The following is a 72089-nucleotide window of genomic DNA, read 5'->3' on the forward strand; positions in this document are numbered from 1 at the left end:
AAATATTCTAACGATAAGGTTTGAAAGTCAAACTTCGCACTGTTCTTGCTTACGCTTTTTCCACTTAAACAACTAAGTCTTGGTGTTTGCTGCTGAAATGATGGTCAATAATATGGTGTTAAATAATGACCCCACCAACTAAAATCTTGTCAAGCTCTCACAAAATTTCTTGCAAGTGAAAGCAACTCCCTGAGTTCTGTCTCTACAGATCCTCAGATTGTTCAAGAATTTTCTCCACATTTTCTGTAAGACACTTCGCACATATTAATTACCTGACTAAATGCAGTTGCGAGAAATCCCAAGATTTTAGTGCTACTGATATGTCTTAGATAACCAGTTATTCCTCATGTTATCAGCACCCTTTTGGTTGAAAGTTCGAATCCACTCGAATCTTGTGTCACTTCCTAATAATTTTTTGTGTCCTTGTCCATAAAAACATGTTGGTATGCGCAGCGGAAAAAACAGAGAGCTGCTGCTCTTATATTATATAAAATTTTTTTGATGATAAGATGACTACAAGGTAGTCATATTTATACATAATTCATGACTTGTAAACTTCCTAATTTAATTCTAATAGCTGAATACTAGAACTTAATAAATAATACTTGCCTATCTAGAACTTTCTTTTGAGTATCATGACTCTTAGATAACTTGAGAATATAAATTTATTTTAACACCCTTGCTTAATTTATAATTTTCAAGTTATTCTTATGCTTCTCAAATTTCTCAAGACTGACTGGCTTTGTAAGGATGTCTGCTGGTTGTTCACTTGTATTGATGTAGGCAAAGCTTATTTCTTCTTTTCCAACCAAATCTCTTACAAAGTGATGACGAAGCTCTATGTGCTTTGAACGGGCATGAAACACGGGATTCTTTGTCATCGAGATAGCAGATTTATTGTCACAAAAAATTGTGGTTGCATTTGTTTGCTTCAACTGCATATCTTCCAGCAATCTTCGTAGCCAAACTGCTTGACATGAAGCTTCAGTAACAGCAGAATATTCTGCTTCAGATGATGATAATGCAACTGTCTTTTGCTTTCTTGAACTCCAGGAGATCACATTTGAACCAATGCAGAAATTGTATCCCGATGTGCTTTTTCGATCATCAACATATCCTGCCCAATCACTATCTGAATAGCCTATTAGGTTGCACTCATCTTCTTTTTCATACAAAATGCCTTGCTTCTTTGTCCCTTGAAGATATCGAAGTATCTTTTTTGCAGCTGTGAAGTGATTCTTGCTTGGATTGCTCATGTACCTGGATACAACACTAACTGAAAAAGCAATATCAGGTCTAGTGTGAGTAACATAAATGAGAGATCCAACTAGACTCCTAAAAATTGAAGCATCTGCTTGTTCGAAACCATCTTCCTGCTGTAATTTCTCATTGAACATCATAGGTGTTGAAACCGGTTTGCACTTTGCCATGTGAAACCTCTCAAGCAAGTTCTCAATGTATTTTTCTTGTGAGAGAGAGATTTTTCCTTTACTTTGCTTGACTTGAATTCCCAAGAAATATCGCATAAACCCCAAGTCTGTCATTTCGAAGTTGCTCATCATTTTCTTCTTAAAATCTTCAACCTCTTTCTCTTTTGTCCCAAAATAAATCAAGTCATCAACATATAAGCAAACAACAAGAAAATCGACTTCATTTTTCTTGATGTAAAGAGAGAGCTCATTAGGACTTTTTTGAAAGCCATTTTGACGAAAGTATTCCTCAATTTTCTGGTTCCACGCTCGAGGAGCTTGCTTTAAGCCATAAAGTGTTTTTCGAAGACGATACACTTTATCCTTTTTTCCTTTCACTTCAAAACCTTGAGGTTGCTCAACGTAAATTTCTTCATCGAGTTCTCCATTCAAAAATTGGAACTTCACTGGGAGAATATTTGAACATGGTAAAGCTTGAATTTCTAGCCATTTTTATACTTTGATTTACTGGACACGCATGTAAAGGAGAGAAAAAAAAAAGTTTAGATGTTGACCAATAATTCAAAGTAAGACCAACACCATATATGATTGGAGATGCTACTGTTTGAGGTAGGTGAACTATGCTTTCACGTGTAAATTTTGAAGGCTCTGATACCAAATTTGTTGGTATACACAGCGGAAAAAACAGAGAGCTGCTGCTCTTATATTATATAAATTTTTTTTGATGATAAGATGACTACAAGGTAGTCATATTTATACATAATTCATGACTTGTAAACTTCCTAATTTAATTCTAATAGCTGAATACTAGAACTTAATAAATAATGCTTGCCTATCTAGAACTTTGTTCTGAGTATCATGACTCTTAGATAATTTGAGAACATAAATTTATTTTAACAAAACCGTCCACTTTTTCTCTGTCACCCACTGATCAAATCCACTCGCTATAATTCATTATGGGTTAATTGGGTATCAGTACCCAAAACATATGAAATTTGGTTTTAGTACCTGGAGAGAGAAAATTTTTCTAAAAATACCAAAAATACCCTTGTCTTCTATTTTGATTTTAATTGATCCTCGCGCTCCCGAAAATGGTATCAGAGCCGAAGGTTGATTTATTTCAAACACAAATTTTATTATTACTAGCAACTAAATGTACCAGAAGGAGAATTTCGAAAATTATGAATCCGAACTTTAGTTCGAGAACAATAATTTACAAGAACTATTCCAATATTTTGGAATATACACAAGTTTATCTAACTATTGTTAGAGATCAGAAACGGGAGAACAGAGGAAACTCATCCCCTGATAAAAGAAAGCAGTGTTTGCAAAACGTTGCATACACAAAAGGTAGACTCTTACAGGCCAAAAAGACCAGATCTTCATTGATCTGTTAAATATGCCAGGAACTACCATCCAATTCGAAATTGAACTTATTTCGCTAGAAATAATTCAATTAGAGCAAGAATTACAGCGAAGTACATGCTTCACTGAACTCAGCACAAAAGGTATGCGTTTACAAGGTCTAAAGAACCGTAAAAACATACTTCAAAATCTACTCAGAAGAAATTCTTCAGAGAACAATGGATCTGTATAGACAGCAGATTTACGAAGGGAAGCTACTGCACCCTCAGGTAAAATCTCAGGTAAACTTATGATACAAAATAATAAGTTTCTGGAGATAGTTCCAGACTCCTCTAAGCTCTCTTTAGATCTTAGAGAAATTCAAAAGACAGTCCAAAATTATGGCAATATGCTGTATTTTGTACCACAACGAGTTGAGAAGATCCTTGAGACTCAAGAAGAAATTCTGGGATTAATAAAGGATATTCAAACAAGAATTCAGAAACTAGAACAACAACCAAGTTCTAGTAGAAGAAATTCAGGAGGTTGGTTACCACCATCCTTTGGTACTGAACCTTTGTTACATCAACAAGGAAAGGCCAGAGTGGTGTCAAAACCTTTAACTGAAGAAGAAAAGATGATCAATCTAATCAAATCTGTCTCAGAAAAGAAATTCATCTGATGACAACTTTAGAAAGGATTGGTTTGGAGGATCTACAAGAGCTTGCGGAATCTTTCGCCAATCTCAAAGTAGTAGATCTAAAGATGAACACAGCAGTAGGTGAAACACCACCTGCAATAACCTGGTCATCTTCTCAGGAACCACTAAGGGAAAGTATGGGATCTCATAATGTAAATATGAGAGAATCTCAGACTGATTTCCATACTGGTGGAGGATCACACCCGGCGGGAACAAGGGCAAGGAGAACTCAAATTCCTTTGCACCAAACACCCTATGGGAAAACTGTTTTAGATCCTATACATCCTTACGGGGCTATGCTTAACCTTGATGTATTAGACTTCAAAAACAGAGAAGATCTCATAGACGATTGGACATCTGCTATGAGAATTGCAGCAGGAACACTTGATCTCAACAAAGAAGGATTCATTAAACTTTTGGAAATGAGTCTTATGGGATCAGTGAAAATTGCTTGGGACATGACTTCACCAGACATGAAGGAGTCAGTCCTAGTTGGAGAATCTCTTAGTGAGATCGCGGGAAAAATGGCTACCCTATTTAAAGCACACTTTATAGGGGTAGACTATTTCAACAGTCAAGATACAGAGAAGAAGAAGAAATACACTCAAGCTCTGTATAGTCTTGAATTACATGACATATGTTTGGTGGATGAATACATTATGTTATTCACTAAATACAGATGGAATTCAGGAGTCGAAGAGGATATAGCTATGCAGCTTTTCTTCGCAAAAATGCCGAGCCCTTGGAGAGAAATGCTCATAAGGGAATACGTACCTGGTAATCCAGATACGTTGGCAAGAAGAGCCTCTTTCCTTAAAGGAAAACTGGCAGAATGGTGACATATGGCAGCATTACAAAAAAATTACAAACGATTAAGGGGTATCAACAAAAGAACTCCTTTGTGTTGTAAAGAAAATGATCTTCCAACAATTATTGGAAGTAAACCACAGAAGCATAAAAGGAAAAGTTTTAGGACTCATCCTTATGCACGAAGTGGGAGAAGTTCTTGGAAACCAAGAACCGTATGGTCTAGACAGAAAGCCAGATCTTATAAATCTGGACAAAGAAGCGGACCATCGAGAAGTAGGATATCATCCCAAGCATCGAGTTCATCTCGAAGCACAGGAAGAACACCTACAAAGAAAACTTTCAGAAGAGCTCATACTAGAGCCAATGAAAGTTTCAAGGATTGTAACTGCTGGACATGTGGAGCAAGAGGTCATATATCGACCAACTGTCCAGAAAATGAAAACAGAGGTATTAAACGCTTTGATCCTACCCCGGATATTGAAGAAGCAGTTTATTACCAAGATCTTATTCAAGTATACCGATTTGAGGACATCGCCTCAGATGAAAGTATATATGAAGAAGAAGAAGTCTTAAGTCAGGAAGACTCTGATGGAACAGAATCGGAATCTGACTGAAGAAGAGGTGTTTCGACACGAAACACATGAAGATCTGTCTGGGTTTTTCAGTCAGACAACAATATCTCATAACGTGGTTCAAAGAATCATGAGAGAAAATCCGAGTCTACAGAGATATCAAGGTTTCTCTGCAGGACAGGTAGAAAAGTTCTTAGGAAGTCTTGGCCTAAGAAACAGAAAGCATCATCTAATCTATAAAGTTTCTAGAAGGGAAATGGCAATCCCAATGGAACTTACAGGAAATAGAATAGAGATGCAGCTAATTCCTTCTGAAGAAATCAAGGAGGAATTACAAAAACTCAAGATAGAAGTAGCAAGGACTATGTCCTGGATTCATATAGGAGCAATCCAGATTATGATAAAGGCTACCTTCAAAGAAGGGATAGATTCACCAATTGATATCGCTATATGCGACAAAAGAATGGGGAATCTACAAGATTCAGTACTGGGGACAATCTCAGGAAACCTCTGTGCAGGAAAAATTGTAGGAGTAATCTATCCAAGGATAGCCTACAACCTGGCAGATCGAGATTTCAGCCGAGCCTTGACATTGCATCAGAACTTCAAGGAAAAAAGGTTGATGAAAAAAGGTAATAGACCATATTCTATTACCTATCAGATTTCATATGCTCTATCTAATACACATCATTCTGAATTGTTTATTAGAAACGAGTTTATAGAAATCCCTGAAATATTCGGAAAAGTTGCACAGGCAATTTATCCAGAAAGAGTCGAGTTTCCTTTAATACAGGAAACAGATATCCAGATCCAAGACAAATCGATTCTACAAAGGAATCAAAGTCTTAGATTGGAATCAAGAAGACTATCTTTTCAAGGAGATAGAATTACAAGTTACAGATGGGATAAAAGGCCTGTCATAGACACCCAACAGGAGCTGAAAAGTTTTTCTACAATAGGAAAACTTAGATGCCCGGAAGGGTGGAAGGAGGTTGAAATAGTATTTGATATTACAAAGCAAAGGAATCAATTTCCTTGTAATTCAATATACTATTTAGAACAACCTGCGATGGGAACTTACCAAGGACTGATTAATATCGGAGAATTGGAAGTCCATATTCAAGGAATTCCGGGAAAAGAATCAAATCAACTGATTCTTGGACTAGAGTTTCTCGAGGAACACAAACCTTGGAAACGTTTAGAACATGGAATGGAGTTTATGGCAGAAGAAAAAATGTGGAAAATCCAATGACCACAAGTCCATTCTCCATATACATTCCAGTAGGAATATTGTATGAACAATATAAGGCAGAATACTTTGCTGCATATATTGATTCAGGTGCTGGAATATGTACAGCAAAACGAGGCGTTTTTCCAAATAATTTGGAAGAAGAGTTACCAAAGATTGCGGGAAGAGATTTTTCCAGAAGAATCTTAATCTTATGTAAAGGGATTAAGATGACTGAAATTATGATTGGCGGTGCTGGACAAACACCTTGGTACAAGGTAAAAACACCACCAATTTATTTTCATGATACAGGAGCCGACATATTGTTAGGAAATAATTTCCTACAAATGTTCAAATCCTATACACAAGAAAATGAGACTAGAAGATTAGTGTTCACAACACCATGTGATCACAAAATCATAGACCAGAGACTTCGAGAAGCATTTTATAGAAAATTGCCGATCCAGTTTCGCAGCAAGCGTGGTGATTCAGGAAAACTTCTGAACCCAAAAATGAAGGATTCAAGACGGTTTGGAGAAACAATGCTCCAGTTGAGAGCAGATAAAGAACTCCAACCAGAAGATATAGAATGCCTTAAGATAACTCTACAAACAAATGAAGTAGAGTTCGAGTCTAAGGTATCATTGGAAGATGTCAAGAAGAGGATCAAAGAAAATTACAACGAAGATCCCTTGGCATGGTGGGACAGAAATCAACTCAGGGCTTGCCTTAAGATTAAGGAAGGCAAAGAGTATGAATTTGTCCGTTGTAAACCCATCCCAATGAACATCATTGATCAGAGGGATATGCAGATTATAATCAAGGAACATTTGGACCTCGGATTGATCAAAGCAGGAATGTCACCATATAGCAGTCCAGGTTTTCTGGTAAGAAATCATGGTGAGATTAAACGAGGGAAACCCAGATTGGTTATTAATTATCAAGAAATTAATAAGATTCTGGAGTTTGATGGGTATTTTATACCTAGTAGAGAACACTTGATTAGTTGCATACGCAACGCCAAGATATTCTCTAAGTTTGATTGCAAGTCCGGATTCTATCAGATTCGGATGCAGGAAGAAAGCAAGAAATTCACAGCTTTCTCCACACCACAAGGACATTATATCTGGGAGGTATTACCAATGGGATTGGCTAATTCACCACAGATATTCCAAAGAAAAATGGATAATCTTTTTAAAGATTATTTTAAGTTTATGTTTGTTTACATCGACGATGTTTTGATAGCATCTAAAGATATGAATGAACATGTTAAACATTTGGAGATTTTCTCTAATGTTTGTAAAAAAGAAGGACTGGTTTTATCGGAAAAGAAAGCATTCATTGCTACAAGAAAGATTGAATTCCTCGGAATTGAAATCGATGAGTCAGGAATAATTCTGCAAGAACACATAGTGGAAAAGGTGCAGAATTTTCCAGAGAATCTCAAAGACAAGAAGCAACTTCAAAGTTTTTTAGGGGTTGTTAATTTTGCTGGGATGTTTATCAAAAACCTAGCAAAACACAGGAAAGTGTTCAGTCCATTGTTGAAAAAAGATGCTAGATTTATATGGACAGAAGAACACACAAAAGGACTTATCCATTTAAAGAAGGTTTGCAAAAATCTTCCAAAGATGGCTATTCCTCAAGACGAGGATGATCTGGTATTATATACTGATGCCAGTGATCATTGGTGGGCTGCAGTACTAACCAAGCTCACACCAGATGGAGAACAACCATGCAGATATTGTAGTGGGTTATTCTCAGATGCAGAAGCCATAAGATGGCATATCAACGAAAAGGAATTCTATGCAGTAAAAAGGGCTTTTGAAAAATGACCGTTATTTTTACTTGCAAAGAAATTCACTTTGAAAGTTGATAACACTCAAGTTAAAGCCTTTTTGAGGAATAGAATTGAGTCTAAACCGGAGAAGGCTAGATTATTACGATGGCAAGCTTTATGTCAAAATTATATTTTTGATATTATGATAATAAAATCTCATGAAAATATTCTTGCAGATTTTTTAACAAGAGATGGACAGCATTGACATTGATGCTATTATCAAGATGCAGAGGCATTTGAGGGAACACCTTGAAATGCTTCAAACCGAGTTCAACAAGTTAGCTGTTAACGCAGAAGTTGCGGGAAGGCTACAACAAGCTGATAAGAGAATTGTCTCTGATCGAATTACAGGATGTTTACAGGCATATACTCAGTTATGGTCTGTAACGCAAAGGCCTATCCTCCAGGGCATTGAGAGACCACTGGTTTCTCAAATGGAGAGTTTTCGAGTACAGGACTCTATACCTGTAGCGGGGGATTCAAATACCCCTTGCACAAGTGTTAAGTCGGGATCATCACCAGATGAGTCGACTGAAACAAAAATTGAGACTCCTGATCCTTATCTTGAGTCCTCAAGTCAACCCTTCACCTCGGGGATTGAAGAGGGAGAGATCAACCTTAGGCCTCGTATTGACAAAGGAAAAACTAAGGTTGGTACTAACGAAGCAACCATTTCTCCATTTCAGATTTACCAACAAAATTGGGAGAAATTAAAAACAAGAATTGGCATTAACCCAGCTACCAATCGGGTTGATGTTTCAGGGAAATATCCAAGGGTATGGATGAAACAAAATTCGTATTCAAAGGAGGTTAAAGCGTGGTATGAATTCGGGGCTCTTGCCTCAGTTCATACTACATCACCCAGCTTTCCAGAAATTTCAGGTCTACCAAAATGGATCCAGGAAGCTGTTCACGAAACTTGGGCGAATAATGATTATTTGTCCAGAGGAGATGTTTTGGAGCTATACTTTTTTAGTGCAGCATCAGAACCAGCAGGGAAAGGTTCTCATGAAGCCTTTCATTTCATCAAACTAAGGAGGCCAGATTCAAATGTCCAGAAATTTATCAAGGACCCTCCGACAGAAGAAACACCCCTGGTGTCTTCGATAACTGAAGATGACATTTCTACCAGAAGAGCTTGGGGTATTTGGGTCTGTCTCACTGAGATGGACAAAGTCAAGTTTCCGTTCAAATTCTACAATCATTCAGTGAACGGATCATTCTTGTTAAATACCATGACAGGAAAAACAACAAGTTTTGCAGAAGATCTATTTGAAAAGAAAAGAAATCTTTTGTGGAATAGCAAGCTGCCGGCAAGTAAAGAAACTCGTCGGAAATTCTGTAATATGGCACATGTAGGAAGATGGTCTGAAAACATCTGTCCAGAATGCTAAAACCAGAAGGAACCGGAATTTGGTAAAGGATTCAAGCCGAGATCTGATCGGAAACACTTTACCGATACCAGTACAAGTGGGGATGGACCACATTCACGATTTCCTCGAGGAAGCCGAAAGCCGAAGATTCCTCGACAAAATTAAAAGGGACATGTGACCCTCCATTACAAAAGCAGGACCACTACCATGTGAGTGGTAGAAACAAGACAACCACTAATTAGTGGAAAAGGACAAATGGACCATCAATAATAGATGGTGGATGACACATTGGATACCACAAAAGGAATCCAATGAATAAAAAGTAAATTAACTGGTCCCAAAAATTCATCTATAAAATGACAGAATGGAAACCAGTTAACACAACAGAATCAAAACTTAAAAATGTATAGGGTATATTTGAGAGTTTTGAAAAGAAGATTAACATACAAGAGAAAAGAGGCAGAAGCTCTTAAATGGTTAGTAAATCATTTCCGAGAATATAAAGGAGATGAAATTACTGCCGATATATTGGAAACTCATCGTCAATGGTATCTGAGAGATATAAAAGAGGATGAGAAGTTGATGTCAAGATTGATAATCTAGACAGGAACCCCTCAACCACCAAATGGTCCCCAATGCAAGCTGTAAAGGCTTATGAAGATTTGAAATCCGAAGTTCAAATCCGAAGGAGCCTTCTATAAATGAGGCAGAAGAAGGAAGTGAAGATCATCAAATATTTTCTCCATTTCTTTCATACAAGGTTGTAATATTTTATGAGTGTTAAGAGTTCAGCTACGATAAGTAGCTAAACAAGTTTCTCCTCCTCTACAGGAGGTTACTATGTAATAAATAAATGTTTGTGTTTGAATAAAAGAGATCTTTGCTCTAAGCCCCTCTCATGTATTATTTTCAAAATTTTATTTTATACCGTACACTCTAAGGTAGGAAACGAATTAGAGTTGCGCCAAGTGCTGCTGAAGGAATCTACGTCTGTAACCATCGGTTGCGATCGTGTGGTTGGACTGTGAGGAGCAGTTCGTAAAATACGGTGGATATAACCCGGTGGTACTCCGGTCAAAGAGGTATAAGATTTTATTTAATTTTACGGAAGTATGATGGGCCTTTATTTATAAAAGAAAAATCAATTATTTAAAAATTAAAGGATGAAGGGTATTATGAGAAGCTAGGTACTAAATTTAAAGTTTGAAAGATTCTTGTACTGATACATAAGTTGCCCATTCATTATTCTCTTTTCTGGAAGAATCTTCCATGGACGTGAAATTTCTTCAGTTTCTGTGTCTAACTTTGTGTAAATTTCTTTTCTCAAGTGCTTTTACACCCCAAGATAATTACCTTATCAACAGTGGATCAAGTGCAAGTACTGTAGTTTCTGATAACAGGCACTTTCTTGGGGATGCTTCGAAGAATGGTTCAAGGTACATGTCTGGAGGTAAATCTATTGCTCTCAAAAATCCAAACCCTTCTCCCAATTCTTCCGTACTTTACAGCAGTGCTAGACTTTTCACTTCAGCTTCAAGCTATGAATTTGACGTCAAGAATCTTGGGATCCATTTAGTTCGGATGCATTTCTCTCCGTTTCTCTCTCAGAATTATGATCTGAAAAATGGCAATTTTAGCGTTTTGGCAAACGGGGTTTCACTTTTGAGCAATTTTGGTGCTGATATTACTATTTTTAAAGAGTTCTTCTTGATGGTGGATGAAGAAAATCTTGAGATTTTGTTAAAGCCTAGTAGTGATTCAGATTTTGCGTATGTGAATGCAGTAGAGTTTTTTTCAGCTCCCGAAGATTTTTTTATCGATGCAGGTGGGCTGGCATTGATTACTTCTGATGGGATAAAAGAATTTAAGCAGAATATCACATCCCAAGTTCTAGAAACTGTTCATAGGATTAATGTTGGAGGGTCGAAAATAACACCATTCAATGATACCCTTTGGAGATATTGGATCCCAGATGAAGATTATCTTAGCTTGAAATCTGCTGCAAAAATTGTTACTACCAATGATCCACCAAACTATCAACCCGGTGGGGCAACACGGGAGAATGCCCTGATAATGTGTACACGACTGCACAAGAAATGAATAAAGCTAATGGGAGTTTGAATTTTTTGTTCAATATTACATGGGATTTCCCAGTTCGATCTGAGGATGATATGTTCATAGTCCGATTACATTTTGTGACATTGTTAGTATTGGACTTAACTCGTTGTACTTTAACTCGTGGATTTTGGTTTGTTCAATTGTTGGAGGATTTTTTGCGCTGATATTGGCTTCTTTGCCTATTTTTGTTTGTCTCAAATGCAAGAAAGTAAGGGTAAAACCAAAAGGAAGACGTTCGGAAAGTGTAGGTTGGACTTCTGTTCGTGGTAGTTTCGGATATGCAATTTCTGAAGGAACCGCACTTGCCTCTCCTGGCCCTTATGGATATTATGGTCTGAGGATTCCCTTTTTGGATATTCAGGCGGCAGCGAATGATTTTGACAAGAATCTGGTTATTGGTTCAGGTGGTTTTGGCTCTGTGTATAAAGGGATTCTTAAAGACAACATTAAGGTTGCTGTGAAGCGTGGCGTGCCTGGTTCGAGACAAGGAGTACCTGAATTCCAGACTGAAATTACCGTGCTGTCCAAGATTCGTCACTGCCATCTTGTTTCACTTGTGGGCTATTGTGAAGAGCAATCTGAAATGATTCTTGTTTACGAGTATATGGAGAAAGGGCCATTAAGACATCATTTGTACGGAACAACTTTACCACATTTATCATGGAAACAAAGGCTTGAAATATGCATTGGGGCAGCTAGAGGCCTTCACTATCTCCACACCGGTTCGGCTCAAGGTATCATTCACCGTGATATCAAATCTACCAACATTTTACTCGATGAAAATTATGTTGCTAAGGTGGCAGATTTTGGTCTCTCGAGATCTGGTCCGTGCCTTGATGAAACTCACGTAAGCACAGGAGTAAAGGGTAGTTTCGGATATCTTGATCCTGAATACTAGGGGTGATCAAATTTTTTTATTAACCGCCCGAACCGCACGAACCGAGTTGCACCGCACCGTTTTTCATAATATTTAAAAAAAACCGCGATTAAAAATAGTAATCGTAAACCGCACCGCATACGTGGTTCGGTTATTTTTTTTGCCAAAAACCGCACCAAACCGCACCGCCTAAACCGTTTGCCATAATATTTGACCTATAATTATAATAATTTGTAAACACTATATTCAAATTAAGAAGTTGTCATTCATTAAATCTCAACTCTCTTCAAAATTATTATTTTTACAAATAAAACTTATCTTCTTCTTAATTATTCTTCATATTAATATTTTATTAGATTATTTATTTCTTTTGCTATAATATTTAGTTTGAAGTTTGAAAGTAGAAAAATGATAAAGTAGTATAAATGTCATTTTTGTTGTAAGTATGTTGTGTTGTTAAATTATTAACTTAGTTTTAAATCTTGATTATTGTTTTATCTATTTTTATCTTTATATGCTTTGAACTATAATTTATATTTGAAGACACTATATTGTTGTTGTTTTCAAATAAATTAAAATATATGTTCTAATATTTTTCATTAAAAAAACCGTAAACCGACCGCAACCGCTAAAAACCGCTAAAAACCGTAATACTAATTCTTCATGTAAAACCGCGATTATTTTTTCAAAATACTAACCGACCGCATATGGTAATTCGGTTTGAATTTTTTTAAAAAACCGCAGAACCGTACCGTGATCACCCTTACTGAATACTTTCGGAGACAGCAACTTACGGATAAATCCGATGTTTATTCATTTGGGGTCGTTCTTTTCGAGGTTTTATGTGCTAGACCAGCAGTCGATCCATTGCTTAACCGGGATCAGGTCAATCTAGCCGAATGGGCGATGGAGTGGCAAAAGAAGGGGCTCATTGAGAAAATCGCGGATCATCGTATACTAGACCAGATAAAACCGAGCTCATTAAAAAAGTTCGGGGGAACAGCAGAGAAGTGTTTGGCTGATTATGGGGTCGACAGGCCGACAATGGGGGAGGTTTTGTGGAACTTGGAACACGCATATCAACTTCAAACAAATGAGCCACAAACTGTGACGGACAATATTTTATCTGATGATCCCACGAGCAGTGAAGATGTTGGTCGAGGGGGTGACGGTAGTTCGGACACATCGACTACTCGAGTTTTTTCCCAGCTTCTGACCAATAAAGGGAGATGAGATTAGAGACTCATAGCATCTGATTTTTTAAATATCATGCGGAAAAAGGTTGTTGAGATATTAAGTATAGAAGTTAAAAGTTTTTCTTGGTACGGTATTGTTTGGAATGACTAATAACTTTGTGTTATTATCTTTATCTTATATAAAAAGTTCCAATAAATTGCAAATGTCACGTTGACTTATTCTTATAGCTAGTGTTCTAAAAATCCCGCTTAAAGTTCGACAAAAATGCCGCGTTTCGAAAAAAACGATTAAATTGTAGTTTGACTGAATTAAACGTAATTAAGACGTTTAATTAAGTGTGCTTAACACAATTAATCACATTTATTTATTTTAAAAAAATTATTTTGAAGTTATGTCTTTTTATTTTAAAATACTAAATTAAGTTTATAATTTAGATGTTTATTTTTAAATTTTAATGATTATTAAGCATGTCTGATATTGATTTGACAAATATTTAGCATTTTTTAATGTGGTTTGAGATAATTACAATTACACTAAAAAATATTGGATTTATAATTTTTAATGATTATTATTTTATTTATCGGTTTGAGATAATTACAATTACACTAAAAATAAAACACGCTTTTTCACCTTTAAACATATGTTAAGTTCATTTAAATTTGAAAAGCTTGAAGCTCTACATCAGCGTTGGGGCACTTCATGCTTTTTAAAACTTTGGTTATAGCTCTTCTTATATCAAGTTTCAAATGAATTATTAGATTTATGATTTTATTGTAACAAATTCATTTGTATCACAATATATATATATATATATATATATATATATATATATATATATATATATATATATATATATATATATATTTGGATTCCTATGTATAAGGCGCTTTATTTAATTGAATCATCAAATAAGGCTGGTGGGAAGTTGGATTCCCGGCCATTTACCTAATAATATTTGTTGACGTCATTAAAGCTTATTAATTTAAAGATTTATTAATCAATTGATAAGTTAATAATTTATTATTTTAAAAAGTATTTTATTTGAAATAATATGAATTCGATTAAATAAAAAAATTTCTGTGTTTAAGTATTGTATTCTTTAAATTAATATATATATATAAAAATTCATTGTACATTTATATTTATAAAAATAAGTAAGTGATATTCATTATTATTTTATTAATTAAATAATATTCATTATATCAACTAATCAAATAAAATTTAGTGTATAAACAAAAAGTAATAGAATTAAATTTAACGAAAAATAAAGAAAAATATAAATATATTTTACTAAATTTTCCTAGTTATGATTATAATTTTAGATATTTCTTAAATTATGATGTTGACTTACTACAGTTTTATTCATGGGTCTCACGTCATTATTATCTTATTAAATTATCGAATTATTAATTTAGCATATTATCTCAAGTTGGAATCGAAAAAAAATATTATTTTAGAGAAATTATTAATTTATTGAGTATTAATTTATATATATATATATTTAATATACCTCCAAAATTAATATGCATAATTCATAAGAATATTTTAATAAATCTCAACACGCAATACATGTGTGTATATATTTTTTCCTTTTTTTGAGTTTTGAGAGATATTTGTTTCAATTAAATTTCAATTTTAAATTTTGTTTCAAATAAATCATCGACACTGATGTGAACTTTTTAGTTTTATTGAGATGGAAGTTTGTGGCAAAGGATATTCCACTAGGATTGATTAATGGCTATCCATGATGCACATATAATATTTTATTTTCACTATATCTATATATATATATATATATATATATATATATATATATATATATAATATCACCATATTATAAAACTTCAGTCTCAATATAATAATAAAATGTCAAATAATCACTTTTGGTGCCCTTTTTTAAATATTTTAAATTTTCCTTACACCAATATATAATAATTAAATGTCAAAATTTTAACACAAAGTGTTATTAATTCAGTGGATAGGGCATCTATTTTGCATAAAATCTCTTTTTTAATTCATTATTTCAAAATTGCAGTTTAGTTCATCATTAATTTTCACCACTATGATATGTTTCTCATATAAGTATAATCAAATCAAACTGTAATATGTAGTGATTTCAAAAACAGTATGATTCGTCACTAATTTTTACAATTATGATATTATTTCTATTTGAATATAAATTAAATTAATTTAAAAAATCACACAAACAGGCTACGCATGCAAATATATATTTACAAAAAAAATCAAAACATAATCCACATAAATTATAACAATATTTAATATAACTGCACTCTTTTTTTATACAGCTACATGTAATTCATACAATAATTTATAAATTATCATGTATGAAAAGAGTGTTCGAGTTGATGGGATATGTAAACGTTTGAATAGTGGTCAGAAGCTCGATGCCTCTTGCCAACACCTCCTCGAACGAGCTTTACGCACAAGACTTATCTAGTGCGATTTACCTTACTAACGTGATATGTATGTTATTACGTTAGTCTAAAAATTTACCTAACACACAAAAAAAAACAGTGGTAAGTGGTTTTCAAGTCATAAAAAAATATTATAAATTACCATAAATTAATCACAGACCGCAACAAATATAGACATTAACCAAGAAAAAACCAACTCAGAACAAAACATGTGCGCAGAAGAAGCAAAAGTAAAAAAAAATATTATCGTCATTTGTAATACTTTTCTCTACAAAATGTACTATACATATCTACTAAAATAAAATTACTCAAATTTAATTAATTCGGTAATCTTTCAGTAACAATAATTAGTTGTTTAATATTTAAAATTATTTAAAATAAATTTAAATTAAAATTGGGGAAGTTGGTGAAAAATCCCCAATCATAATATATCTTTGGGTTCACTCCTTACCCACAAAATTGTGGTATTATGTCATACAAAATGTGGTTCACTTCATGTAGAAATGTGGTACTAAAAAAATATCTAGGTACTGAACATAAAAAAAAAACGGTGACTGAGGACTGAAGGTCAATTTTCCGATTAAAATTCGACAAAGAGGCAGGGCCATTTCCTTTCAACGTGGCACAGTTGTTTTCTCGAGAAAAGCAAGCACAAACTCAGATAACGTCACAGGCAATTGCTTGTGGCGGTGGTCGTCTAATATCAAAATATCAAATTTATAAATAAAAAAAAAATCAGGCATAAATTCGATTACAACAAATCTCTATTAACTAAAATAATAATAAAAAATTATGGGGTTTTTGTAGGTAAAAAATATCTACACAACAAAGTTTTTAAAAATGTTAAAATTGTTTTTTTGATAATTATTTTGTGTAATGTAAACAAAAAAATACCCAAGATTACAAGTTGCTCAGTTTTTTTCTGGTAAGAAATAATAAACTTTCATTTTAAAAAAAAAAAGATAATAGACTTTCGCCACAAAACAAAATATAATATCCATAAAAAATAGAGACAAAAACTTGTGAGAGACGGTCTCACAAGTCGTATTTTTTTAGACAAACTCTTATTTGGGTCATCCATGAAAAAATATTATTTTTTATGATAAGAGTATTAATTTTTAGAGTGGGTCTCATGTGAGACCATCTCACGGATCTTAATCTGTGAGACGGGTCAACCCTACCCATATTTACAATAAAAAAATAATATTCTTAGCATAAAAAGCAATACTTTTTCATGGATGACCCAAATAAGAGATTCGTCTCACAAATACGACCCGTGTGAGACCGTCTCACATAAGTTCGTCTCACATAAGTTTTTGCCTACTTTTTATATTGTGAATATCGATAGGGTTGACTCATATCACAGATAAAAATTTGTGAGACCGTCTCACAAAAAACCTACTCAAAAATAAATTATATCCGAAAATTATTTCTGTTAGTTTTACTACCCAAAAAAAAAAAGATCCATGTTATTGAATCTCATAAACCAAAAAAGTTTTCTTCATGATATTTTAAATAGGAAATAATATATTTATAAGCTTTAAATTAAATTGATAATGGAACGTAATTTTATTTTTATTTCTAGATAGCGAAGAAAATGTATCCCCACTTCTCAAAATCATTGTACTGATTTCGAGATTCCCCAATTTGAATTGTTGCTTTACGAGCATAAAATAATAATTCAATCATACCATGACAGTATTCAACCGTTAATTCCAGCTCAAATCATACATATACTCGTACAAAGAGAGCGAATCGAGGTTGTGTGCAAGCGTGTTTTCTGGAGGGATTTGGGTGGAAAATTTTGACGGAAAAGGTTGGAATTTTTGTGAATGATGGAGGTGGTTCTCAATATATACGACGTGACGAATAGTGGGAATGAGAAAACGAACAATACGATTATGCAGATCAACAAGATTTTCAAAGATGGGATTGGGCTCGGTGGCATCTTCCACAGCGCTGTTCAGGTTTCGGAGTTGCTGTGTATTTGTTTGTGTGTGGCTATATTCTGTGTTAGATCCAGTGTTCCACCGTGCTTTCTGGGTTTCATTTGTTTAGCTTTTAGGGGATTGTGAGTTTAGTTTGCCCTAAAATTTGAAATTTCTGGTTTCTTTGTTCATTGGTCGCTTGACCTGCTTCACATAACTGGATCTTACATTATATCTGATTGTTTTGGTTTATCTTGTGTTTTCTAGCTTGATATGGTGCAGTATTTTTTTTCCCTTTTTGATATTGAATACACTCGTACCTGACACGTGATCGCTATTTTATCTGAATTTTCGTTTTCTTGATAGGTTTATGGTGATGAGGAATGGTCATTCGGGTTCTGTGAACATGGCACTGGAGTGTTTAGCTGTCCATCAACAAAGAATCCTATGTATACATTTCGTGAAAGCATTAAACTTGGCGCGACAGCGTTCTCTATCTCTAAGGTCAATCAGATCCTAAGAGAACTCAGTAGGGAGTGGCCCGGATACTCGTATGATTTGTTATCTAAGAACTGCAATCATTTCTGTGATGTGCTTTGCGAAAGACTTGGCGTGCCAAAGCTTCCAGGTCACTGCAGTTCCTTTTCTCGTCTCTCACATTCACAAAATGTAACTTATAATATTTAGCCGCAAAATGTAACTTAGAATGTTTAGTCAATAAATCAGCTCAATTCATGTTAAATTGATGCTAAGCTTGATTTTTCATAATCAGACCTCAAAAACTCATGACAAACTTCACTTATCTGGCTTTAGTATTTCAGTTGAGATAATTTTAATTTAGATGTGTTAAGTGTTAACAATTCTTTAGGTTATATCATGAATTGGAAGGAATACATGCATATCTTTTTCCTTGGTTTTCTAGTGCACTGTTCTTATTAGTTTTTGCAACAGGTTGGGTAAACAGGTTTGCAAATGCAGGGGATACCGCTGTAGAAATAGCTGGAAACACTGCCTCTCGAGTAAGATTGTCTTTCGCTTTGTAGTTCCTTTGATCATATTATACACCTGTAGCATTTGGACATTCAGCAAATTTGATGGTAATTGTCGCTTTATCTTCAAAAATGTATATCGTTACTTATGCTTAATGCTGAAAGTATAGTTGTTTTTTACTTCTGTTCTTTCTAAATCTACCTACACATGCGTGTTTCTATGTAATAAGCATTTAATTTAGGATATATACACACACACATACATATAATGCATATAGACGCTTGCAAAAGCCCAAGACTTCTAACCTGTCCAGAACCTGCTTTGATTCTATACATCATTCGTTTTCCATTGCTGCAGTTTAGGCAAGCAAAAGCCGAAATTGCAACTGCTAGTAAGGTGGCATACCGGTTTTTAGCAGGAGTTGCTTCCAACAATCAGATCAACTCCCCAAACTCCCCTGGCGATAATTCTAACAGAGGAAGTCCTAGATTCCAATCTGCCTGGTTCAAGAACCTTATGTCATCTGGTGCTAAACCAACAGGTGGTTTGGAACAGGAAAATCAGGATGAAGATGTGAGCCACCAGCGACAGAGACAAGAAGACCATTTAAGATCAAACTCTCGAAATGATATCTGATACCACATTATCTTTAGCCTCCTTCGCATTGGGCGTGGAGACCAAAAAACTTTTTCAATGTATCTTTGTTATAGTTCTTGTGGATTGTTGTATAACGTTAAACATGCATTTTGTACACCACCGTTCTCCCAAGTGCTTGAGTTAACGATTGAACTTCCATACCAACGTTGGTGTCTACATTTTTGGTATCGCCGGGTCAATCGTGGAGATGAACAAATTATCTTGGAGTTTTTTTCTTGCATGAATCGAAGTATGTTTGAAGGCTTGAACAAATTATTCGATTTACATCTGCAAATGATTCTTGTAAAGTTCAATTTGTACCTGTAAAGCAAGCACGGAACCATGCAAAGGAGATAACAACATTACAAAAACTTCAAGTAAAAATCAAACAAAGGCCAACGAAACATGTCTGGAAATACCAGTTTGAAATCCGAAAGAAAGATAAGTCGGCTCAATTCAGGGACATATATACATAACACATTATTCAGAGCAAAAACTATTGCAGCCTCACATCTCAAAATGGTTGGTTTATTCACCCTCTGACCATTTTGTTGAAGACATAAGTGTCTACCCGCGCATCATCGGCTATTTTAAGGGAGGAAACAGCCTGAGCAGCAAGATAGTCCACAGATAAACCAACAGTGCCCCAACATTCCTCTCCAAACCATTTAGGGTAAAATTCTCTTACCAATGGATAAGGTGGCTCCATCAAGTCCGAATTTCCTCCATGATTGGACACAGCCTGATTTTTACAAGCATCAGAAACCAAACGAATATTTTCAAGTGAATATTTGGACAAATTGTGATAAGGAAGAAATGATTGTCTTCCCCCGAAGAAGTTGCCACTGTTTATCGAAAGATTCCACAAGTTCCTCCCCTCATCCTCAAGGGTTGAACTTCTTGAATCATCTGAATCTTCACCAAGTAGGACATGTAGTGCAACCGCCTCAGCTATTGCAGCACCTTCTTCATCAAGCCTATCCTGCTCTTCTTTCTTCTTCTGCTTCTTTTTCTCAAGTTCCAAACGTATGGCGGCAGAAGTAGCCAAAGCCTTTTCCAAGCGTCTCTTTTTCTTCTCGGCCTGCTTAATTCGATCAAATTCGTCTTTCCCTTGTTTCTTCTTGGCTTTCTTGACACCAACTGCTACCTTAGGACACTCCATCATAACCCGTCGCACCGAACTCTGATACTACAATTTCCTATCCACTCAACTTATTACTCTAAGTTCCCTGATTATTTCCCGACACAAACATCCCTATAATATATACATTATCTGGTGAACTATATGTGTTTCCTTTTTGTTTTGAAACTTGTTATTCAACGCTTGAAAAACCAAAAAATAAAAACTTTTGAACTAAAAGGTACTTGTATATGAACTTATACCTAAACCCACTCAGGTCTGAAGGGATACCGCATTTTACGCGCGCTACATTCCCAAAAAGAAGTAACAGGAGATGGGGGAAGTGAAAACTTGAAACCACTAATGGATCCTCCGCTCTTCATTCTTCCCAGATTTCCACAACCCTTGCCAGCTACATGAAACGAGTGAAATAAAAGGATGACTCTATATAAGCTCAGTTAAAATTCCATTCCTTTCTGTTTTGAATGTTAAGAAACCCAAACGTCTTTCCCTCCTGCAACAGATATGTATAACTCAGTACAAAAGTGGCTCAGCTTACAAAAATCAAAGTTTCAGTAAATGCAAAAATAAATAGACAATATTGACACATACAGCAAATCAAAGAATGGATCAAGCAAACAACAATAAGGTACTGTAATGAGCGACTGAAAAATAACCACAAATGAAATAATTTAAGCAAATAATGAATGAACAAATTGCAACGTGATATCAGTTACACCAAGCGATCACAATGCCATCATTAACAAGCTGATGAAAAATGCAAGAACCCCAAAAAAACTAGTGCAATAGAATTATCAAATCAACAGGAAATCAAAAGACATAAAAAGCAGAAAATCCTCTAAACAAAATCTTCAAGAAAAAAAAGGAGCCATAATAATCAAATCTATAACTACAACAAGAACTAGTCCCACAGTCGATTCACGTGTATAATAAAAGAACCCAATTTTAATAACCAAATTCTCGAATCAACAAAGAAACTGCAAGAAGTAAGCAATTCAATAATAGCATCAGTGTAATTTCAAAAAAAAAAAACAGATCACCCAAATAAAGATTACCCCCAAATTGCAGATCCCACTTAAAAAATTGAACAAAAAGGAACCCAACATTGCACAAATCTAAAAAGACTCGATCTCCCATCAGAAAACTACACCTTAGCTTAATCCAAGATCAATAATCCAAAATCCCTACAACCAACACACGATCCACTTAACCACACTCCAAACTCTAAATTCCGGTAACCAAAAAAGAGACTTGAAAATTCCCTTTCCATGCTTTAAAAAATCAACAACCATATAAAAAAAAAAGCCACATCAAAATCCAACCTGAACAATTAGATCAATCCAATAAAATCAAAAGCCCACAAATTCAAGAGTTAAATAACCAAACCTGTTTAAAATAAATAGAAAAGAACACGAAACCCCGGGTGTTGAATCTTGAATTTTAGAGTGGATTGGATCTGTTAATCAATGGGGGTGTGCGTGAGACGGGATTGGTAAACTGATCACATGAGATTGGTAGAGGAAGAGACGGGGATGAGTAGGAGAAGGAAGGGCAAACGTGGAAATTCACGAGGGGCTGGAGACATGTGTCTATTCGAAGCTCCGATATTCGATTTAACCGGCCCCACTCTGTGGATAATTCTACGATTAATGTGAGACTGGAGGGCGTCTCCACCGTCGATCCATTGGGTTGGTGAATCAACGGTCTAGATTTCCCATATAGATAACCATCTGTAATATATTATTTATATTATTGTATACTATATTATTAAATGATGTTATCATTTTTTTTAATAATTATATATTAATAAAGTGTTTGTTAAAATTTTAGTATAAGTTACATATAATAGAGTTTTTATTCGTTAAACAACAAGTTGCATGTTCAATTCTTATTTTCATCATTTTTTAATTTTTTTCTATTTATTTTTAAAGTTTATATATCAAATATATATTATAGTCTGTTACTATTTTTTATAATTATATTTTGATCATCATTTAAATATAAATCAAATGAGTTATAAATTATATTGCGTGCGTCGATGCACTAACCGATATTGAATTTTTATTTTTATGAATGTTTGAATATCTCTAATCCTCTTTGTGACACCAATTAGTTTTTTTATGGAAAAAAATTATATCTTAAGTAAATTTTTTCATATAATTTACTCATAACTATTTGTTATACCTAATATTTCAGAAGCCCAAAACAAATTCAACAGATGAAAGCCAATTGTTATGTCTAGAACTCAAATTCGGCCCAAGTGAAATTGCATTTCGCCCAATGAATCAACGTAATATCAGTTGCTGCCAGTGCCCGACGTGGAGTGATGGGGGAAGGGAAAACTGCTGTGCGGAATGTAACAAAAGCAAAAAGAATAATCAGAAAGAAGCTACCGACAAAATCAACACAAAATCTACATCAAAGCTCTGCAGAATTCCATCAATTCTATGCTCATTTATTTCGATTTCCAACAGCCAAGTATTTGAATTTTTATGTATTCCTCCGACTTTCTTGTAAAAATGTTGATCAAAATTCATAACAGCATATTTAAGTTTGATGTTGTCAATGGATTCTCTCTATAATTTCTGTATTTTTCTCAGTTTACATGTTTAGCTTTGAAGCCATTTCGAAGGAATTATAACTAACGATCGAATCGAGACTCGCAACGCTTGATAAACGAAGTCAGATTACTTCACAATTGGCACAAACACGTGCCTGGAACGCCCGCAAATTTCGTGACAAACAAGTTGGCACGCCCGGTGGGACCAAATGCCTCCAAAGTGTACGAAGAAGAATGAGGGAATTCCTCCATCACAGGGGAAAGTTCATCGCTCACAGGAAGAAGAAACTGATGCAGAAGGAAGAACTGTTGAAAGACTTGTTCACTAGTTCGGGGAGGAGACAATGAAGGAAGGAATTACTATTTCTGGTGGTGATGGACCTTCACTGAACTTTATGTTGGCCATAGAAAAAAATATTCGCTGTGATCTCAGAAAAAGGAGAGGCTGTTACACCAGAACATGTTGAACTCCAAGAAACTGACGTTAAATTGCTAAAAGATCAAGGCCAAGGATCAGGGGTTTCTCAAGCAGGTGAAAATCGCCGCTTGGGGGAAACACGAATTCCTGAATCTGCCAGGGGAGGGAGATATACTCCTCCGCACAAAAGGGATGAAGAATTGGGGTTGAAATTCCAAAACTGCAGCAACATCAAACAAATGGCTGGTAATGTCTTCTCTGTGACGTCTCCTAACTTACATCCAGGGATGTATGTTGATGGCGGAATGTGTGGATATTCAGCGCCAGGTTTGGGGAATAACACTCGGGGGGCAACCTATCCCCCTCACCATTTAAGACAAACTCCAGCGTTGGATTTTGAGATGGTACGTGATGTGATTCAAGAGTTGTATGGCCCAGGAATAAGGCCAATCAACCGACCAGAATTCCATAAGCCGTATCCTGATACTGTGGATCATGACAACCCTTATCCAAGAGGATACCGCATTCCAGACTTCACGTTGTACTCCGGGGAAGACGGTCAGTCCACCGTGGAACATGTGGCCAGGTTTACAATTCAGTGTGGGGAATCGGAAAATTTGGAGAACTTTTCTAATTACAAGTTACGTTTGTTCCCCAATTCCCTAACCAGTACTACTTTCACATGGTATGCAACACTACCTCGAAACTCTATTATGACTTGGCACGATATGGAACGTCAATTCCATACGCAATTCTTCCGGACAGTACCTGAGATTAGTATAGCGGAACTGTCAAGGGTGGTCCAAAACCTGGGGGAATCTGCCGATGATTTCATTTGTAAGTTCAAGAAGGTGAGGAGCAGATGCCGAGTTTTTCTCCCTGAATCAGAATACGTGAAGATGGCACAGCGAGGACTCAATTTTGAACTTAGAAAGAAGTTCCAAGGGATGGAATTCCGTGATTTTTATGAACTTGCTGCCAAGGTATCAGAGTATGAGGAATTGTTACGAGAGGTGAGTCATAAAAGAAAGTCTATAGTGGGCTCTTATTTCCAGGAAGTGGAGGAAGTTGCATTGGCAGAAGTAGCAAACTTCGGATCACGGATTGTCCCTTTCTTGAAACGCAAAAGTGAAGAACTTTCCAAGAAAAACATTCCTCAAGTGCAAACACCCTATACTTTTGATGCATCAAAGACGGAGGAAATTTTCGATCACTTGGTGAAGGAGAAGTTTATAACATTCCCCTCAGACCACAAGCTGCCCACTAGGGAGGAATTGAAAGGAAGAGATTACTGTAAGTACCACAATTCCTTCAACCATAATACTAATGCTTGTTGGGCTTTCAAGAATGTCTTGCAGGAAAGAATCAACAAGGGTATCCTGAAATTCCCCGAGAAAAAAGAAGCAATAATAGTGGATGAAGATCATTTTCCCCCGATAGCCAATGTGAACATGAGCAGTACTGATTTGCGCTTCTTGATCAATGAGAGGAGAAGGAGTGGAAACAGGGACATGTCCATTAGGCCAGGAATTTCTATAAAAAAGTGTTGGGTGCCTCGAAATATGATGTTTGAGGTTAGGGAGAAGAAAACAGAAACTTTTCATGGGAAAGATCGCTATTACATTGGGGAGGATCTGCATTATACTGGAAGAAATATGAAGTATGGCAGGGAATCCATGGCCAAAAGGCCCGAAGAACCAGTACTTCAGAAGGAGCCCATATTCTTGGTCGATGAATAACGAGAGAAGAAGTGGCCAGCAGTCATTTCATAAAATAATACAGAGGCCATTTCTTCTGAGCACCGATAAAAAATATGAGAGGAAGTCCCGCTTTGTTGTTCCTCCCAGAGCAATCCCTGATGGTGTATGGAGGCGAGTAGAACATCCAAAATTCCCAAAGCCTCTTTCTAGAACCCAAAAACGACGTTTGTTGAGAGAAAAAGCTGCTGAACGTAGGTCTGGGGTAGAGGAGTCATTTAAAGAGAAGAAAAAATTTGGGAGGAAGGCTACTGAAGATAATGAGGAGGAAGATGATGATCTATTATCGGAGGAAGACAGTGAACCAGTCAAGAAGGCTACCTTCAAAGTGGGGCAGATTCTGATTTCTTTTGAATGTGCAACTGGCTCGTTAATGTTGCCAGAGGAGTTTAAACGCAAAAGGACATTTGAATCCAATGTATTCACTGGAAATCAAATTGGTGCATAATCCGTTCAATCCGATATTTTGAATGAAAGCGTCGGTGTTTTTGTCGATGAAGAGAAAAGAGTGTTGATGAAGCGACCCACCAACGAAATAACTAGGCATATCAAACCACTCTATATTGTAGCGCATGTGAATGGAATGCCGTTGTCTAGAGTGCTGATAGATAATGGGTCTGCTGTGAATATTTTGCCTTACAAAATCCTTCAGAAATTGGGGAAGAATGTGGAGGACTTAATTCCTACTGAAGTCGCTGTGGCAGCCTTTACCAGGGAGTCTACAAAAACTCTTGGAGTGTTGCCAGCAAACATCACTGTAGGGTCCCGATCTTCGTTGTCAGCCTTTTTTGTGGTAAATTCCAGTGCTAGTTTCCACGCTTTGTTAGGAAGGGATTGGATTCACACAAATCATTGTGTACCATCATCCATGCACCAGTTATTGTTGATGTGGAAAGGAGATGAAGTGGAAGTGGTACAGGCTGATTCACAGCCGTATCAATCTAATTCCAACGCAGTTGAGGCTAGATATTATGATGGAGCCTTCGGACCTATCAGAATTCGTGATTACAATGTGAATGGACAGCAAGGAGCAGTCTACATGGACACCAAGAAAGTAAGGGAAACAGTTGAAAAAATTCTCAAACCCACAGCCATGGTCTCTCCTAGACCCATGGTGCGACCTATTATCGAGGAGGTCGATGATTAAATTCACTAAGGAAGAGATGGAAGTGGCTGCAACTTCCAAGTGGAAAGCCACATTGCAACAGCTGGTGAATGAAGTACAATCTCAGGAGTTGTGGGATATCGATGAAGCTAAAGTAATATTTGAGGAGGAATGTGGAGGTAGCAAGGAAGAAGAGTTACAAATAGAGGATTTAATTTTAGCTCCGGCTCAGATGAAAGATCGACAGCCGGAGACAGATGTTTTATAAAGATGGAATAGATGAGAAGTATTGTACAAAGTAGGCTGGATAGCCACTTTGGCTAATTTTGAGATATTGACTCATAGAAAGTTTCTGTAATATGCGAGGAATAGGCTTTTAAGCCATTCCCCGCTGAACTTGTTTGCAAATAGTGATGGAGGATTGTGAATAAATAAAATCATTGCTCATGAAATCCGATGTAGTTGATGTATTTTGAGAGGAATATTTGCTGTGTTGGTTGGCCAAATTGATGAAAAAGTGAGGTTCGTTTATGGCATATCTCGAAACCTTGCGGAGTATTGTTAGAAAAATGTTGTTAAACAGTTGGTTGGTAACATGCAGTGTTGACCCGCCATGTTTGCATCAATGTTAAAGAAAACATGCTTTTTGCCGTTTGTTTAGTTTTAGAAAATTTTGGCAGAGTTTCCCTTGTAAATGTGAAATGCCAAAATCCAAATTGATGAAAACAAATCTCAAGCAGCATGTGTATGGTAATAACAACATGTTTCCCAAATAAAGTTTGGCTTTCGAGCCACTTTCCAGAGTTACAAATCAGAAGGACATCCGCCAAATTATGGCAAACAAAAAGACAACAGAAATCAGAATAAAAATGAGAATCATCTCGAGTCTGTGCAAAGGTAATAACAGCAAAAGCTCAAGGATTATCCAATCTGAACAAATCCCTCCCATTTGGAATGACAATATGTTCGAACTTGTTCAGCATCCTTCAGTGTGTATTCCCATTGTTGGTCATGAAGCTTCCAAGCTGTATCAATGGTTCTGAACACGTGGACATAGAATCTTGGAAAGCTGAAATAGGGGAATGACTATAGGAAAATCAAGACTTGAATTGAATGTTGGAATCTTCAGCAGAATTTGGGACAAAGATGGTCTTAGCAGCCAAAGGAATATCAGAGTTGGCTCGATGGATTTGCGCTAGGAAACGGAGGATCACTAACCATTCCTGCAAGTAAAGAAAAATAAATTAATACACTTGTGTAAAGTGGCCAAGAGATCATCCTCAGTTGACAACCAAGTAATGGTTTTTGAACAAGTGACATCAAACAAACAAGATATTGGTTCTCTTTTCAGTGAAGTTGAGATCAAGGCAAGTAGATACCTTGTATACTTGAATGAAGGTACGTGAAAATAAATGCAGACAAGTTTTCCAGACTAAAACAAAAAGCATAAGGCACAATTATGATCACATAAAATGGCCAACAAAGGTCGTGGAAGATCGAAAGCTCAGACAATGTGTCAAACACCTTGAGTGCATGATCAAGAAAGCAGGTGAAGTCCTTAAGCATTTGTGTCATGAAGAAGTAGAAAAAATGTAGAAATATACATGCTCTTTTGAGATGATACGGCTGGATGCAAATGACTTTGAGGGTGTCAATTTAATTGAAAGTTGAATGGTGTCCAGGTCACTCCACAATCCGGTAGCAAATTGCGAATAATCGATAACTGGTAAGTGAGAATACAATGAAGGAATCAAAGTTTGTTTATGTGAAGGCGAAATTTTGAGGATTGATGTGGGTTTGGGCTCGTCTATTTGAAGGAGGAATGAAAAGAGTAGAAAATAAGAATTCACGTTAAGGGTTGTTACTGGACAAATTCTGAAGGATGCTGTGATATAGAATGTGGTCTTCATATCAAGTTTTGAATATGGGCCCCAAGTTTTGAATATGGGCCAAAGTGGGCTAAAGATATAATTAGCCAAATTGGCCCATAGGCCAAATTGGCTACGTGGGGCAATTGTTGTACCTAATATTTCAAAAGCTCAAAACAAATTCAACAGATGAAAGCCAATTGTTATGTCCAGAACTCAAAGAAGCCCAAAATTCGGCCCAAGTGAAATTGCAGTTGGCCCAATGAATCAACGTAATATTAGTTGCTGCCAGTGCCCGACGTGGAAGAACGTGGAGTGATGGGGGAAGGGAAAACTGCTGTGCGGAATGTAACAAAAGCAAAAAGAATAATCAGAAAGAAGCTACCGACAAAATCAACACAAAAATCTACGGCAAAGCTCTGCAGAATTCCATCAATTCTATGCTCATTTATTTCGATTTCCAACAGCCAAGTATTTGAATTTTTATGTATTCCTCCGACTTTCTTGTAAAAATGTTGATCAAAATTCATAACAGCATATTTAAGTTTGACGTTGTCAATGGATTCTCTCTATAATTTCTGTATTTTTCTCAGTTTACATGTTTAGCTTTGAAGCCATTTCGAAGGAATTATAACTAACGATCGAATCGAGACTCACAACGCTTGATAAACGAAGTCAGATTATTTCACAATTGGCACAAACACGTGCCTGGTACGCCCGCAAATTTCGTGACAAACACTATTATATCTAATCCACTTGAAAAATTCAAAAATTATATATTATCTCTACAAATCATATGTTTAATATAATCACATTATATTTATCTAAATAATAATTAAAAACTATAACAAAGTTTTATAAATCAACTTAATTTATTAATTATCATAATTTATATATGTAAAGTCTTCGCATGTGTGTAATTCGTTAGTATATATATTATAAAAAATATTCCCAACACAAAAAATGATTTGGTCTGAGTTAATCTCCCCAACATCTAATTACATATGTAACCCAGAAAATTGGCATTTATTTCCTATTGTTCTTGGGCAAAATGGTCAAAAAATAATTGCAAGAGTAGTCGAAGAAAATTATCTTCAAAATCAAAATCAAAATCATCAAATACTATAGCAAAATTTTATTATTCAACTCCAAGTGCAATTTCTAATTTCAAAACAAGAGAAACCGAAAGCTTCAAATTCGAAATCAGAAAAACGAGCTCCATTTTCACTTTGTTCTTTTATTAGTTCTTAGCATTTCGATTCCCGTACGTTATGTTTTTATTGTTTTTTTCTTCCAATTTTTTAATGACATATTTTTTGGTTCGCAACAATTGTCACTCTATTTTTCTGTCCTCACGATGTTGTGTTCTGTCTAAAGATTATATCATTTTTATTTTCTAACTTTATTAAAATGCTAGATTATTAAGTGAAGTTAATAAAAAAAAAATTGAAAGCATATGAATATCGTAGTGTTAGATTTGATAATTGGTGACTTGGAAATGTCTGTTTCATCGCATTCGTAATTTGGGTTTTGTTAGAATTTGATATTCTTCGATTTAGTTTGATTCTCTGTAAAATTGGTAACTTTTTAATGTATTATTGTTATACCTTGAAAAACTTTATATTCATTTTGTTATTGAGTGCCAGCTTTTTGTGGTAATCATTTTACACATGTATCGCGTATACATCTTCGGCTCATACTCATGTACCATTACGCATACGACTTATCCAGCCCAGGCATTAGAGTTTTTACCTTCCTAGGATTAGAATTCAATACCTCCTAGACTTATATAGATCTTGGCAGCAATCCTGATACTAGTTGAGGTACCAGGATTAGAACAAAGAAGCTTTTTGCTTTTTGCGGTTATTTAAGTTTTGCCGTTCTTTTTGCAGGAAGGTTGTGTTTGCTCATTGAAGAACTTGCAGAGCTCCTTGCTAATTAAGAGTTCATGTATATGCTGAAAGTTAAACGTGGAGAAATTTGAAGTTCTGCCTCTTTTTGATAATCCACAATGAAAGAAATTAAATTCCTTGATATATTTTCCGTTTTAATATCTTTAATATTTTACCTTTTTAGACATGAGAAAATAATTATATGATCTCTTGTAGATTTGGAATATGATATGAGACTCATAATATCTTTAATATATGGAATCTCAATATCTTTAAGATAGGAGATCTTTATTCCTTAAGAAGTTTTTTCCTAATAAAACTCTTGGGTGTGTTTTCTAATAGGGAGAACGTGCAAAGAGAATTAAGAGAGAGACGAAGAAGTTCGAAGAGTTTTCGAGAAAGAAGTCATCTCGTACTACTGTTTTGAGTGTTGCCGATAAGTGCTTACATCCGATGACGACAACACCTTAATCATTGTGTTGATTAGTGTGTTGATTTTTGAAGACTTTTTACTTCTCGGTTGATGCATCCCTTGTATACTGGTGATACGGTTTGTTAGAGGTTTAGGATGCAATTTGTTACTCGCCTTTATAAGGGAGTTGTTTTATTCTTTCACTAGTATTGGTTTTTGTAAACTTACAAGTTTTTCTAGTGAATTATTTTCCCCTGAGGCACCGCACAAGTATTGTATACTTGTGCATAATTTATATCTTGTCTCTCGTATTATTATCATTACTCCAGCTACGTGTAGGTGTGTTAAAATTATGATTTCCGCTGCAAGTTGTCGTGGGTGTTACAACACTTACGCACAACACCTATATTCTGAAACACACAACACTCACCCTCAACTCACACATACACTGTGGAAACAGAACTTTCATTTGGTATCAGAGCTTCCACTTGACGCTACTAAGTGAGATCCTATTTCGTTTTGTTTTTAGAGTGAAAAGGAATTATGGAAGGATCGACAAATATTGTTTTTAGGCCTCCCGTGTTGGATGGATCAAACTATGCATTGTGGAAAGTAAAGATGAGGGTTTTTATTAAATCCATTGAAGAAAGAGCTTGGCAACGTGTACTTGATGGTTGGAGTCCACCAAAACTTGAGGATGCTGATGGAGACACACGGCTCAAACCTGAAAGTACATGGACTGTCGATGAAGTGCAAACTTCAAACTTTAATTCCAAGGCTCTCAATGCTATATTTTCATCTGTTGACACAAGGATGTTTAATTTAATCACCAATTGTGTATGCGCCAAAGATGCTTGGGAGATACTCCAGAAGCACTGTGAAGGATCCGCAAGTGTGCGTAAAACTAGGCTAAGGATGGTGACATCAAAGTTCGAAAGTTTGAGAATGGAGGACAAGGAGTCTATTCTTGAGTATGACTGCCGGTTGAGACAACTCTCAAATGAATCACATGGTCTAGGAGATCCCATACCAAATGAAAGATTGGTAAACAAGGTTCTAAGATCTCTTCCTGAGAGATTCAATGTCAAAGTTTGCGCTATTGAAGAATCTAAAGACACTTCAACGATCAACCTGGATGAATTAATGAGTTCTCTCAGAACTTTTGAGATGAATCTTGATTTACAAAGGAAGGATAAAGGGAAGACAATAGCCTTTGAAGCCTTGACCGAATCTTATGATGAAATCCTTCAAATATCTAAAGAGGTGGATAAGTCTGATTTAGGAGAAGAATCGATCTCTCTGTTTACTAAGAAATTTGGTGATTACTTGAAGACTATGAGAGAAAAGAAGAAAATTGTACAAAAATCTGAGTTGCCCAATAACACCACTTTTGAAAAAACTCAAAAGTTTACTCCTATGAAAGGACAATTTCGACCAAAAAACGAATTGCAAATCCAATCAAATGTCAGAAATCTGGATTCAGTGCAATGTAGAGAGTGTTCGGGATATGGACATTATGCCAATGAGTGTGCCAATCGACTTCGAAGAAACAAAGGTATGACTGTCACTTTGAGTGATGAAGAGTCTGATGACGACCAAGAATAAAATGAATCTGAAAAACACATATCGTTGTCTGCTGTGATCAAGGAGAAACGCTTAATGCAAATCAATCCTCTGGGTGTTGCCACAGGTGTTGCAAGACCTGGTCGCAACATCTCTTCAAATTCTTTATGTTTTAATTCTACAACACTTGGTGAATCAAGTCAGTCTGAAACCCAAGAAGTAGATGATGATGAAATTACCCTGGAAAGTGTGCAGACAATGTATGAGGAATTGTATGAAGACTGGATCAAAATAAACAAAGTGAATACAATTCTCTCCAAAGAGAACACTGAGTTGAAGTCTCAAGTACCACGACTTGAAGTAATCTTGAGCAAGAAAGATCTGGAGTTATGCAAAGTCAAGGAGGAGCTTGAAAAAGCAACTCAAATTCTTGCTAAGCTTAATTCAAGTACATCTAAACTTGATTCATTTCTGATGAATGGAAAGAATGACAAAACTGGACTTGGTTATTCAAATAACCTGTTTGAAATCGGACAATCATCCAATACTGAAAGAAATCCAACTGTCTTTGTCAAGGAAAAGGCTGAAACTCCGAATGTTCCACACATTGGTAAAGGTGCTCCATCAAAGAGGCAATTATCTACCAAGAAGTCCAAGTCTAGGAAACGTCACTTAATCTGTCACTACTGTTTTAGACCTGGTCACATCAAACCCTACTGTTTTAAACTTAGAGATGACTACAAAAGATGGGAATCTAAACAGGTGTTGCCACAGGTGTTGTACAACACTCGGCGCAACACTGCCAACAGGAAACCATCGGTAAAAAAAGTTTGGGTACCCATGGCTAATATTCAATGTTCTGTTATCTATACTTCGTTAAAGACTAACATTGCAGGAATATGGTACTTTGACAGTGGCTGCTCACGCCACATGACAGGTTCTAAGGACCATTTGATAGACTATGTTGAACTACGGAATGGTCATGTGACATATGGAGGATGTGCAAAAGGAAAAATTGCTGGCAAAGGAACCTTGAATGTCGATGGATTGCCTAGTCTACACAATGTGCTTTATGTCGAAGGTCTTAACTCAAACTTAATAAGCATAAGTCAACTTTGTGATGATGGTTTATATGTTAAGTTTGATAAAGACAATTGTGAAGTTTTTGATAATACTAATACTTGTATTTTGACAGGTACAAGGTCTGCTGACAATTGCTATCAACTTGGGGAAGACTTGGTATGCAATCATTCAAAGGTGACTGAATTAAATTTGTGGCATCAAAAATTGGGTCATGCAAACTTCAAGACACTAAAGAATCTTGGTAAGTACGATGCTGTGAGAGGTATGCCTAATTTATCCTCTGGAATTCCTTATGTTTGTGGTGCATGTCAAAAGGGTAAGCAAACACGTGTTCCTCATAAAGTGTTACAACATTTTGGGACAACACGGTGTCTTGAACTGTTGCACATGGATCTTATGGGTCCAATGGAAGTGGAAAGCCTTGGAGGTAAGAAGTATTTATGTGTTTGTGTGGATGATTTCTCTCGCTTTACATGGGTAAGATTTCTTAAAGAAAAATCCGATACATTTGATGTTTTTAAGAAATTACATGCTAAGATTACTAATCTACATAATCTGAGGGTTGGTAAGATAAGGACCGATCATGGTAAAGAATTTGAAAACTCACACTTTATATCATTCTGTGAAAAGAGAGGGATAACTCATGAATTTTCGGCCCCTAAGACTCCTCAACAAAATGAAATATCCGAAATGAAGAATAGGACACTGCAAGAAATGGCTAGGGTCATGCTTATAAGTTCAAAGAATATTTCAAAAAGATTTTGGGCCGAGGCCTTAAACACAGCATGTCATATTTCAAATCGTGTGTACTTAAGGAGTGGTTCTACTGTGACATCCTATGAAATCATCATGGGAAAGAGGCCGAACCTGAAGTATTTTCATGTTTTTGGGTGTGTATGTTATGTTTTGAATGATCGAGACCATCTTGCAAAGTTTGATTCTAAAAGTGACAAATGTTTATTCCTTGGTTATTCATCCAATAGTCGTGCATATCACATGTACAATCTTAGAACAAGGATGACTATGGAATCTATTAACGTTGTTTTTTATGATCTTGCAGATCTGACGGGAAAAACAATCGAGGATGATATTGATGGGCTGCTGAACGTAAGTGAGACACTGCCTAACACAGATGTTGCACCCGGTGTTGTAACACCTGAGACAACACCTGAACTGGCAGAATCAAATAAAGAGCCAGGAGAGTATACTGAAAATGATGATGGTGTAACCGATGAAGGGATTGACTTTCCCATCAAGATTCAGAAAAATCATCCTTCATCCCAGATCATTGGAGAGACATTTGAAGGAATGCAAACTAGAAGAAAAGAGAAAATAGATTATCGAAAAATGATTGGTCTAGTATGCATGACGTCCGTCTACTCTCAGGTAAGCTATTATTGTTTTGTTTCCCTAATTGAACCCAAAAATGTTAATGAAGCTTTAAAAGATGAATTCTGGGTCAATGCTATGCATGAGGAACTTGAACAATTTGTTAGGAATGATGTGTGGGATTTGGTACCTAGACCCGATAATGTGAATGTTATTGGAACCAAATGGATCTTTAAAAACAAAACTGATGAATCTGGAATTGTTGTGAGAAATAAAGCTAGGCTAGTGGCTCAAGGGTATACTCAAATTGAAGGGATTGATTTTGATGAGACATTTGCCCCTGTTGCTCGAATTGAATCAGTCCGACTGTTACTTGCTATTGCTTGTCACATGGACATAAAATTATATCAAATGGATGTGAAAAGTGCATTTTTGAATGATATTTTGAAAGAAGAAGCGTATGTAAGCCAACCTAAAGGATTTGAAGATCCACACCACCTGAACCATGTCTACAAGTTGAAGAAGGCACTGTATGGGCTTAAACAGGCTCCACGGGCATGGTTTGGTAAGCTTACGGAATATCTGCTTGACTTGGGCTTCAAACGAGGTGAGGTTGATAAAACCTTTTTTATTAAAAAGTCAAAGCATGATATACTTGTGTGTCAAATTTATGTGGATGACATAATTTTTGGTGCTTGTTCTCAAAAGCATGTTACTGATTTTGTTAATTGTATGTCTACCACATTTGAAATGAGCATGGTAGGGGAATTGAGTTTCTTTCTTGGCTTACAAATTAAACAAATGCATGATGGTATCTTTCTATGTCAATCTAAGTATGGCAAGAATGTGGTAAAGAAATTTGCTGCCGAGAACACTAAACACTTGAAAACTCCAATGGGGTCGACTGAAAAATTGTCCAAAGACGATGTTGCCACCGGTGTTGACAACACCCAGTATCGCAGCATCATAGGCAGTCTCCTTTACTTGAGTGCAAGTCGTCCCGACATTATGTTTAGTGTATGTTTGTGTGTCAGGTACCAGGCTGATCCTAAAGTCACTCATTGGAAAGCTGTTAAAAGAATTTTGCGATATATATCTGGAACAGTTGACTTAGGCTTGTGGTACACCAAATAAACAAACACCAATTTAGTGGGATTTAGCGATGCTGGCTGGGCTGGAAATTTAGATGATAGAAAAAGTACCACTGGTGGATGTTTCTATCTTGGTAACAATTTGGTGTCATGGTATAGTAGAAAGCAAAATTGTGTATCTCTGTCCACTGCTGAATCTGAATATGTTGCAGCCGCGAGCTGCTGTTCACAACTTTTGTGGATGAATCAAATGATTAAAGATTATGGATTCAACAGTGACACCTTAATTGTATACTGTGACAACTCAAGTGCAATTGATATTTCAAAAAACCCAGTACAACACTCTCGAACGAAACACATAGACATTAGACATCATTTTATTCGAGATTTGGTTGAGAAGGGTATAATTCGAATGGAATTTATTAGAACTGAGAACCAACTGGCTGATATCTTTACAAAACCATTGGACTTTGAGAGATTTTCCAATCTTAGGAAGTCTCTCAGCTTGTGTGCACAATGATCACTCACGGATGTTGTCCTCGGTGTTACAACACCCGCGGACAACACCCAGCATGCATGTGCATTTTATTTTTAGGATGCTAGACATATTGCATACATCCTGCTTTGTGTGAAGCCTGTACAAGTGTAGGATACTGAATGGCGTGCTCTCAGTTGTGAATCAAACTTTCCATCAAAATTCTCCAAAGTATGGTGTGTGCTCAATCTAAGTCATAAAGCTGTTGAGGATGATCGTGTACCACATGATCTTGTCCAATGTGGATAATGACTTAGAAAATTCTTGAGCAATATGGTGAAAAATAGAAAAGAGGATAAAACAGAACAAAAAAATGTTTAGAAGAAAATGGAAAAAGCTACCTAGAGGAGTCCAATGAAGACCGTTCTTATAGTGTGGGAGCTAACACTTCTAAGTCAAAATACAGATGGAAAAAGCTACCTAGAGGAGTCCTATGAAGACCGTTCTTCTAGAGTGGGAGCTACCATGTCTGAATTAAACATGTTCAAGAAAGTTTGAGTCCAATCTGTGAGTGTTGCCAAAAGGTGTTGTCAACACCTAAGTACAGACTGATCACTGTTTAATCACATGTGTGTGTATTTCATTTCTTTGATCATATTTTAGGCATAAACTTAGGTCATTCATACTGCTGTTTTGTGAATTCATCATGTCCAGTGGGCTACCAGTTTTTGATTCATGAAATTCGAAGAACACCCTAACCAACGTAATTTTGAAATATCTTGATTGCTAATTCTTTGTGGGGTTAATTCGATCTATTGCTGACTGGTTACTTGAAATAATAATTACACTGGTTCAGAAAAGTTACCTTTGGGTGAGAGGAAAAACTGATTCGGAAAGGTACTGTAGTCGCGGCTTAACAAAATATTACCGTTGGAGAGTAGTGCTTAAATACTTACGGGGGAATCAGGAATAGCTTTACTGTTTACTCTTTCCCTCACATTCTAAAATTATTGTCTACCCTTACTGTTCAGATTTCGCGCAAACCATCTGTGCTCTTCGCAAGTTCTTGTGCTCTTCGAATTGTTTTATGCCTCTTTGCTTCTTTATTTTGCAGATGGCTGGCTTCGATCCTCAAGACATAAGGAGTGAAATGGCTGCGAGTATGGGTGTTGAATCACCAGTCACAACACCCTCCGCCGAAGCAAATATCGAGGGGAAGGAAATTGTGCCTGTACCAGACGAACCAATGCCACTGGAGGTTATCGTCCCTGGGGAACCTGGGAACGAGATCAATGTTGAGAATCCTCCGGATTTCGAAGCTTTGAATAAAGCGTTTCCCCCTGCCCCAATGCGCAGAAGGTCAAAGAGATAAGCAGGGTTCGACCCTGACTTTGTTCCAACCAAGAAACCACGGGCATCTACATCTTCTAATCTTCTGGACACTGATTTCTCATCGGGGGACGACTCCGATGATGCTGATTTTGAGTTGGTGGCTCGTCCTAGACCAACTGCTGCGGGAAAGGTACCCAGTTCCACCTCTGATACTGGAAAGAAAACCCCCGTTCACAATCCACAAAGTTTTGCAAGTGAAGGAACTTCGGATAAGGCTGAAGAAGATGAACAATCCCTAGCCGAGTTCCTAAGTCAACTTAGGGAAGAGAAGGCTACCAAGAAGCAACTGCCTAAGGATGATGAGCCTGATTCAAAAATGATGAAGGAATTCGAGCAAAATCAACCTGGAGCTTCTGAAGATTTCTCTTCAACCTATGCATCTGATTTTGAGTCTGAAGAACAAAATGATGTTGATTCTGAAGATATTGGCTCTGAAGAGAGTGAATCTTTTGAAGATGATGTTGTTCATGCTGCCGGTGTTGAGGAAGATGTTGCCAACACTGAGCAACACACTGACTCTGCTGACTACGATCTGAGTAAGTCCTTCTCTCCTAAATTTTATTCTGAAGATGCCTTGGCGTTGTGGCCGCTGTTTGTTCAGAGAGAGATGATAGAAGAGAAAAATATTGATGTTAATGCTTATAGGAGATACAACCTGATTGAGTTTCTCAAGAACAGAAGGTTGTTGTCCACTGTCACTACAGTTGTGCCCTACTGCCGTCGTGTGGTGCTGGAATTTTATTGCAATCTCTTGAAGAGTGTTGGAGATGAGGACTCCGTGAAGTTTGGAAGCGTGTTTGTGCGTGATCATATTTACAACTTCTCCCCGTCAGTGATCAATCCATTCTACGACACTCCCGATATTGAGGAAGCTGACGAGGATCTTGACTTCCATGCTGTAACCTCCGTGCTGACTGGAGGTGTGATCAAAGTGTTTCCCGACTATCCCAAGAAACTGAGTGCTGCTAATCTCACTTCATTTTACTCTGTTCTACATAAGACTTTCATCTGGAATTGGACGCCGTCGACAAATTCCACCGCTATGACCAGAACACAAGCCCTGGTACTGTTTGATATTGGCACTGGAAGGGCCTTTAATTTTGGGAAGCTGGTCTTCACAACAGCATTGCAATATGCTGAGGGGGACTTCAAGAAGACTAAACTGCCATATCCCTCACTGATCTATGGCATCCTGGAGTCTCAAGGATTCATTCCGGATATAGATGAAGATCACTGCCCTGTTAGAGACTCCCTGAAGATCTCTCCTGCATACTTTAAGGGCAACAGAAAGATTGATTTACCCTGGCTACCTTCTAGTGTTGCTCCGAATGTTAGCAACACTGCTGCTGCAACATCTGAATCTCTGCCTGAGACAACCGTACAACCACCTACAGACGCCCCACCTGATGGCTATGTCACATTGTCCATATCTTACATTCAAGCTCAGATTGCCTATGGTCGGCAACAAATTGAAAATGCAAAACGGACCATTGAGCATTATGAAAGTCAAGTGGCTGACTTTCAACTTTTGTTGGATGTAAGTTTGTTTTCTGGACAAAAAGGGGGAGTGGAAGACACAGCTGGTCCAAGTGGAACAAAAATGGCTGATGGAGCTGACGATAATGCGGCTGGCAGTAGTGAAGAAGAATGACACCTTGGTTTAGTTATTTCCTCCTTTGACTGTAGTTTTTTTAATTAATTATCTGTATTTTCTCTGATGCTTATTTTCTCTGATGTTAACTTCCCCTAATTAATGAACTGTTGTGAATCGAGTGTTGTAACATCTAACATACAACATCTGTTTAATTCAGGGAAGGCTTACCGGTCGAATTTAGGGGGAGTCAACTTAAGTTGGCTGAGTCATTGATCTACTAATTCAGGGGGAGTTTAGCTGTATAATTATGATGAGGTGTTTTGTCCAGAAAGGCAAAAAGGGGGAGATTGAAAGGAATTAAATTCCTTGATATATTTTCCGTTTTAATATCTTTAATATTTTGCCTTTCTAGACATGAGAAAATAATTATATGATCTCTTGTAGATTTGGAATATGATATGAGACTCATAATATCTTTAATATATGGAATCTCAATATCTTTAAGATAGGATATCTTTATTCCTTAAGAAGTTTTTTCCTAATAAAATCTTTGGTGTGTTTTCTAAGAGGGAGAACGTGCAAAGAGAATTAAGAGAGAGACGAAGAAGTTCGAAGAGTTTTCGAGAAAGAAGCCATCTCGTACTACTGTTTTGAGTGTTGCCGAGAAGTGCTTACATCCGATGACGACAACACCTAATCATTGTGTTGATTAGTGTGTTGATTTTTGAAGACTTTTTACTTCTCGGTTGATGCATCCCTTGTATACTGGTGATACGGTTTGTTAGAGGTTTAGGATGCAATTTGTTACTCGCCTTTATAAGGGAGTTGTTTTATTCTTTCACTAGTATTGGTTTTTGTAAACTTACAAGTTTTTCTAGTGAATTATTTTGCCCTGAGGCCACCGCACAAGTATTGTATACTTGTGCATAATTTATATCTTGTCTCTCGTATTATTATCATTATTCCAGCTACGTGTAGGTGTGTTAAAATTATAATTTCCGCTGCAAGTTGTCGTGGGTGTTACAACACTTACGCACAACACCTATATTCTGAAACACACAACACTCACCCTCAACTCACATATACACTGTGGAAACAGAACTTTCACACAACAATCACGTTTTTTATCTTTATGATTTCAGCCATTTCCACAACATGAAGCAAGGATGAAACATATTTCTTTCTAATGGTTGAGGTAGTTACTTGTCCGATTTTGTGAGACTAATTAATTTTTACTAAAATATCATCTTTCATTCAGATATTTAAGTAATTTTTTTTCATATAATTCACTCATAAATACGATATTTAAGTTACTTTATAAATTCGGAAATTTACATATTATCTTTACAAATCATATATTTAATATAATTGTATTATCCATATCTAAATAATAATTAAAAATTATAACAAAATCATATATTTAATATAATTGTATTATCCATATCTAAATAATAATTAAAAATTATAACAAAAAGTTTATGGATTAAATCGATTTAGTAACGATCATGATCATGATTCATATACGTAATAATAATTATTATTTTACACATGCATCTTGTGTGCATTGTTCGCTAGTATTAACAAAATATTAAAATACGCGAGCTGTCAAACAAAATAATTTTGTCTCAAGTTCAGCTCGAAAATAGTTCGAATATGTTTGATCACGAGCCGACTAGGTTCGTTTACAGCTTTTTATACGATTAGAGCTATCAATGAGGGTTGGTCTCATCGAGTTGACCCACCAACAAAATTTAACTGGTTAACTTGGGATTTTCCAACCCATTAAAAGTCAGGCCTCCACGGTCCAGCCTGCACAGGTCGCCAACCCGAGTCGGGTTGAGAATTTTTTTAAAATATAATATATATTTTGTAGTGAAAGTTCTAATTTTTTTAATAAATATTTTTTGACTAACATATAGTAGGAGTGAGAAATTTATTGATGACAATTTTGAGAATTTAAAGGATAAATTTTTCTTTTCGTACCTTTGCAATGCTAAAAAATGAGAAATGCTAACATATATAAGTGTGAAATCCATTATTTATAGTTTTTTTTATTATTCATAAAAAGAGCCAAATCTAAGATGTATTTGTTCTAAATAAGTTGGTTGCATCAAGTTTTAGATTTATTATTTTAATACATCGGGGAATTTTTGTTAACAATATTATTTATTTTAAAATTTATTCAAATTTATCATCTACAATTTAAGTTATATAGCTATAAACACACATTTTATATTAGTTAAAAGTTACTAAGGAAAAATATATTCAAGAAAATAATATATTTTGAAGATCTGCAAACTATGACTTAAGTATAATTCATCCATAAAGTTAAAATAATATTATAGCTATTTATTTTTTACATTTATTCACATATTTCAAATGAAAATTAACCCACTAGGTAAAGAGTGAGTCTCATGTGAGACCGTCTCACGGATCTTAATCTGTGAGACGGGTCAATCCTACACATATCCACAATAAAAGGTAATATTCTTAGCATAAAAAGTAATACTTTTTCATGGGTGATCCAAATACGACCCGTGAGACCGTCTCACACAAGTTTTTGTCCTAGCTAAAAACTATTAGCTTCACCCCTATAATTCTTGTTCAAATTATAAATATATATTAGAGTGATTAGAAATATTGAAATCTCGAAATAATCGAAATATTAACATTAACTTCTCACACATGGATAATACCTTTTATTGGGTTCAATGTGGTTACTTCCTTAGGCTCGGGCCAATTGTTATTGGGTTTGTATAAGACATCTTTCAGTTATTCCCTTTTGCTTGTTTTAGTCATGAGAAGAGGGCCCAAGTTTCTATATACATGGCTACAAAATTTATCATAGGTATTCTGGATTAAGCGTTTGCCGCTTTATTTGTATTATATGTATAAGTAATGAAATAACATGGGATTTTTAATAATTATGTTGTTATTCAAATGCTACATTTCAATTATCATGTTATCTGAAATGCTGTGCTTGGATAGAAAAAAAAATTAATCACGCTTACATAGGTTTAATAAGTGGCAGAGCTAGGAATATGGTTCTGTTCTAACTAGAATTTTAAACTCTAGAATATTTTAATATTATAAATTGATCTACTCGAGCTAATATTATGTTAATCCAAAATTATACAAAATTTACATATAATTTTTTTATAAAAAAAAAAAAATAGGCTAGCCGGGGTATCAATACATGCGGCTTTGCCACTGTGTTTAATAATCCTCCTACTAATAATTGCTACAGTTCATGTCCCTTAAACGTGCGACGTTTTCTTCCATTATGATTTTGGTGGAGAGTTTTTTTTTAAAAAATCAAAGTTATAAGGAGGGGTGTCAAAATCAGACACGACCCACAAACCTGATACAGTTCAACTCGAAAAAAATCAGGTTTTGGGTTTGGGTTTTTTCGGGTTTGGGTCAGATCGGGTTGGACCCGATAGTTGATCGGGAAAAAATGATCGGGTTGGGTTCTAGTTGACCCGAAAGTTTTAAATTTTTTTTAAAAAATACTTACTAAAGATTGCTTATATTTTTATATATTGTATGTTTGAAAAAAAAATTTATTGTATATTTATATCATAAATTTTCATAATTTATTATTTATTTTGAACATTTTTTTAATAATTGTTTATTTGATTTAGTAAATATATTTTATTTTTCAACAATTAGATTTTCAAATTTAAATAATATATAATGTAATGCCCGAGATTTAATTACTATAATCAGATGTTGATTAATTGAAATGATTAAGGTTATACGAACTTGAATGAGGAAGCCGGGCGTCGTTTCATTGTGAGCCAAGAATTTGGACAGAACCTCTGGCGCCCGAGCGGTAGAAAAGAACCGTCCGAGTGCCAATGAATCACCAGAAGAGATTCGGACAGAACTTGTGGCACCCGAGCGGTAGAAAGTTACCGCCCGAGCGCCAATGGATAACAAGCTAACATCCGGACAGAAAGTGCCGCGCCCGAGCGGTACTTTCTTACCGCCCGAGCGCGAGACGTGGAATAGGTGAGATGAGACACTTGCCTTCTTGCATGCATCGTATATGTGTGTATATATATATATGTGTGTGCTTTGAAAATTCCTCAGAAACAAAAGTAAAGAATCGTAGTGAAAATCTTCTGGAGAAAGAGTGAAAAATCCTTACGTCTTTTGTGAGAAATCCGCCCTTTTGATTTTGAATCCAACTTCATTACTGAGTTCCTATCGACGCAGGCTACAACTGGACGTAAGTTTTGTTACGTTTAGACATGATTCGAAATTATGATATTGTCAGAATTGAATATGAATCAGATATGATGTTTCTGCTATAGTAGACATTGTATAATTGAAGCCAGATTAAAGAACAGATTGTTTCTGTAATTGTTATGATTTTTGGAGTTGATTTGACTGAGATTCGATATCAGATTTGTGTTATCATTGAGATTATGAGTTATACCGGTATTGATTATGAATTCTGGTATTATATCTGTGATGTTCAGATTGACGGGATTATTCAGATTGTATTGTTATGCCGTCGAAACATCAGTTGATTTAGATTGATCAGACTTGATATTGATTGAGATTGCATTGTTAGGTCATTGACATTGATCAGATTATGTATTGAGTTGAGTATTAATCAGAACAGATTCTGAGCTGAGATATATACTGATATTGTATCTATGTGATTGTCATTGCCAGATTGGGTATGGACAGATCAGAATGCATGACTTCGTCTTCGTCAGACCGAGAAGACAAAGGTATAAATAAATGTTGATTCGGGATTGCACAACTCGAGTTAGGTTTGACTTGAGTTTCCCTAAATCACATACTGTGTTTTATTGCATTGATATTTGCAGATATCAAATGATATGTTTAGTCTATCGATTGATAGCAGAGCCAGAGTTTGAGTCTAGGACAGATCAGCCTAGCTAGAGCAGAACCGCCAAGTCTTGGACAGAACTGCTAAGACCCTAGACTTGTGATATATCGATGAGCTTAGATGTAAATCGACGTCTATTGTAGACATTCGATATAGCATGCCCAAGTCTAAGTCTTTGTCAGAACTGCTCAGACCCTAGACTTACGGTGTATCGATGAGCTTAGATGTAGATCGACGTCTATTGTAGACACTCGATACAGCATACCAAAAGTCTAACTTAGATTGGGATCCCTAGTTTAGAATGAGAGATGAGTCGAGTCTTAGATATTGAGACTAGAGTTTGATTTACAGATCCGTATTAATTTATGTTTCGTAGATTACGATTCATGTTTTATTTACAGACTGATATTGATACATGTTGTTTGATTATGCTACATGTGATAAGATATAATTCATATTTTTATGTTTTATATGATTGCATGTATACATTGTTTATACTGGGATATTTATATCTCACCGGAGTTATCCGGCTGTTGTCTTGTTTTGTATGTGTGCATGACAACAGGTGGGGCATGATCAGGGTCCAGAAGATGAGGAGAGATCGAGATTAGAGTGGTGATCACGGACTTGGATATAGATATGTTTTATTACTTGATTGTAAAAGTTAAACCTAGTTTTAGATTAGATGCATGTTATACAAGATTTGTATTATTATACTAGTTTGTATAATAGATTGATTTCATTACCTTCCGCATTTTAAAAGAAAAATTTTTAGACCCTGTTTATCTTAACTGATAATTAAACCCCAAAGATGATTAAGAAGATGATTAGTATATAATAGATATTTTATTATTATGTGTTTAAATTAAAATATTAGTATTAATTTTTTTTTGAATTTTATTTAATTTTCTTTAAAAATTTATAAAATATTCAAAATCAGGTTATACGGGTTTATCGGATTGATTCTGATTCAAGTTCGGGTTGAGAGTTTTCGGGTTGACTCGGTTCGGGTTGAGCAATTTTTGAATAGTACTATTGCTCAATCCGACCCAACCCACTCGAATTGACACCCTTAGTCATAAATCTTTCTAAAAGAATGATTATTTTTTCATCAATACATTAATCTAATGGTTTGTTTGGGTAAATTCATTTCACAACATATTTTAAATATTCAAATAATAAGTTTTTGCATACGTATAAAGTCATTTCAAACCATTCATTCAAATATTTGCGAGTCATGTTCGGATGGCTAGATTAGATAAACGATGATGTGCAAAATTAGGGAAAGTTGATGTTCACTTGAACCTAATATTTAAGGAAATTGGGAATTTATATCTTTTTTTTTTTTGCAGCATAAAATTGTATCCACTTGTTGCTTTCGGTGGAGCTCACTTTAAGTTTTGAAGTAGAATGGATTTTTTGAGTGACGGGTCCGACTACAATTTTGTTCGGAATCAAACAACCAAAATTGACTTCAATAATTGATGTTAGTTGGATAACTATAAAACTAATCTCTAAGCAAAGTGCTGATTGATTTTCCCCTATAAAAAGCCAAATGCATATTACTACTGGTTTTTGTTGACTATTGGCATCCAAATGCACTTGTGAAAATCATTATTATTATTTAAAAAACTAGTATCGAATAATATAAAATGAAAAAAAATAATTCAAGTTCGAATAATTGGATTTGAGCGTGACTAAAAATATTATTCACCGTATTGGAGGAAGGATAATATTATACACTTTGTTTTTTATAATTCATTTGGTTTATATTTAAATGAGGATCAAAATATAATTATAAGAAATAGTGATAGATAAATTAAAAAAATTTAAAAATTAAAAAATGACCTCAATAAGAACTGAACATATAACCTAAACCACAAGAAACAATGTTTATATCCGCTGAACTACATATAACTTGCATTAAAATTTTAACATTTGATTAATATATATAATTATTAAAACAGACAATGACATCAAATTTAGTTAATCTAAGTGTTTCAAACTTAATAAAATAGTATAGATTATTATTCTATCAAATTAAATGTTATATTCATTTATCATTTCATATCATATTTTAAGTTGTGTCGGTCGAATTCAAGTCAATTTTTTTTGGATTTAGATTGTTACAGAACCGTTAATCACGAAAAACCCGCGACGACCACCTCAAGTCAATCGAACAAGATCACTCCTAGATTTTTATAGAATCTTGTCAATTTATTTGTTCCGTGGTGTTAATTTTATAAAAATAAACGTTCTCTTAAATTATTTGCATGAATATTAATTATAAATTAATAGTCCTTATCTTAGCAATCATGCTGTGTTACTGTGAAACGAGCACTAAAAAAAACTAAGATGGAGCAATAGGAAACGAGCACGTATATGTAGACCAAACGACAGTATGGGACATGCAGTTAGAAGGAAGTCAACTCAATTTCATGTTTCTACGAACTTCTATAGGCCAAATAGGCCAAATTGGAATTTTGGCTTGCGCGTGATAATAATTTTTTAAAAAAAAAAAACTGAAAATTTAAAATTATTGCTATAATAAATTATTTGAAATGTTGCTATGATATAAAAATTTATAATAATGCACGTTACACAATATTGTTAAATATGAATGGATGAACAATTGTATTTGGATGGAAAGATTCAATTTAAATATGAATTGATAAACGATTGTATTTGGATGGAAAGATTCGGTTTAAATAAACATTTAAAAACAGGATATGAGATGATTCAATATGATATTAAAGATTTAAAATTTGTTGTATATGAATTTATTCAAACAAATCATTGTCTTGAATTAAAATCCATTAATGTAAATTACATGACTCAATGATTTTTACTAAAAGTTATAATAGATGCTAACTCTCAATTCAAATATTTAAAACTGTACAATAACTCAAACACCACGTTTGATTTTGTGTACTCAACAGAGAGAATTATTGTACCCAACAAACTCTCTCTCAATAGTTGCATTTCTTTCAATCAATGAAAATCGAATTCGTGAGTCGTGACCTTGGCTCTGATATCAATTCTAGGATCGAGCGCTTGTCGTTTTACCAAAAATATAACTGGTGGTAACGACGCAACTCGAATATTTTAAATCATAATATAACTCAAGTATTATGTTTCGATTATTATATCCAACATAGACAATTATTGCATGCAACACGAATAAAATCCGAAAATCAGCCAACCGAGTCTTTTGTCACGAACGATTTCGTGGGAATACCAAACGTGCCCTTCTTCAGGTTGTTATATTGGAGACCTATTTTCTCCCAAAAAAATGAAGTGAGGGTAATGCACTTTTATTTATTTTATTAAGATGAAATAAGTCTTTTAGGCAGGCAAAAATATTTGGTTTGTGGGGTGGAATGAGCTCAAATGAATTACACGTACTTGTAGCTAAATGTGCAAAAGTAAAGGAATAGATGATAGGTGTGGTATGAAGAGAGCACCACAAACTAAGTGGTGGGAGCTTTCGATGTGCCATTCACGAGCAAATTATGTGCTAAATTTGAAAATGATAGTGTTTTTAAAGTTAATTGTTGTTAGATAATGGAAATTTGCATCAATATCAAGTAAATTTTTATGTATTCATATTATATAATCTAATCGAAATTAACTTAAACAACGTTTTTCTGTACTATATTATAAAACATTTTATCTGAGAATAATCATTTGGTATGTTCGATCATATATAAATTTTTTTCCCCAAATTTCATCATAACATATTTATTATGTATATTCACGGAAATTTTAGAATTTCTCGCTAATTTTTTTTATCAGCTAACTTCTATACATAGAAACATGAATATTATAAATTTTAGAAGGTAAAAACTTGTGTGAGATGGTCTCACGGGTCGTATTTGTGAGACGGATCTCTTATTTTGGTCACCATGAAAAAATATTACTTTTTATGTTAAGAGTATTACTTTTTTATTGTGAATATGAGTAAGGTTGACCCGTTCACATATTATGATCCGTGAGACGGTCTCACATGAGACACACTCAATTTAGAATTTCTCGCCATTTTTTTTTATCAGCTAACTTCTATAGATAGAAATGTTTCTTTAATTATACTTATTTATCTATCATTTAGAAGATCATAAACACATCGAGCATGTAAAAATTACTATTCTGTAAAAAAAATAATGACTAAACCAATTATTTTAAAAAATTAAAATTTATCATATATAATCAATAGTTAATAATTATATGTATTATATTATACACTGTGGTGATCCGGTCCAAAGGGCCGGATGAATTTAGTCCTTGTTTGTTCTTGTTCTATGAAGATATTTTTTAAATCACTCAAATAAAAACAAAACTATCCAATTTTTTTTTCTCTTCCTGAAATATATTATAATATAACTCAAACTTGAACATACTATTTAAAAAAAAAAATAAGGTGAGAAAAAATAGCAAACATTCTGGTATACTGCACTTATCATATCGCAAAACACCGTACATACTGAAATTAATGGTATACCGTAAATTTCGGCATTGTATGATACAATATCTAACTTTTTGGTTCCGATACCAGTGTGATATGCAAAAAATGTTGGTATTTCATTATGAAAAAAATCATATATTTTAAAAATTATAATATAATGTCAATTTTAGTATCGATACAACATTCAAAAATTTCGATGTTTCGATATGATATTCAAAAAAATTCAATATTTCGATGTAAATAACACCATTTTTTTTTAAAATTTTGATATAGACGATACAAAATTTATGTTGTACCGAAATTTCAATATAATATCAATACTCATTTTGAGTTTCAAAATTTTCAGTATGATATACGGTATTGTATTATTTAGAAAATCCAATGTACCGCACCGAATCAAGCCTGGTCCTAACTTTTATACATCGACCAACATTATCGTTAATTTAACCAAAATTTTCTTCTTCTTCTTAAAAAACACTTTACTATTAAATTATATATTGTAACTATAAAAAAGAGTGTTTTAAATCTTCAAAGTATCTTATCCAAAACCAAAAAAAAAATTATCGCATAATATTCACCACAAGTCTTTATCTTAAACAAAACCGAATAATCCCGCAGTGAATCACATTAATCACACCAAATATTTGAAAATCTGTGATTGAGATTGATTTGAGCTACATGAAGCTAACCACTGGAATTTTCTATCGTCCAACCAATTATTATTATTATTATTATTATTATTATTATTATTATTGATTTAACTAGTAATATTTGAGCAACTTTTGTGATTTTAAACAATTTTTATGCCGTCGAATTTCAATTTTAACATGTTATTTTTATTTTCTTTTCGACTTTAGTTATTTTTTCGACATATTATCGATATTACAGAACCGCGACACTATGTGACGCTCTCATTTTCGATTAAAAAAATTAAAATTAAGAAATATTAAATTAAAACTGAAAATCCGAGAACATGAATTATTAAAACAAACGAACATTGTACAATTTTCTGAAAGTACAAGCAACGGGCAAGTTTGCGAAAGATGGGAGCATGAAACAAGTGACACATGCACGCAACAAGCTTTGGCTTCCCAAACACTCGCGGAGCCTTAGTTGGGCACGAGTCTTAAAATATATGCCAAATTTTTGGACACGTCATTCTAAAATTCAATGCGAGCCCATTCCTTTTCGCCAACAAATATGTCAAAACACACAACTTGTTTCTGTCACTTCTCGATATAATGCTTCTCCAAGGTTCTGAATATGGTCACATTTATTATAATCTAAATGTGCAAACATTTCATAATTTATAGATTGCATTGTTTGATGTCACTTCAATTTTGGAAGATTGTGATGTAAAAAAATGTATAATTATATGTTAAAATGATAGGACAACATCCTTTTGAAACGTCATGAATTTAGGTTATATTTCAACTCCAAATCCAAACCCAAACCCAAATTCTAATGAGTAAGTCTCTTGTGAGATGGTCTCACGAATCTTTATCTATGAGACGAGTCAATCTTACCGATATTCACAATAAAAAGTAATACTCTTAGTATAAAAAGTAATACTTTTTCATGGATGATCCAAAAAAGATATACGTCTCACAAAATACGACCCGTGAGATCATCTCACACAAGTTTTTGTTAATCCAAATATATCGTATTTACTCAATTTTTCTATGAGATTCGTTTTTTTTAGATCGAATTTGAAATTCATGACTAATATATATCGTCTTCAAATCGATCCAAAGATACCATCAAAAATATATATCTAAACAAGACAAAAACTTGTGTGAGACGGTCTCACGGATCGTATTCGTGAGACAGATCTTTTATTTGGGTCATCTATGAAAAAATATTAATTTTTATGCTAAAAGTATTACTTTCTATTGTGAATATGGGTAGGGTTGACCCATCTCACAGATTAAGATTCGTGAGACGGTCTCACATGAGACCCACTCATCTAAGAAATTTAATATCTTGTACAACTTTTATTCGCTAAGAGAAGATCCTTTTATGGATTGTTTGTTTAATGAAAATTTGACAAATCAAAATGCTCACACTTTCAAATAAGGATCTTACATCACAATATCCCGCCTGTATTGAACAAAACATTTCAATTTACAGCAACATCTATAACTTTTTCCAAAAACAAAATTTGTCACAAACTCTTGGATAATCTAATTCTCCGGTTGATTTCCTTCTCTAACTCTTCAAGCCCTCCTACCTCTTCAAGCTCCTACACCCAAAAACAAAAGAATTAAACCATTAAATCACAATAAAAAAAAGTAATAATTTAAATAAAATTGAAACCGAGAAAATAAATTAAGGTAACAACAACCTTGGGTCCGAGGAAGAGCCCATACGGGACCCCGTTGAACTTCTCCGAATGATGTAGCTGAATTAATCACAACCATTCAAAACCAAAAAAGATCTCAGCGGGTCGACGCAAACATCACACACACACACACACAAGGTGAACATAGAACGACAAGAAAAATACTTCTCGTGTAATATTTGCTTATCGAATATAAGATATTTTTTTACCTAATAATACATTTTACAATTTACACACGAGAATATACATAGTATATTTCGTGTGTTTAAATAAATATATACCTGATGGGCAGAAGCTACTCTCCTAAAATAAGGCACATTTGCGATGGGCCCCACAGGAAATCTCTTGTGGACGAGACCATCGTGGACGAACATGTAAGCAATCCCAAACATGGTTATCCCAAGACCCTGCACACAATCAGCGCCGTTTTTTTTTACTTCAGAAGGGAAAAAAGATGGCAATTTTCAGTTATAAACTTTTCCATTGAAAAAGCTGAGGCAATGTGAATTCGCTCGTGCATACCAAATAGCCACTACTTTTAATCCCGGCCATCTAACTAGGACCAAATCCCCAGAAAAAAAATGACATTTTTTTTAATAGGGGTTAGATTTCGTCCCAAAGATGAAACCTTGATGTTATAACCAATTAAAGAAAATTAAAAGAGTATGTATTATACTCACAGCGCCAAAACAGAGGCCAGGAATTAGGCCTTTGTTGAAGAACCCATACGCCATCAGGGCAATGGCCGGAACAGCGTTAATGATAGCAAACACGTCATTGAGCTCGAATGGCCCTTCTCTCGGTTTATGGTGAGACTGAAATTAACACCACAAACAAAAGAGCAGATTTTAGTTTCAAAAAACTCAGAAATGTTGTCAAGTCGGAGAGACATAAACCTCTTCTTTCACACCACTTCCCACGGTTGTAATAAAAAAAACCCAAAAAACATCATTTTAATATAAAAATACATTATAAAAAAAGATCCCTTTAGGCTAATTCTATAATTTTGAAGGAAAACAAAAAATTTTAAATTTTATGTTTTGAAATTTTATTATAATCTAACCTCGTGCATGTGCCACAATGAAGCATGCCACAAGGCTTCATGTGCCCATCTTGCCCAGAACTCCATTCCAACCTAAATTCAATTTTAACATAAAAAAATTACTTATCACTTAAAAATAAAGTATACATTAAAAAGTTAGCAAAATTACATTTTTTTAGACAACAAATTGAAATGGAACTTACAGCGGCCCCAAAAGAGAGAGCAAATGTACCAAACATTTCGGTGTAAGGTACCTCTCCACCCTGCAGCAAGAAGGGGAAAAAAGTTGCCCGCATTATAATTTTCGTTTTTTTATTGAAATAACTTTGATGTATAGTTTTCTTTCTTTCTTGAGATGGAGATCCAAAGTTGAGTCATCGTTTTGAAAATTTGGTGTCAGTTGAATTTTTAGATGAATTGATGGAGTTGGATTTTACCTCCATTTGCCAAGCGAATCTGTAGTAAACAGCCATCACCGCCATTGAAGTGATTCCCAAACTGGACATAACCGCCGCAACCAGATAAGTGAACCTCTCCGACCTCTTCCTCGCCATTTTCTCCGCCACCCACCGGGCGGATATTTCCTTCTCACGCTCTTCTCCGCTCTCCTCGGTCGAATCATCCTCGAAGCTGCCCACTAATCCCTCCGCCGCCAATTTCTCCTCCTCCACCACGAAGCAAACCGTCAAATCGGGCTTCTTGCTCCGCTTGAACCTTGAAATCCTGCGAAATTGCTGGAGAGGGGAAAAGATTAAATTGGGTGTGGTGGTTGAGGTGGAGGGGAGTGGGGTGTGCTTGAAATGGACTACGGTTCTGTAGCTGGTGAAAAGGGACATTCCGGCGGCCATGGGCGGAGGTTCCGGCAAGGTGGCGGAGGATTTTCGAGGGGTTTTTAGAGAGTGTTTTACGTGGAGGCTGGATGCGGGTCGGGTCAAACGGATGTAGACCACTAGTTGGGTATGGATTATGGAATAATGGCTTTCGGGTCCTGGTTTTATACCGGACACTGGAGGCTTCTGCATGTGCTGTAAGGATTCTTTGTTTTCTGTTGGACATTTGACGCTTGTCTTACTGAAATTTACCAAAATGCCACTCTGTGACACTTCCGCGTTTATGCCTACAATTTACGACCCTTTAATTCGAATCCATATACCCTTCTCAATTACAAGTTAATTTGGTAAAAAAATTATTTACAATTTTAATTTAAAAAATGATGCTCTCATTTTCCATATAAATAAATGGGTAATTTGTAGAAAAATACATTTGTCCAAGATTTATTTAAGATTCAGTACCCAACAGTTTTTTTTTTGTATTTTAGTACCTGACAAAAAACCAACTTAGTTTTTAGTACATATTTCATGCATTTTTACATTTTTACCCTTTTAATTAATAAAAAAGTATATAAATACTTAATTTTGTTGGACATCTTCTCTTTCCACTCATCAATCCCGATGCATTTGGATGACATGTATATTTAATTTAAATATTTTTTATTTAAAAAAAACAAATTCACAACTAATTGAATTTTTTGAAATACTTATTTTACTTGTGAAATACTTAATTTCAATTTTAAAATACTTGATTCAGTAAATGAAATACTCAGAATGTTTATTAAAAACTGGATATTCGAACATGCATTTAAAAAAAAAACAAATTCGCAACTAATTGAATTTTTTGAAATACTTAGTTTTACTTGTAAAATACTTAATTTCAATTTTCAAATACTTGATTTAGTAAATGAAATACTCAGAATGTGTATTAAAAACCTGGATATTCGAGTATGCATTTAAAAAAAAACTTTTCGCAACTAATTGAATTTTTTGAAATACTTAGTTTTACTTATGAAATACTTAATTTAAATTTTAAAATACTTGATTTAGTAAATGAAATACTCAGAATGTGTATTAAAAAGCTAGAAATTCGAATATGCATTAAAAAAAAACAAATTCGTAACTAACTGAATTTTTTGAAATACTTAGTTTTACTTGTAAAATACTTAATTTTAATTTTAAAACTACTTGATTTAGAAAATAAAATACTCAGAATGTGTATTAAAAACTGGATATTCGAATATACATTTAAAAAAAAAAACAACTTCGCAACTAATTGAATTTTTGAAATACTTAGTTTTACTTGTGAAATACTTAATTTTAATTTTAAAATACTTGATTTAGTAAATGAAATACTCAGAATGTGTATTAAAAAGCTGGATATTCGAATATGCATTTAAAAAAAAACAAATTCGCAACTAATTGAATTTTTTGAAATACTTAGTTTTACTTGTGAAATACTTAATTGTAATTTTAAAATACTTGATTTATTTAAAAGAAATACTTAGAATATGTATAAAAAAACTGGATATTTGAATATGCATTTTAAAAAAAATTCGCAACTAATTGAATTTTTTGAAATACTTAGTTTTACTTGTGAAATACTTAATTTTAATTTTAAAATACTTGATTTAGTAAATGAAATACTCAGAATGTGTATTAAAAATAGGATATTCGAATATGCATTTTAAAAAAAAAATTCGCAACTAATTGAATTTTTTGAAATACTTAGTTTTACTTGTGAAATAATTAATTTCAATTTTAAAATACTTGATTTTGTAAATGAAATACTCAGATTGTGTATTAAAAAACTGGATATTCGAATATGCATTTAAAAACAAATTCGCAACTAATTGAATTTTTTGAAATACTTAGTTTTACTTGTTAAATACTTTATTTTAATTTTAAAATACTTTTTTTAGTAAATGAAATACTCAGAATGTGTATTAAAAAGCTGGATATTCGAATATGCATTTAAAAAAAAAAACAAATTCGCAACTAATTGAATTTTTTGAAATACTTATTTTTACTTATGAAATATTTAATTTAAATTTTAAAGTACTTGATTTAGTAAATGAAATACTCAGAATGAGTATTAAAAATCTGGATATTCGAATATGAATTTAAAAAAATCGCAACTAATTGAATTTTTTGAAATACTTCGTTTTACTTATGAAATACTTAATTTTAATTTTAAAATACTTGATTTAGTAAATGAAATACTCAGAATGTGTATTAAAAACTGGATATTCGAATATGTATTTAAAAAAAACAAATTCGCAACTAATTAAAATTTTTGAAATACTTAGTTTTACTTGTGAAATAATTATTTTCAATTTTAAAACACTTGATTTTGTAAATGAAATACTCAGAATGTGTATTAAAAAACTGGATATTCGAATATACTTTTAAAAAAAATCGCAACTAATTGAATTTTTTGAAATACTTAGTTTTACTTATAAAATACTTAATTTTAATTTTAAAATATTTGATTTAGTAAATGAAATACTCCGAATGTGTATTTAAAAACTGGATATTCGAATATACAACGCAAGTTCACCAAATGCTTGCATCTCCATCCAAGATCCATTTGGATGATATGTTTATTTCATTTAATTATTTTTTTATTATTAAAAAAACAAATTCGCAACTAAGCATTGAACTTTTTCAAGTACCTAGTTTTACTTGCGAAATACCTAATTTCAATTTTAAAATACTTGATTTGGTAAATGAGATACTCATAATGAGTATTAAAATACTGAAAATTCGAATATGCAACATAAGTGCACCAAATGCTCGCATTCTATCCAAGATGCATTTGGATGACATGTTCATTTTATTTATATATTTTCTTTATTTTTTTTTAAAAAAATTCGCAACTAAGCATTGAACTTTTTCAAGTACTTAGTTTTACTTGCGAAATAATTAATTTCAGTTTTAAAATACTTGATTTGTTAAATGAGATACTCATAATGAGTATTAAAATACTGGATATTCGAATATGCAGCGTAAGTTCACCAAGTGCTCACGTTTCCATCCAAGATGCATTTGGATGACATGTTCAAGGACTTTTCAACAGCCACAAAGCTTTGAAAAAGAAAAAAGGCTTAGAGCGAAGATTTGAAGATTTCCGAACAATGTTCTTCGAGAGAATATCCCGTGATAGGAACAAGTAACTTAATCCGTGGATTTAAAATTTACAGATAAATATGAAGTCGGATATACGTCGATAGTCATAGTTCAGTAGGTCGAAAGCTAGTGGATTTAATAAAACGACATGCAATTCATCCTTGATAAATAATTAAAGAGATTTAATTACTTCACTGAGTTGAATTAGTTTGGCATAGCTTGAGAGGGCGTGTTCAATTGGATATGAAATATCGTCGAAAGCATAGATCATTGTCGAACGAATTAAGTAGATTAGCGAGGGGTAAATGAAATACTTAGAATGTTGTATTAAAATACTAGATATTCGAATATGTAACATAAGTTCACCAAATGCTCGCATTTCCTTCCAAGATGTATTTGAATGACATGTTCATTTCATTTTAAAATACTTGATTTAGTAAATGAAATACTCAGAATGTGTATTAAAAAACTGGATATTCGAATATTCATTTAAAAAAAAAACAAATTCGCAACTAATTGAATTTTTTGAAATACTTAGTTTTACTTGTGAAATAATTAATTTTAATTTTAAAATACTTGATTTAGTAAATGAAATACTCATAATGTGTATTAAAAACTGGATATTCGAATATGTATTTAAAAAAACAAATTCGTAACTAATTGAATTTTTTGAAATACTTAGTTTTACTTGTGAAATACTTAATTGTAATTTTAAAATACTTGATTTAGTAAAAGAAATACTAAGAATATGTATTAAAAAACTGGATATTTGAATATGCATTTTAAAAAAAAAATCGCAACTAATTGAATTTTTTGAAATACTTAGTTTTACTTGTGAAATACTTAATTTTAATTTTAAAATATTTGATTTAGTAAATGAAATACTCATAATGTGTATTAAAAACTGGATATTCGAATATGCATTTTAAAAAAACAAATTCACAACTAATTGAATTTTTTAAAATACTTAGTTTTACTTGTGAAATAATTAATTTCAATTTTAAAATATTTGATTTTGTAAATGAAATACTCAGAATGTGTATTAAAAAATGGATATTCGAATATGCATTAAAAAAAAATCGCAACTAATTGAATTTTTTGAAATACTTAGTTTTACTTATGAAATACTTAATTTTAATTTTAAAATACTTGATTTAGTAAATGAAATACTCAGAATTTGTATAAAAAAACTGGATATTCGAATATACAACACAAGTTCACAAAATGCTCGCATTTCCATCCAAGATCCATTTGGATGATATGTTCATTTCATTTAATTATTTTTTTTATTGTTAAAAAAACAAATTAGCAACTAAGCATTGAACTTTTTCACGTACTTAGTTTTACTTGCGAAATACCTAATTTCAATTTTAAAATATTTGATTTGGTAAATGAGATACTCAGAATGAGTATTAAAATACTGGAAATTCGAATATGCAACGTAAGTTCATCAAATGCTCGTATTCTATCCAAGATGCATTTGGATGACACGTTCATTTTATTTAGATATTTTCTTTATTTTTTTAAAAAAAATTCGCAACTAAGCATTGAACATTTTGAAGTTATGCTCGATCACTATGAATTTTACAAAGAAAGTTTTGCTCGATCACTAAACATGGAATATTATGAAGTATTTACTTTTACTTGCGAAATACCTAATTTTAATTTAAAAATACTTGATTTGGTAAATGAGATACTCATAATATGTGATAGAATACTAGATATTCGAATATGCAACGTAAATTCAGTCATGATTGGTTTTTCCAACTAAGATTCTTTAGAATACTTATTCATGTCATTTAAAGAAATGAAACAGTTCATTACTGATCGTGGAGTAAGAGTAAGTTGTTTGTAGATCAAAATAAGCACTTACTTTTAACAAAAATATAGTAGCATACTTGTCCCGGAGTAAAAGTAAGTTCTTAATTTGTATACCGAAATAAATTGTTATTTTTATTTCATGAGAAATGATGAGCAATGTATTTGTTAAAATTTCATTTGCATTGAAATTGCATCATAATGCATATTCGAATATTCAGTATTTTATAATCTATTTTAAGTATCTCATTTATGAAATCAAGTAATTTGAAACTAAAATTAGTACTTATCCAGTATTTTAATACACATTCTGAATATCTCATTTACCAAATCAAGTATATTAAAATGAAATGAACATGTCATTTAAATGCATCTTGGAAGGAAATGCGAGCATTTGGTGAACTTACGTTACATATTCGAATATCCAGTATTTTAATACAACATTCTAAGTATTTCATTTACTAAATCAAATATTTTAAACTTAAAATTAAGTATTTCATAAGTAAAACTAAGTTTTTCAAAAAATTCAATTAGTTGCGATTTTTTTTTAAATGCATATTCGAATATCCAGTTTTTTAATACACAATCTGAGTATTTCATTTACAAAATCAAGTATTTTAAAATTGAAATTAATTATTTCACAAGTAAAACTAAGTATTTCAAAAAATTCAATTAGTTGCGAATTTGTTTTTTTAAAATGCATAATCGAATATCCTGTTTTTAATACACATTCTGAGTATTTCATTTACTAAATCAAGTATTTTAAAATTAAAATTAAATATTTCACAAGTAAAACTAAGTATTTCAAAAAATTCAATTAGTTGCGATTTTTTTTTTTAAATGCATATTCAAATATCCAGTTTTTTAATACATATTCTTAGTATTTCTTTTACTAAATCAAGTATTTTAAAATTACAATTAAGTATTTCACAAGTAAAACTAAGTATTTCAAAAAATTCAATTAGTTGCGAATTTGTTTTTTTTTTAATGCATATTCGAATATCCAGCTTTTTAATACACATTCTGAGTATTTCATTTACTAAATCAAGTATTTTAAAATTTAAATTAAGTATTTCATAAGTAAAACTAAGTATTTCAAAAAATTCAATTAGTTGCGAAAAGTTTTTTTTTTAAATGCATACTCGAATATCCAGGTTTTTAATACACATTCTGAGTATTTCATTTACTAAATCAAGTATTTGAAAATTGAAATTAAGTATTTTACAAGTAAAACTAAGTATTTCAAAAAATTCAATTAGTTGCGAATTTGTTTTTTTTTTAAATGTATGTTCGAATATCCAGTTTTTAATAAACATTCTGAGTATTTCATTTACTGAATCAAGTATTTTAAAATTGAAATTAAGTATTTCACAAGTAAAATAAGTATTTCAAAAAATTCAATTAGTTGTGAATTTGTTTTTTTTTTTAATGCATATTCGAATTTCCAGCTTTTTAATACACATTCTGAGTATTTCATTTACTAAATCAAGTATTTTAAAATTAAAATTAAGTATTTCATAAGTAAAACTAAGTATTTCAAAAAATTCAATTAGTTGCGAAAAGTTTTTTTTTTAAATGCATACTCGAATATCCAGGTTTTTAATACACATTCTGAGTATTTCATTTACTAAATCAAGTATTTGAAAATTGAAATTAAGTATTTTACAAGTAAAACTAAGTATTTCAAAAAATTCAATTAGTTGCGAATTTGTTTTTTTTTTTTAAATGCATGTTCGAATATCCAGTTTTTAATAAACATTCTGAGTATTTTATTTACTGAATCAAGTATTTTAAAATTGAAATTAAGTATTTCACAAGTAAAACTAAGTATTTCAAAAAATTCAATTAGTTGCGAATTTGTTTTTTTTTTTTTAATGCATATTCGAATTTCCAGCTTTTTAATACACATTCTGAGTATTTCATTTACTAAATCAAGTATTTTAAAATTTAAATTAAGTATTTCATAAGTAAAACTAAGTATTTCAAAAAATTCAATTAGTTGCGAAAAGTTTTTTTTTTTAAATGCATACTCGAATATCCAGGTTTTTAATACACATTCTGAGTATTTCATTTACTAAATCAAGTATTTGAAAATTGAAATTAAGTATTTTACAAGTAAAACTAAGTATTTCAAAAAATTCAATTAGTTGTGAATTTGTTTTTTTAATAAATGCATGTTCGAATATCCAGTTTTTAATAAACATTCTGAGTATTTTATTTACTGAATCAAGTATTTTAAAATTGAAATTAAGTATTTCACAAGTAAAACTAAGTATTTCAAAAAATTCAATTAGTTGTGAATTTGTTTTTTTTTTAATGCATATTCGAATTTCCAGCTTTTTAATACACATTCTGAGTATTTCATTTACTAAATCAAGTATTTTAAAATTTAAATTAAGTATTTAATAAGTAAAACTAAGTATTTCAAAAAATTCAATTAGTTGCGAAAAGTTTTTTTTTTAAATGCATACTCGAATATCCAGGTTTTTAATACACATTCTGAGTATTTCATTTACTAAATCAAGTATTTGAAAATTGAAATTAAGTATTTTACAAGTAAAACTAAGTATTTCAAAAAATTCAATTAGTTGCGAATTTGTTTTTTTTTTTTTTAAATGCATGTTCGAATATCCAGTTTTTAATAAACATTCTGAGTATTTTATTTACTGAATCAAGTATTTTAAAATTGAAATTAAGTATTTCACAAGTAAAACTAAGTATTTCAAAAAATTCAATTAGTTGCGAATTTGTTTTTTTTTTTTAATGCATATTCGAATTTCCAGCTTTTTAATACACATTCTGAGTATTTCATTTACTAAATCAAGTATTTTAAAATTTAAATTAAGTATTTCATAAGTAAAACTAAGTATTTCAAAAAATTCAATTAGTTGCGAAAAGTTTTTTTTTTAAATGCATACTCGAATATCCAGGTTTTTAATACACATTCTGAGTATTTCTTTTACTAAATCAAGTATTTGAAAATTGAAATTAAGTATTTTACAAGTAAAACTAAGTATTTCAAAAAATTCAATTAGTTGCGAATTTGTTTTTTTTTAAATGCATGTTCGAATATCCAGTTTTTAATAAACATTCTGAGTATTTTATTTACTGAATCAAGTATTTTAAAATTGAAATTAAGTATTTCACAAGTAAAACTAAGTATTTCAAAAAATTCAATTAGTTGTGAATTTGTTTTTTTTTTAAATAAAAAATATTTAAATTAAATATACATGTCATCCAAATGCATCGGGATTGATGAGTGGAAAGAGAAGATGTCTGTGGGGACCCGGACGCTAATCAAGTTCTTAATCATCATTGGGACTAATTAATCAATTAAAACAGGGTCTAAATTTTTTTAAAATGCGGAACGTAGTCACATACAACATATATACATATCAGTATATAAAATACAAATCCTGTATTTCAACATTTATTCAAACTAGGGTTTAAAACTAAAGTCAAGTGTTTAACCCTACACCTAGTCCAAGTCCGGTGCCACCACTCTAATCACGATCTAGCTCTTCATCTCTTCGACCCTGGACCTGTCCCACCTGTTGTCAAGTACACATACAGACAAGACAACAGCCGGATATACCGGTGAGAATATAATCCTCAGTATAAATCAATGAAACATGCAATCATATAAACAATATAAAGCATGTAATCAGGTAACATGAATATGTATCAAAATCTGAAACATAAACAATATCAAATCAAACTGTTGACATCAATCATAATTCAGACTAGACTCAATCCTAGTCTAGGGATCCCGGTTTCCAGATGTGGTATTCCTATATCGAATTCCGTAAAGGATGGAACCATAATCTCTATTACTCGATATAACCAGTGCCCTGGTATTCCTATATCGAATTCCGTAATAGAAGAATTCCAATACCCTTTACTCGATATAACCAAATATGGTGTTCCTATATCGAATTCCGTAATAGATTCCATTACTCGATATAACCAAACATCCAGTGTCCTGACCTAACCGTCAAGGACTGTAGTTCTATCGCTATCATCCTATCTTGTGACATCGTGCAATGTGCCGTGGCGATACCACCACTATCCGGCACTTCTGTCACAAGATAACTCGTCTAATACCTGTCATCTAAATTCAAGAGAACAAGTACATTAATCAATGTAATGCAAATATCCATGCAATAAAATAAAGTATGTGATTTAGGGAAACCCAAGTCTAAACCGACTCAAGTCCATCTCCCAATACCACATTGACTTATACCTTTCTTTCGTCGGTTTCTGGCTCGGTCGATGTCCTGAACTCACAGCCTGTCTGGCAATGACAATATCAATAATCTCATATCAATATACCGTCCAAATCAATAACAATCTGATCAATCTGGACTTAATTCAAAATCAACGGTATAACGGTACAATTTCAATATCCCCGTCAATACCAAGTCAACAGATAATAGTTACAATCCATAACTCATATCCAATACAATCCGTAATCCCGTCACAATTCAAATCTGTCCGGTATAAATCACTATACCCCAGAAAATTCATAACAATTCCATAATCAGTCCGTTTCTAAATCTGACTTCGATTCTATGATGTCTAATATGTCAAGAACATCATATATGAATTCCATTCAATTCTGACAATATCATAATTTCAAAGCATGTCAAAACGTAGCAAAACTTACGTCCAGTTGTAGCCTACGTCGCTAGGAACTCAATACCGAAGTCGGAATCAAAATCAGACGGACGGATTTCTCCGAAAAGGCGTAAGGATTTTCTCCTTTCTTCTTCAGACACTTTTTCCAGATTTTTACCTCTGAAAACCGACTTGCATGCTTTATATATATCCGTGCATGCATAAGGCGAAGTGGCACAATTTCCGCACAACACGCAGCACCGCGGGTGCGGTCGCTGCTGCACCGCGGGTGCGGTGCTGTTACCTACCGCGGGTGCGGTACTGCTTCGGCAGAATTGCACACCCTACTGCCCATGCACCGCGGGTGCGGTGCTTCCTAGGCCGCGGGTGCGGTGCTGCTCACACTGCACATTACATAATTTCGTTCTGAATACGTTTCTCGGTGTCCCGATTAATCCCATCATAATCACATGAAATGATAAATCAATCATCGATAATTACAGTGATTAATTCTTGGGCATTACATTTCTCCCCCCCTAAGATACGATTTCGTTCTCGAAATCACAAGCAATCAATCATATCAGAAGGAGTATATATACAGAACAGTATCATGAATTTACATTACCAAAACAATGCTGGGAATTCTTGTCTCATATCAGATTCAGTCTCCCAAGTGGCTTCTTCAACTCCATGACGAGTCCATTGAACTTTTACCAGGGGAATCATTTTCGTTCTGAGCTGTTTTTCTTTACGATCAATAATCCTGATCGGTTTCTCGACATAACTCAATGTCTCATCCAGCTCGGTCTCATCTGGTTGAATCACGTGTGAATCATCAGGGAGATATTTCCGCAGCATCGATACATGAAAAATATCATGTATTCCAGATAATGAAGGCGGCAATGCAAGTCGATAGGCACGATCTCCTATCTTTTCGAGAATCTCATAAAGACCAACATATCGAGAAGACAATTTCCCTTTCTTGCCAAATCTGACAACATCTCTGAAAGGAGAAATCTTCAGGAATACTCGGTCTCCAGTCTCAAATACCAACGGTCGTCGTCGAAGGTTGACATATTTGGCTTGTCTGTCCTGAGCTGCCTTCATTTTCTTTTGAATCAATTTAACTTTCTCGGTCATATCTCTGATCATATCCGGTCCAGTCTCAGGAACTTCAGAGATATCATCCCAATATAATGGGGATCTGCACTTCTTTCCGTACAACGCTTCAAATGGTGCCATCTCAATACTCGTTTGATAACTATTGTTGTACGAAAATTCACAAAGTGGCAATGCTTCTTGCCAATTAGTGCAAAAATCCAGCACTATAGCTCTCAACATATCTTCCAATGTCTGGATCGTACGTTCTGACTGTCCGTCAGTTTGTGGATGATATGCGGTACTCAAATGCAATTTCGTACCAAGAGCTTGCTGCAAACTCTGCCAGAAGTGCGAAGTGAATCGAGGATCACGGTCTGAAACAATCGACTTCGGCACTCCATGCAATCTAATCACTTCTCGGACATAGATATCGGCCATCTGATCATATCTATACGTCATCTTGTATGGAATAAAACATGCAGATTTGGTCAATCGATCAATCACGACCCAAATCGCATCACAACCTCGGGAGGATCTCGGCAACTGTGTCACAAAATCCATGGAAATGTGATCCCATTTCCATTCAGGAATGGACAAACTCTGTAACAATCCTCCTGGTTTCTTTCTTTCAGCCTTCACCTGTTGGCAATTCAGACACTTGGAAACAAATTTAGTCACATCAGATTTCATCTGTTTCCACCAATATTGTGTCTTTAAATCATTATACATCTTCCTGCCACCAGGATGAATGCTAAAACGACTGTTGTGCGCTTCTGACAGTATTTTCTGTCTCAATTCTGAAACATTTGGCACAACCATACGATTATTAACATACAAGACATTGTCACGAACCTGATATTACGATTGATGTCCAGTTCTGACCATCGCAATCGAATTCTGTACATTCTGATCAACTTTCTGAGCTGTTTTAATTTCCAAAAGCAGCTCTGGTTCAGCTCGAACAGCACACAATCTCAGAGGCTGACGATCTGTCTCAAATATTAATCCAGACAAACAGCAGTCTTCAATCAAATTCGATACACCAATCGTCGATAAGGATAGTGCACTTACCTTTCGACTCAGTGCATCAGCTGCTGCATTGGACTTCCCTGGATAATACTTGATTTCACAATCGAAGTCTTTCAATAAATCCAGCCCTCTCCGCTGTCTCATATTCAACTCTGATTGTGAGAACAAATATTTCAAGCTTTTGTGATCAGAATATATCTCAAATTTCTCACCGTACAGATAATGTCGCCATATCTTTAAAGCAAAGACAATGACTGCCAATTCAAGGTCATGAATTGGATAACGGGTTTCATGTGGTTTAAGCTGTCTTGAGGCATAGGCAATAACATGCCCTTGCTGCATCAGAACACAACCCAACCCTCTATGAGATGCATCACAATAAACCACAAAATCACCAGTACCTGAAGGAATCGTCAACACAGGCGCACTGGTCAATCTCTTCTTTAACTCAAGAAAACTGGTCTCACATTCCTCAGACCAATTAAACGGAGCATTCTTCTGAGTCAACTGCGTAATCGGTTTGGCAATACTCGAAAAATCTTTAATGAATCGGCGATAATATCCTGCCAAACCCATAAAACTCCGAATTTCTGGCACAGATGTAGGTCTCGGTCAACTAATCACGGCTTCAACCTTACTGGGATCAACTGATATACCGTCTCCGGATATAATATGACCCAGAAATATCACCTGTTTCAGCCAAAACTCGCATTTCGACAATTTAGCATACAGTTTCTCTGCCCTCAAAATTCTCAACACAGTCCTCAGATGATTAGCATGCTCAATCATATTCTTTGAATAAATCAATATATCATCAATGAATATGATCACAAAATCATCCAAGTATTTCTGAAAGACGCGGTTCATCAATCCCATAAATACCGCCGGTGCATTCGTCAAACCAAAAGGCATGACAATAAACTCATAATGTCCATACCTCGTTCTGAATGCTGTCTTTGATATATCAGAGTCCCTGACTCTCAATTGATGGTATCTAGATCTCAAATCGATCTTGGAATACACAGATGAATCCTGCAACTGATCAAATAAATCATCAATACGAGGCAATGGATATTTATTCTTTACCGTTGCCTTGTTCAGTTGCCGGTAGTCGATACAAAGTCTCATCGACCCATCCTTCTTCCTCACGAACAGTACTGGAGCACCCCAAGGAGATACACTCGGTCTGATATATCCCTTGGCCAGTAAATCCTCCAACTGTTCTTTCAATTCTTTCAATTCGATCGGTGCCATCCTGTATGGAGTCCTAGAAATCGGAACTGTTCCTGGCATTAACTCAATCCTGAAGTCTATCTCTCGAATCAGAGGCAATCCAGGAATCTCATCTGGAAAGACATCAGCAAACTCACACACCACTGGCAAATCCGCCAATGATGGGCTCGTTTTCAGTAAGTCAACTGAATATACCAGGAATCCATCCGCTCCTTTCTGCAATAATCGAGTCATATTCATTGCAGATATCAATGGAATTCTAGCACGAGCACCCTTACCATAAAATTTCCACTCCTCAGCCATCTCAGGTCTGAATCGAACAATCTTGTGGAAACAATCTTGTGGAAACAATCGACTGTAGCCCTGCCACAACATCATCAGGTGCATCCTGTGCCTGCTCCTCGGTCAAAGCAAACAATCGGGCCTGCTGTCTAGGAGGCTGGCTCGCGGTCTGGCCCCCTCCTGGCCTCTGCTGTGACAGAGTAGACGGTACTGGCTGAAAAGTATGCACGGCAGACGGTCGTCTACCTACCTGAGCTACTGATCCCGATGACTCAGCTGCCTGTGATCCCTGGGCACTCCTCTGGGGACACACTCGAGCAAAGTGTCCTTGCTGTCCACAAATACGACAGCTGCCACTCACTCCTCGGCACTGATCTGTGGAATGCTTCCCTCCACAAGTACCACAGTACGGTCCTGCATAGCTCTGGCTCTGACCGGTCTGTCTAGAGCCACTCAAACTGGACGAGGTAGTCCCTGATTTCTTGAATTGCTTCCCTCTAGCCTTCAAGAAATCCTTCCTTCCACTACCGCTGCTGCCACCTTCAAGTCGAGGAGGTGGTTGTTGTCCCGGTGCTGGAAGCACAAACGAAGCCTCTTTCTGCCTCATCAGGCCTGCCTCGGCTCCCTTGGCTCTATTCAGGGCATCGGTGAAATTGTTGGGCCTCCCAGTATTCACCAAAGTAAAAATTTCAGGATTTAGGCCATTTATAAACTGGTCTGCAACGGCCTCATCACTCCCAGCCACATGAGGAGCAAATCGGAGCAATGTCGAAAACTTAGCCACATAATCCTCAATGTTTAACTGGCCTTGTTTCAAGTTTGCAAATTCCGCTCCTTTGTCCTTCCTATAAGAAACTGGAAAGAACCGTAGATAAAATTCAGATTTGAACACATTCCAGGTAATGGCCGTACCTCGTTGTTCCAATGCCCTTCTAGTCGTGATCCACCAGTGTTTAGCAACGTCATGCAACTGGTGTATTATCAGTTTCACCCTCTTTTCCTCAGTGTACTCCAAAGATTCAAACAGTGATTCAATATCGTCCAACCAACTTTCACGTTCCACGGAGTTCTCCGTACCTTTCAAAGTCGGTGGATGAAATGACTGAAATCTTTTCAGCAATTTCTCCATTGCTGTAGGTGTCACATCCATGGAAGGATTCGAGGTACTCCCTTGTTCTGGCATTCTTCTCGGAGGCATATCTGAAATCAAAAGGATTAGCAATCCCAACCCCAAGTTCTATTTCAGTCCTCCTCCGATCATCTTACTGCTGATCCAGAATCGGCTCTGATTCGTTCTCAATAATACATGTTTTCGAATCAAATCAGATAAACAGATAAACATGTATTATAAAGCAGTAAATCATGTGATAAGTACAATTTATTGTACTTTTATTACTTGTTTTAACTTGGAATTTTGTGATTCTTGAGCAGTTTTTATTTGATATGTTGTTGTTTTTGTTATTATAGTTTGGAAGCTTAGAAATGAGAGTTTGGAGTGATATAGTATGAATTAGAAGGTGCAAAGGACAAAGAGACACGAAGCAACAGTGCTCCCGCGCTATTAACATCACTGCTCCCGCGCTGCCTGCCGAGAAGAGAGTGCACCCGCGTTGCTTACATCGCCGCCCCCGCGCTGATTGTCGAAGCATGACCGCCCCCGCGGTCATGCAAGCGCCGCACCCGCGGTGTCACCTAACAGATTTTTTGGCGAACATGCACCGCACCCGCGGTCATGTTAGTACCGCACCCGCGGTCATGCACAGACAACTTCCGGAAATTGTGAAACTATGGTGTGCTGCGCATGGGACTTGAAGACTTTGGTGTTTTGCGTGCAAGACTTGTTGAGGACTATAAAAAGCCTCCATTATTCATCATCTAGGGCATCTTGGAACAAAAGGAAGAGGTTGGAGGCTACAACAAAGGGATTAAAGATCAAGTGCATCCTTGGGAAAGTTCTTGCACATCTTTGGATAAAAGCTTCATTTGAACTCCAAAACTCTTGTTCTAAGTTCTTCTTTCTTTACTTTCATTGTTATTTACTATGTTTTGTTTAAGATTTGTGTGTTGTGTTATTTTTATTATGAACTAATTTTTATTTCTAGAGGAACGATGGATCAAAACTAGAAACCATGTGTGATGATTTATGATTTATGCTATATGAGATTTCCTTATTGTTCATTTGTATGTTTCCAATTTTAATGCTTTCAATTTATTGGCCATATCTTGAATGATGCTTATGTTTATAAATTATCACTTAGAAAAGGGAATTTATAAACAAGAAAGGGAAAAATACATTGATAGTATTTTTATAGTTCGGGAGGACATATAATGCTATTGAAGCCATTAAAAGACTTGAGTGCTTATTGTGTTATTTAATTATAGGTTGTTGATGGGGACATTACAATCTTTTATTAGATAATTAGTATCTGCTTAACACTCGGGAGAGGGAGTAGATGATTTTAGAATTCTTGGCTAATGAATAAGAAGGATAAATATAATATAGCTACACAAAAATACACATGGTGGATAGTTGCGTGAAATCGGACCTCTAGATCTTTTATTCCATTGTTGTTCAACTCTGTTTGGTATTACAATTAAATTTATTTTCAAAGCAGTTATTGATGCGAACAAATCTGTTATTTGATTATTCTAAATAAAATCAAGACTATTTTAATTACAAGCACTAATATAAATTTAGAAATACATTCCTCGTGGGATCGACACTTGTACTCAAAATTACATTTTACTATAACTTGACGTTGTGCACTTGCAAGCAATTAAGAAAACACGCAACATCATGCTAGCAATCAAAAGCAAGGAAAGAAAACACATTCTACCCCGCTCACTAGCTCTTATCTCAATCTCAAGGATCTATCGCTCTGATACCACCTGTTGTGGGGACCCGGACGCTAATCAAGTTCTTAATCATCATTGGGACTAATTAATCAATTAAAACAGGGTCTAAATTTTTTTTAAAATGCGGAACGTAGTGACATACAACATATATACATATCAGTATATAAAATACAAATCCTGTATTTCAACATTTATTCAAACTAGGGTTTAAAACTAAAGTCAAGTGTTTAACCCTACACCTAGTCCAAGTCCCGTGCCACCACTCTAATCACGATCTAGCTCTTCATCTCTTCGACCCTGGACCTGTCCCACCTGTTGTCAAGTACACATACAGACAAGACAACAGCCGGATATACCGGTGAGAATATAATCCTCAGTATAAATCAATGAAACATGCAATCATATAAACAATATAAAGCATGTAATCAGGTAACATGAATATGTATCAAAATCTGAAACATAAACAATACCAAATCAAACTGTCGACATCAATCATAATTCAGACTAGACTCAATCCTAGTCTAGGGATCCCGGTTTCCAGATGTGGTATTCCTATATCGAATTCCGTAAAGGATGGAACCATAATCTCTATTACTCGATATAACCAGTGCCCTGGTATTCCTATATCGAATTCCGTAATAGAAGAATTCCAATACCCTTTACTCGATATAACCAAATATGGTGTTCCTATATCGAATTCCGTAATAGATTCCATTACTCGATATAACCAAACATCCAGTGTCCTGACCTAACCGTCAAGGACTGTAGTTCTATCGCTATCATCCTATCTTGTGACATCGTGCAATGTGCCGTGGCGATACCACCACTATCCGGCACTTCTGTCACAAGATAACTCGTCTAATACCTGTCATCTAAATTCAAGAGAACAAGTACATTAATCAATGTAATGCAAATATCCATGCAATAAAATAAAGTATGTGATTTAGGGAAACCCAAGTCTAAACCGACTCAAGTCCATCTCCCAATACCACATTGACTTATACCTTTCTTTCGTCGATTTCTGGCTCGGTCGATGTCCTGAACTCACAGCCTGTCTGGCAATGACAATATCAATAATCTCATATCAATATACCGTCCAAATCAATAACAATCTGATCAATCTGGACTTAATTCAAAATCAACGGTATAACGGTACAATTTCAATATCCCCGTCAATACCAAGTCAACAGATAATAGTTACAATCCATAACTCATATCCAATACAATCCGTAATCCCGTCACAATTCAAATCTGTCCGGTATAAATCACTATACCCCAGAAAATTCATAACAATTCCATAATCAGTCCGTTTCTAAATCTGACTTCGATTCTATGATGTCTAATATGTCAAGAACATCATATATGAATTCCATTCAATTCTGACAATATCATAATTTCAAAGCATGTCAAAACGTAGCAAAACTTACGTCCAGTTGTAGCGCTAGGAACTCAATACCGAAGTCGGAATCAAAATCAGACGGACGGATTTCTCCGAAAAGGCGTAAGGATTTTCTCCTTTCTTCTTCAGACCCTTTTTCCAGATTTTTACCTCTGAAAACCGACTTGCATGCTTTATATATATCCGTGCATGCATAAGGCGAAGTGGCACAATTTCCGCACAACACGCAGCACCGCGGGTGCGGTCGCTGCTGCACCGCGGGTGCGGTCCTGCACCGCGGGTGCGGTGCTGTTACCTACCGCGGGTGCGGTACTGCTTCGGCAGAATTGCACACCCTACTGCCCATGCACCGCGGGTGCGGTGCTTCCTAGGCCGCGGGTGCGGTGCTGCTCACACTGCACATTACATAATTTCGTTCTGAATACGTTTCTCGGTGTCCCGATTAATCCCATCATAATCACATGAAATGATAAATCAATCATCGATAATTACAGTGATTAATTCTTGGGCATTACAATGTCCAACAAAATTAAGTATTTATATACTTTTTTATTAATTAAAAGGGTAAAAATGTAAAAATGCATGAAATATGTAGTAAAAACTAAGTTGGTTTTTTGTCAGGTACTAAAATACAAAAAAAAACTGTTTGGTACTGAATCTTAAATAAATCTTGGACAGATGTATTTTTCTACAAATTATCCTAAATAAATCTTGGGTTCGAATATTTTAAATGGATAGATAACTGTTGAAAACAAATTATCTCATATGGTTTCAATTTGGCTTCATTTAGTGTTAATTTAGATTTAATGTGACTGAAAAATTGATGATATATATATATATATATATATATATATATATATATATATATATATATATATATATATATATATATATAAGGCTCGTCTGATACTAAAACCTCAAGTTCGAAACACAATGTTTAGTATTAGATTTAATTATAACAAACCTCTTTTTTCAATTTGCGAAAAAATTGTTGTTATGAAGCTTAAAATAAATTGTTTAAAAGGAATCAAATAATTTAATTTCATTCGATTTTTCCAATATATAGTAGATGAAGTATAAGGGCAATTCAGGGACATAGCCACCCTAAAAGCTGGAATGACTCCAAACCCGATGTCAATTTTTTCGAACATTAGTAAATGAAAGTTTTTTTTTATCTAATGTAGCAAAATAATAAAATTATTAGACTAAATTTAACTTGATTTCAATTACCAAATCAGAGTGTACTAATATAAAGAATTTTTTTTTCGAAAAACAGAGTCTTTGTCAAAATTCAGTAAATGATAGTAAATCGCCTAACAAATGAGAACATATGATATGAAAATTAGTAAAAATAAAGTGCAAATGAGATTTTTGTTCGAAATTTTCAACAAAGAAAATATAAAAAGGGTTATTATGCTTAGAAAACTTTGTTGGGTGAGTTTTTGGCAATTTCCTGAAAAATTTAATATCAAGTATTTATAGAACGTCGATATTCAATTTATAATGTAGATTTTAATAACTATATTATTGATTTTATACCTAAAAAATACGTCTATAACTTATAATTTTTTCACAATTTATTTTCTTAACATTATTCACTCAAACAATTTTTCGAATATTATAATTATTTACAAGATCGTGATATAATAATTTTTTGTGTTTTAGCGAAATAATAAAACAAATAAAATTTCTTATGAAAAAGGTTTTGTGTATCGTACCACAAGTAGGGATGGCAATTTCCTCCGAACCCGTTGGAGGATCCGATACTCGACCCGAATAAAAGAGGGTATGGAGGGATTTTTAGACCCGATTAAATAATTGGGTAATCGGGTATGGGGATTTTCGGGTTTGGGTATGGAGGCGGGTTTGATATAATCCGACCCACGCCCTACCCGAATACCCGTTTAAATTAATATATAAATAAA

At 34.4% G+C, this 72089-nt stretch overlaps 4 protein-coding genes and 1 pseudogene across 5 annotated transcripts; 3 read left to right on the plus strand and 2 right to left on the minus strand.

Moving 5' to 3' along the window:
- Positions 1 to 10561: 10561 nt before the first annotated feature.
- Positions 10562 to 13659, plus strand: LOC140826073 (probable receptor-like protein kinase At5g24010; annotated as a pseudogene).
- A 3833-nt stretch (positions 13660 to 17492) lies between these two features.
- LOC140826083 (deSI-like protein At4g17486) lies at positions 17493 to 19512 on the plus strand. Its single transcript, XM_073188195.1, has 4 exons — positions 17493 to 17891; positions 18219 to 18480; positions 18804 to 18871; positions 19200 to 19512. Exons 1-4 carry the CDS (start codon positions 17757 to 17759, stop codon positions 19476 to 19478), a joined length of 744 nt encoding a protein of 247 aa, XP_073044296.1. The 5' UTR covers positions 17493 to 17756; the 3' UTR covers positions 19479 to 19512.
- A 320-nt stretch (positions 19513 to 19832) lies between these two features.
- LOC140826091 (uncharacterized) lies at positions 19833 to 22177 on the minus strand. The gene is made up of 2 exons (XM_073188208.1): positions 22006 to 22177; positions 19833 to 21112 (listed from the first exon to the last, which is right to left on the minus strand). Exon 2 carries the CDS (start codon positions 20641 to 20643, stop codon positions 20011 to 20013), a length of 633 nt encoding a protein of 210 aa, XP_073044309.1. The 5' UTR covers positions 20644 to 21112; positions 22006 to 22177; the 3' UTR covers positions 19833 to 20010.
- Positions 22178 to 31174: 8997 nt separating this feature from the next.
- On the plus strand, positions 31175 to 32236 carry LOC140803379 (uncharacterized). Its single transcript, XM_073159245.1, has one exon. The coding sequence runs from the start codon at positions 31175 to 31177 to the stop codon at positions 32234 to 32236; it is 1062 nt and encodes a 353-aa protein (XP_073015346.1).
- An 18300-nt stretch (positions 32237 to 50536) lies between these two features.
- On the minus strand, positions 50537 to 52907 carry LOC140826094 (beta-carotene hydroxylase 2, chloroplastic-like). 2 transcript variants are annotated; one of them, XM_073188219.1, is made up of 7 exons: positions 52308 to 52907; positions 52074 to 52133; positions 51892 to 51963; positions 51509 to 51643; positions 51110 to 51235; positions 50832 to 50888; positions 50537 to 50729 (listed from the first exon to the last, which is right to left on the minus strand). In XM_073188219.1, exons 1-7 carry the CDS (start codon positions 52890 to 52892, stop codon positions 50652 to 50654), a joined length of 1113 nt encoding a protein of 370 aa, XP_073044320.1. In that variant the 5' UTR covers positions 52893 to 52907; the 3' UTR covers positions 50537 to 50651. The 2 variants fall into 2 exon arrangements, with proteins under 2 accessions (XP_073044320.1, XP_073044329.1); XM_073188228.1 differs by lacking the exon at positions 51509 to 51643.
- Positions 52908 to 72089: the final 19182 nt, after the last annotated feature.

The sequence above is a fragment of the Primulina eburnea genome, chromosome 1 (assembly GCF_022965805.1).
Source record: "Primulina eburnea isolate SZY01 chromosome 1, ASM2296580v1, whole genome shotgun sequence".
NCBI classification, from domain to species: Eukaryota; Viridiplantae; Streptophyta; class Magnoliopsida; order Lamiales; family Gesneriaceae; genus Primulina; species Primulina eburnea.

What these genes read in the sequence shown, in the direction of transcription:
- LOC140826083 (XM_073188195.1), top strand. Translation starts at nt 17,757, where the DNA reads ATGATGGAGGTGGTTCTCAATATATACGACGTGACGAATAGTGGGAAT. An exon ending in TCTTCCACAGCGCTGTTCAG is followed by an intron (nt 17,892 to 18,218) that starts GTTTCGGAGTTG and finishes TTTTCTTGATAG; the next exon opens with GTTTATGGTGATGAGGAATG. An exon ending in TGGCGTGCCAAAGCTTCCAG is followed by an intron (nt 18,481 to 18,803) that starts GTCACTGCAGTT and finishes TTTTTGCAACAG; the next exon opens with GTTGGGTAAACAGGTTTGCA.
- LOC140803379 (XM_073159245.1), top strand. Translation starts at nt 31,175, where the DNA reads ATGGAAGGATCGACAAATATTGTTTTTAGGCCTCCCGTGTTGGATGGA.
- LOC140826094 (XM_073188219.1), bottom strand. Translation starts at nt 52,892, where the DNA reads ATGCAGAAGCCTCCAGTGTCCGGTATAAAACCAGGACCCGAAAGCCAT. An exon ending in CTGGCCTCTGTTTTGGCGCT is followed by an intron (nt 51,236 to 51,508) that starts GTGAGTATAATA and finishes GATTGTGTGCAG; the next exon opens with GGTCTTGGGATAACCATGTT. An exon ending in GGCTCTTCCTCGGACCCAAG is followed by an intron (nt 50,730 to 50,831) that starts GTTGTTGTTACC and finishes TTTTGGGTGTAG; the next exon opens with GAGCTTGAAGAGGTAGGAGG.
- LOC140826091 (XM_073188208.1), bottom strand. Translation starts at nt 20,643, where the DNA reads ATGATGGAGTGTCCTAAGGTAGCAGTTGGTGTCAAGAAAGCCAAGAAG.